Here is a 72,089-nt window from a genome sequence, read left to right as displayed (position 1 = left end):
TTGTTGGTTGATTCGTCTTCGGTGCTGACGTTGCCACCATATATTTTGTCTTGCCTTCATTTATGTGCAGCCCAAGATCGAGCGCCGCCTGCTCGATTTGAATGAAGGCAGTTTGTACGTCTCGGGTGGTTCTTCCCATGATGTCGATATCGTCAGCATAGGCCAGAAGTTGGGTGGACTTGAAGAGGATCGTACCTCTTGCATTTACCTCAGCATCACGGATCACTTTCTCGAGGGTCAGGTTAAAGAGGACGCATGATAGTGCATCCCCTTGTCGTAGACCGTTGTTGATGTCGGATGGTCTTGAGAGTGATCCTGCTGCTTTTATCTGGCCTCGCACATTGGTCAGGGTCAGCCTAGTCAGTCTTATAAATTTCGTCGGGATACCGAATTCTCTCATGGCCGTGTACAGTTTTACCCTGGCTATGCTATCATAGGCGGCTTTAAAGTCGATGAACAGATGGTGTAACTGTTGTCCATATTCCAACAGTTTTTCCATCGCTTGCCGCAGAGAGAAAATCTGATATGTTGCTGATTTGCCTGGAGTGAAGCCTCTTTGGTATGGGCCAATGATGTTCTGGGCGTATGGGGCTATCCGGCCCAGTAAGATAGTGGAGAATATCTTATAGATGGTACTCAGCAACGTGATACCTCTATAATTGCTGCACTGTGTGATATCTCCCTTTTTATGCATGAGGCAGATAATGCCTCGTTGCCAATCGTCAGGCATTGATTCGCTGTCCCATACCTTGAGCACAAGTTGATGAACCACTTGGTGTAACTGGTCGCCTCCATATTTAAGCAATTCGGCTGTAATTCCATCCATTCCATCCATCGATGAATTGCACGGACTGTTTCTCCTAAAATTGGTGGTGGCAGTATTTGTCCGTCGTCTTCAGTTGGCGGGACCTCCAACTCGCCGATGTTCTGGTTGTTCGGTAGCTCATCAAAGTACTCAACCCATCGCTCTAATATGCCCATTTTGTCGGAAATCAGATTTCCCTCTTTGTCTCGGTAGGATGAGCATCGAGGTGTATAAGGCTTCATCCTGCTGACTTGTTGGTAAAACTTGCGCGCCTGGTGCGGTTGCTCCCTGTACTTTTCTAGTTCATAGACTTGTTGGTTCTCCCAGGCTTCCTTTTTCCGTCTGTGAAGTCGCTTCTCCACTCCTCGGAGTTCGTGATAAGTCTCTGCACGTGCCCGCGTTCTTTGAGAATGCAACATTCCTCGGTAAGCGGCATTCTTCCGTTCCGTTGCTAGCTTACATTCATCGTCACACCAGCCGTTCCGACTCCTTTTGCGGCTGGGGCCAAGTATGTTTGTGGCCGTATCCATGATAACGTTCTTCAGGTGATTGTGAAGATCATTTGTTGATACTTCATCTCCAGGTCCTCTGTTGACTGCGGTTATTGCGGCATCTATTTCCCTCTTATAGGTGTTGCGGAGGGTTGTGTTGTGGATGGCTTCAGTGTTCACTCTCACCTGATTGTCAGAGGGGGTTCTAGGTGGTATTGTTATTCGAGCTCGGAGCACCATGCCAACGAGATAGTGATCCGAGTCTATATTGGCCCCTCTATATGTTCTGACATTCATCAAGGCTGAGAGGTGGCGGCGTTCGATCAACACGTGGTCAATTTGGTTGAAAGTGGTCCCGTCTGGAGAGGCCCACGTATGTTTGTGGACCGCTTTCCGCGCAAACCAGGTACTTCCAACAACCATTTCGTGTGACCCTGCTAATTGAATAGTCCGCAGTCCGTTATCATTTGCTTTTTCGTGTAAGCTATGGGAGCCAATGTATCGCCTGAATACGGGCTCCTTCCCTACTTGGCTGTTAAAATCCCCAAGTATGATTTTGATATCATATCTGGGACAGGCTTCGAGGGTTCGTTCTACTGCCTCGTAGAAGGTATCCTTCTCCGACTCTGCAGTCTCCTCTGTAGGGGCGTGAACGTTAATGAGGCTTATATTTCTAAACTTCCTCGCAGGCGCAGAGTGCATAGCCGTTCGCTTATGTTTTCAAAGCCGATAACAGCAGGTTTCATTTTTTGTCTGACTAAGAAACCTACTCCGAGCACATGGTTTACTGGATGACCGCTATAATATATGGTGTAGTGGCTCTTCTCCAGGAAACCGGTCCCTGTCCATCGCATCTCTTGCAACGCTGTTATATCAGCCCTATATTGGTACAGGATATCGGCTGGCTGCTGGTCAGCTTCATCTCTGCACAGGGAGCGCACGTTCCATGAGAAAATACGGAAATCGTTGTTCCTTTGTCGTTGCCGGGTCCGTCGTTTTAAAATCCGTCCTGTCCGAGGCTCCTGTTGTGGCTTCGTAAGGAGTTGTTTTCCATGTAGGGTTGTCAGCCCTACCCAACCCCCAACCTGGAGGACCAGTTGGTACAATTTGTCCCGTTTTTAGGCGCGGGAGACTCGCCTTCATCCTTCTCCGTCTGCAGCTTTTCGTTAAGAAAGAGCTCCCAGCGGTCACCACGTGGAGGTGGAGATAGGGTTTGGTAGTAGAGCTGTTGGTGTTGGTTCAGCAGGCATTTCCCAGGTTTTATGCTCCATCGTGGGTTCCAATCCACAGTTCGCCCTGGGACCTATACTACCCTTTGACCACCTCTAGTTTTCTTATGAAACAATTTATGTACAAATAGATTTGTCGTTTATGTCATTTGTATGGTATTCCTTGATAAAACTCTTGACAGCCATCAAATTCAGACCAGTATCCATTTACTGCCAGCACTGGCCGAGATACCTAATCTTCAGCTTAAATGATGCTCTATAGTATATGAAGCAAAAAATGACACTGCAATAAAGTTGTTAACTCAAGGGCGGCATTATCAGTGAATATACAAGCCTTTTAGTATCTGCCAGTGAAGAAAAAAGAATAAAGCACAACTTGAAAATTTCAGCAACTTTTTTTCTCCACATGTGACAATCTTTTACTGCTAACATAGTGGGATTGGGCAAAAGTCTCGTAAGTGCTATTAAAGGAAACATTTTTCCCATTCGCAATCTCTTCACTACGTCCAAGGCATACGAACTTCTGGGATGAAGTTCGAAAATCCTTTTTAGTTAGGTGCAATACGGGGAGAGGAACATATAAGAACTCAATCCGATTTTCGGTTTCCTGCTGACTACTCTTTGCTCACAGTGAAGCCAGTGCTGAATCGTTGTAAGACGGGCTACAGGGAAGAGAGAAGAATGTAGAGCCCGGGGACATTATAAATCAATCCAAACCGACGATTCAACGCCGATAGAATAACTTGTAAACGAGAAATCAACATCGCAGTAGCGTTGCTAGTGTATTGGATGAAAAATGCAGAGATGATGAACTTCTGGAGTCCTTGAGAAGCAAATTTTAGGTCCCTGTAAGTAAAAGGTTAGGCTGAGGAGAATTTGAAACTCATGTCATTTTGCAAGTTAGTTTGTAGTAGGAGTTTCGAGGATTTGAATATTATTCGGTGAAAAGGTTGACTATCTAACCTTTCAAAGAATTCAAATAGATGTCGGTACATTGAGATTGATGATCCTTTAGTAAAAACTTGTGAGAGTTTCATTTCAAATCAAAATCGCTTCTACTCTCTACTTTTCTAATTATATAAGCACTGAGTAGAGCCATTTGGAACCTAATCGGGAAGATGGGAAAAATCCTGCAGCGCAGTTTGGAAGCTTCAAGAAAGTTATAAACAGGTAATATCCTTCTTAAATTGAGCGGTCAGCAGCAAAGTTAGCAACCGAGCGTGGTGAAAGTACAATATTTTCTCGAGTGGAAAATTTGAATCGAAAAAAGGTCATTTACAGTGTTGAGTTTCTTTCCTGCGTCAGTTCCGCTTGAAATTGTGTGACATCGAAGGTAGACACTTGGAAAATTACTCATAGTTTGGGAAGAGGACCACTTGGGAAGCAACTTACTTCCTCTCTTGTGGTCCACGCACTCCTCTTTTTTTTGGATTAAAAGCCCAAGTTTTCGAAAAAAGTTGACTGACGGTTTCGTCCAGGACAGAGGCAACTGATCAGACGCTGTCTCACCTCTGCCCTGCGAGCAACGTGACCGAAAGTAGCGACAGGTGGTAATCGCTCCATTTATGAATAATCGCAAACACGACATGAGTGCGAATTATATTGAAATGAAATCCGTCGTAAGCTCAAACCTAAACCAGGCCGAAGTGATTTTTTTTTTATGAAGATGCTGGGTCTTGAGTTCGCACCCACTTAATGACGGACCAGATCACTTGGGGAGCATCTTATTTCTTCTGTTGTGGTCCACGGACTCCTCTTTTTTGAGTTAAACGCCCAATTTTTTCACGTTAAAGACCGAACCTTGTCCGTCAGATTTCCATATATCTCTCTCTCTCTTACCATACCACATGCAAACTGGGGTATTAGGTAGAGGCACATCTCTGCAACATTGTTAACCAAGTAATACTACCTAACACCTGAGAATTAGGGTCAGAAGTCAGGCAACGAGTCAAGCGGGGGCCAGAGGTTGGCATATCAGATATCAGAAATAACATAAACCTCAATGGTATAGGAACCGAAGAGTATCTGCGCTATCTGAAGGAAGGCATATAACGGGAAGAGGCATCAAGCCGGGATATACTCAATGGGAGAGTCGAGAGAGAAGGGAGAAGAGGAGAGTAGTGAATGCTCCTAACAAACCCAAGGTCGAACCTGATAAGAACGAAATTTCAAGTGAATTAGGGGCCAAGAGACCTGGCGTCAGCTATGCTAGCGCAGTCAAGGATATCTGACTGCCTATTCTACCTAGATAATTTCAGGAACAAATACCCATTAGAAGCAGGAAATCATCGCAAATCGAATCCTAAGATGATGATCGCATGCGTTTTCGACCAGATCTGATACGAGTAGACTGTGCTGCGAAATGGCTCAGGACCATAATCCCTTGATTGACAGGCTAGAAGCGAGCACACGGTGCCTTCCTTCCCAAGGACGCAACGAAAGAGACTGAGAATCTTCTAAAGTTCATGATTGCTTAAAATAAGAGTGTATATCAGAATCGCGATCGGGGTAAATGATCGATTTCTACAGGCAACTGAAAGCAACAAGTGCCGACCAGGTCCGCTAATATCCCGGTGCTGGCGTACAAGGAGAAACCGAATAAGGATACTTCGGAGGACACATCATGTGCAAATACCAAGTCCCAGAAGAAATCATGGCGACTAAAACTTGTATTAAGGTATGAATATTCAAGGCCACTAGACAATAAACGGCGTCTCACGGAGATGTTGCGTTGAACTAGTGGCGTAACACGCCTTAATCACATCCAAAATGAGGACGTCCGCCATCGATATGGGGTTGCACCGATCGTGAGAAAAATTGCGAGAAAAGCTTCTTCGATGGCATGATCACATAATTCGCGCTAATGAGAATTAACATGCCAAGATTGGTCTGAACATCGAAGTCGAAGAGAAAAGACCAAAAGGGCGGCCGAATCAAAGGCGGTTGATATGTTGGATGGTGATTTGAAAGCCTCGCGACTGCATCCAGATTACGTAAAGGACAGAACAAAATGGCGCACCTGATTACGACGAGTCGGCTCCGTTTCTGAACGGGGCAAAGACTAAAGAAAAAGAAGAAAGGGAAACTGGCAAATCTGCGGACATTGTCTGTTGATGTTGTTCAGGGATTTGTAATATAGCTATTATGATAAGCTCTAGTTGAATCTTTTTAATTTGAAGACTTCCTTCTTTTCTTCTCCTCTTTGTCCCGCAAAACCTCTACAATAGGACATCCTCCAAATAATGACCTGAGGGGATCAAGGAAGGGAGGGAACCTCGTGGATCTTTCTTCTCGATGGCGGCATATTTCCATTTTTTTTCAGGTTTTAGCTTGCGTTTTGGTTTAGGCTTTGGTTAGGCTTACGCGAATCCTTATGTTTGCGTGGGTATTTTCAAGATCCGGTGCAGACAAAGGCACTGGTATAGACACGTGAATTTTGTATAATGACACGTGAGGGATCGTAGCGCTCAAAGGACCCTCCCCACAATTCGCAAGCCTGGCTAGCACAGAGGCGTGCAAGCACGTGTCGATCGAGCGCTCTGATGGAGCTTCAGTATTTGCGGGCGGACCTTCACGGTCAATTTCGCCAACTTTTTAGGTTTTTCGGACAGCTCTTCTCTCTAGGTCGTCTCCGGCCACTCAAGATGGTTTTATTATCTTATTTTCCAATAGTTTCATTACATAGGTTATGAAAAAAACGAAAATAATACTGCTTTCCGTTGTTCTGGATAATCATTGTTCCTGAAATTGATGCTGTTTTCTGAATTGAGGGCGTCTTCATATTTTCTAAATTTCATGTGGTTTGTCTTGGCGTGTTCTCATAAGAATTTGCGACGGCCGAATCAACAAATTTTTTTTTCCTCTGGCCGGAATTTGGTGAATTTTTATAATCCATATCTAAGACCTTGGCATTTAAATCAGAAGGTGTTTTCGAGAATTCCATGAGCAGTAGATCCTAGCAGTTATTTTAATACGATTGGAAAACAAAATTTCAATTATAGGTGTAAGTATGTTAGGTTCATTGATTTTAGAAGATAAATTTCTGTGAATACGTTACACATTTAAATTTTGCCAGTGCATATTGAATACGAATTCTACGGACGAACGGACATTCTAAATGCCAAGCTATCCTCACCATATCTGAAACTAATGAGAATTCTGCTAGTGCTATTTTCTCACAATTTATCGCGGCATTATTCATTTTAATTAAAACTTCGTTTATAATTGCGTTTCAAAACAATCTGTATGCATTCAACGTGAATACCTCAAGGACAGTCATCTCATCAGCGTCCTTCTTTCCATTCATTTTGCTCCTCGCTAACTTAAAGTGTACTGCAAGGAATCGTGTCGTAAATTGACTATATTTTCCTAAGAATTATTAAAGTGCAAACAAAAGAACATCCGCTTCAATGACGTAATTAGTGAGATGCTAATTTATGATCTAATTTCTTCCCAGGAAGCAGAAAAACGTTTTTTTTTTTCTAGAAACACTTTCCTTTGCTCACTTGTCCTAGCAGACGTGCCAGTGACACCTAACAAATAGAGCGGACAAGGCAATTCATTAAAGAGGTTGGCTTTTTGTCGCAATTATGTTCTAATTGTTTTGCGTGAATAATTTCATGAAAATAGTACTAAATGAGCGTAGTGAGAAGAGAATTAGCTGAAATATTATTTGCTTAGAAGTGATGTCATTCAGGTAATAACCTGTATTGCTGCCCTAATTGCTGTAATGACAGCTTTTATACTACTTTGATTTTTAGGGTGTTGCAAATGTTGCCTTTAAAAAGGCGAACCTCGAAGAGGTAAAGTGGCACACTGAGTTGTGTTTCTCATAAAAACTAATACCCCACTATGAAAACACTAATTGAGGCCTTTCATGGGGGATTTCAACCACATGAAAACTTATGGAAAAAAATGTTTTACACCCCCCTTTTGCATTGACGTGGAGTTCCCCCTTAAACACACAGTCAAATAAAGAGGAAGCCTCATCAAGTGGCGCGACTGACCGTGCGGAGATGGCAACTCCATTACCTTGCAGTGCCCCTGTTTTGGAAGTAAGCTCAGTGAGAAACGCTAGTCCTGAGCAGATGGATTTGGACACAAATCGAGTGGAAGTGCATTCGACCGTCCTCGCTAGAGCCGAAGAGGAAAGGCTCATCAGAAAGTGCGCAGCAGTGGTGAAACGTATGCGGTCGGCAACGTTCCTTCAGAGAAAAACGGGCTGATGGAACTGGAGGAACTATTGGACCGCATTTCCTTTTATAGACGCACGTGGATAGCAGCGGAAGACGATTGTAGAGCAAAAACAGTCGCACTCCCCGCTGAGAAAAAGGATAAAAAGAAACAACGGACTCCGTCGCCAGAGACACGTCTGTCCAAAAACAAGGAAGCTGCCAACCCAAAGCCAGTAGCGGAAAAAACGAGGAAACGAAGAAGGACTAGACCGTCGGCTCTGTTCATTAAGCCGACGGAAGGCAAGACAGGATGAAACCCGAGGAGAACGGAGCAGAGGTGTCTTCGATTCGGAAAACGAGGAGTGCTGGAGTTCTCGTCGAACTGGGCCCAAAGACGACCAACAAGAGCACGTTCTGTGAAGCGGTCAAGGGGCTATTGGGGGAGAAGGCTCTTGTTTCTAGCCTAGAACCCATGTGCTCTCTAGAAATACGGGATCTTAACTGCCTCACAGAAAAGGTCGAAGTAGAGGAGACGCTAAAGCGTGAATGTCCAGAGGTAACCAATGCCCGGGTAGGTATTACTTCTGTAAATGCTCGAGGCCAAAAACTTGCCGTGGTGGATGTCCCCGAGCAATATGCGAGGAAACTCCTTAATAGCGGGAGAATCAAAATCGGATGGGTAGTATGCAGGGTACGAATGCGGCTAATCCCCACCAAGTGCTACAGGTGTCTGGACTATGGACACACGTCAGCAGCTTGCAAGGGTCCGGACAGGAGGACAGCATGCCGGAGATGCGGCCAAGCGGGTCATCAAGCGAAGACTTGCAAGGAAAGCGAGAGTTGTGTTCTCTGCAGGGATCGTGGCGCGTCTGGCGAAAGCGTCGCACACACTGCGGGCTCGGGACGGTGTCCGATCTTCAGGGCGGAATTGGAGAGGGCTAGGGTGCGAACGCCATGATCCGCATTTTGCAAATTAACATGCACCGGAGTGCAACCGCTCACCAGTTGCTAGCACAGTTCGCTGCGGAAGTAAATGCTGATCTAGTGCTGATTAGCGAGCAATACCGAAACCAGGACCCGTCCTCATGGTATCTCGACTTATCGGGCACCGCTGCCATCTGGGTTCGGGACGACGTTCGACTTCGTGTTCCTGCCGAAGGCCGGGGGGACGGATTTGTCTGGATCCAGTGTTTAGGGATAACGTTTTTTAGCGTTTACCTGACGCCGAATGAGTCGATTCTGGACTTTCAGCGCCGGCTTGATGCTCTGGAGGACGCCGTTTCGAGCACGGAGGGACGAATCCTGGTTGGCGGTGATATTAATGCCAGGGCTCTTGAATGGGGCATGCCTCAATCAGACTCCAGAGGGAAACGGATTCTGGAAATGGCGGCGAGAACCGGGCTCGTAATTTTAAACACCGGATCCACGCCAACGTTTCGGCGCCCAGGTTGTGAAGGAAGCATTCCCGACATCACTTTTGCGTTAGAATCTCTGGCATCATCGGTGGACGGGTGGCGAGTCCTAGAAGACTTCTCGGCAAGCGATCATCAGTACATTGCGTTCGGAGTGTTTGACGCTACTACCCGGCGAGCACCAACACGACGTTCCCCTGCGTGTGGAATGTCGCGAAGGTGAACATCGGAAGGTTCGTCGAAGCTCTTGGAGCAGGTAGGGCCGCGCTGGGGAGCACTCCGGGGGGTGGTGGTGTCGCAGCTGACACCGTCGTAAATTCAGTGATGAATCTGATAACGACGGCGTGTGAGGCTTCCATGCCCCGGAGAGGCCCCAGGCGCGACAAGCCTTCTATGTACTGGTGGACGGCGGAAATTGCCGACCTACGGAAGGAGTGTCATAAGCTCCGCCGTTTGGCACAAGGTTTGTACGCCAACGAGGAGGCATGCGCCATAAAGGCACAATATAGATCAGCAAAAAGGAGACTCCGCAGCGCTATAAATAAAAGCAAAGCTCGCGGCTAGCAAAATCTTGTTTATGAGGTGAATGATGACCCGTGGGGACTTGGCTATAAGCTTGTCACTCCGAAAATCGGGGCTCTGCGGAAGCCCTGCATATTGACCACCGACCAGATGGACCGCATTGTGCGGGCATTGTTCCCCAGACACCCTGTACGGTTTGATGTAAACAGCGCGGAAAGCGTCGTGGATTGCCTCCTTTTCACAATGGGAGAACTCGAAGAAGCGGTTCTCACTATGAAAAACAGGAAGGCGCCAGGTCCTGGTGGCATCCCGGCGGAAGTTTACAAACTGGTGTTCCGCCAACGGCCAGAATTGCTGCTCGAAGCGTTCAACGCGTGCTTGAAGGAGGGCATTTTTCCTTGTCGCTGGAAAGTGGCCAGACTGGCGTTGATCAGTAAGGGTAAAGGAGACCCGGAGCTCCCGTCTGCATACCGACCGCTGTGTATGCTTGACACGGCCGGAAAAGTGCTCGAGAAGCTCATCAGGGGTAGACTCGTTGAAGCGATCCGTGCTGCCGGGGACTTATCCGCAAGGCTGTTCGGGTTTAGAACAGGGAAATCTACAGTGGATGCTGTTATGGAGGTCGTAGATGCGTTTAATCGAGCCGGGGCACACAGCTGCCGATCTCGACGGATAGTGCTCCTCATAACGCTTGATGTCAGAAATGCCTTCAATTCCGTAAGATGAACAGATATGCTAGGCACACTAGAGAACTCCTTTCACGTGCCAAGCTATATCTTGCGGATATTGAGGGATTATCTGAAAAACCGCTCCCTGTTCTATGAGACGCTAGAGGGCCAGAGCAGAATGGATATCACGTCGGGAGTAGCGCAGGGATCCATCCTAGGGCCGGACCTCTGGAACGCTTCCTAAGATAGTCTGCTGAGACTCGATATGAACAAAGAGTCGCGCCTGGTCGGTTATGCAGACGACGCAAAGCGCAAAGCAGACTTGGCATATTGATGAGTCGGGTAAGCGGATGGATGACTGCTCACGGTTTCAACCTTGCGCTGGAGAAAACCGAAGTAGTCATCCTGACCAGAAGGAGAATCCCGACCTTGCGTCCCATATCGATCGGCGAGTTGACTATAGAGTCAAAACTAGCGGTTAAATACCTTGGTTTAATGCTCGACTCGAAGATGAGCTTCTTCGAGCAAATCAAAGCAGCCGCGGACAGGGCGGCAAGTGCAGAGGCGGGGAGCTTTGCGAGTGGCGTCTGCTTATCGCACCGTCTCCGAACCGGCTGTGATGGTGATTGCGGAAGTGATCCCCGTTGCCCTCCTTGCCAAGGAGCGCAAAGCTATCTATCGCCGTAAGAGCGAAAACTTAAGAGAAGTGGTTGCCCGTGAAGAACGTCAACGCACCCTTAACGAGTAGCAACTTTCTTGGCAAAATGAGCCAAGGGGCAAGTGGACTGCGCGGCTCATCGACAAATTAGACCCGTGGTTGAACAGAAAGCACGGTGAGATTGATTACTTCCTTACCCTACTTCTAAGTGGGCATGGAGGTTTTCAGTCTTACCTGCACAGGGTTTGGAAGGCGCGATCTCCTGATTGTGTGTTCTGCAATAGAGTGGCGGATGACGCTGAACACACCTTTTTCTCTTGCGAGAGGTGGGACGGCCTCCGCCAGCAGCTTTATGCAGACACAGGGGAGCTCTCTCCAGACAACATTGTCAGAGAGATGCTGAAGAGCGCTGGCAGCTGGAATCGTATTGCGCATTATGTTCGGGCTCTTCTTACTACGAAGAAGATTGAACTCGATCGGCAGAGGGATCGGACGGTAAGGGGTTCCCTGAACTAACAACCCCCTTCCTCCCCTCCCCTCCCGTTGGTGAAAGGAATTCCCTGACTTGAAGGCTCCCAAAGCCGGGAGAGCGGGAAGGCTAGCCCAAAGTAATGTGTCAAACGGTTCCAGGCTAGTTCTCTGATGACAGGGAGGTGTTTAGTTGGTAGTCCGCCAGCGTGCTGTTGCAGGAGTCCAACACTCTGTGCGTAAACGCATTCACCTACCCTACTCCAAAAAAAAACACACACAGTCATGCTAGTCGTGGTATGGGTCGAGGGTTGTATATATGTTTAACATATTTCCTTTCAACCGATACATCCGTTTTCAAGAATATTGTGTGGGGCAGACAGGCAGACAGTAATCCGATTTTAGTGAAACAGGAATGGCAAAAAGTATTTCTTTAAGAAAGATATTTAAGCCTTTATTCATCGATGAGTTGCCTCAGCATTAACAGGTAAAACAGAAAGAAGAGAGTTTGAATGCTCTAGACTCTACAAAGGATAGAGCAGTGGAGGCATCATACATACAGCATACATCTTAACAGGTCCGCGCGGAAGAATGTCCATTCAATAAATTATTTAAAAGGATATGCAACTAGCAAAAGTTTTATAGTTAAAAAATAACGCAGCGGGGAATTTAGAAATGTTTACTTATTTAAAATTGAAAATTTAAGTACTTGGATATCCACTGCTTACCGTTCCAGTTTTTATATGCTTTTCGGTTGTGCTAATTCATTCCCGGTTTCAAAAATTATTACCCGAAAAGTAGTCCTGCTTTCATTGTAGAAACTTTCTATTAGGGGTTGAAAAGAACAGGAAACTTTGTACTTTGGAATGACACTCAAATCGGAACCTTTGGAACAAATACCAGTTTTTATCAGTGGCTGTGAAAATTCTAGAATATTTAATAAAATTTTTATCTGTTCTTTTCCTTTCCTTTGTCCCGTGATATTGTATTATTCAAAATAAAAGACATTACAGTGAGAGCGTTGGGAAGTGCACGGAAGAGACCATATTGGGGCAAAAAGTTTAGCAACGGTTTGGCTGGTCTGCTATTATTTAATACATTTTCCAAGGGGTACTAAGTTGAACCATCTGCACAAAACTAAAACCAAAATGCGCTCTGTCGTACATTGGGAATATCGCACGCGGAAAAAAAGTGAACCCACTCGGTAACTGCGGTAACTGCCAGTTATGGGGTTACTGAGCTTCTCATTGTTATCTTTCTGTTAAATGTCTTATATGCAGTGGAGATCACAAAAACACTGAATGTAGCATAAACGAAAGTGATAGGAAAAATTATATTGGCATTAAGCAAAAATTTAGACATAAATCGAGGAGCTATTATACATGCCCCATTCTAATGGGGTCGCGCGTAGAAATCAGCAATTGCTTGTAATCGAAAGCAACTTGCTTCGGTTTCATAACCAGTCATCGACACAAATGAACCTGCAAAAACAGCAAACTACGTATAGCCAAGGTTCAGGTCACTTTACACAATTTAACCAGCGGAAACTTTTCAGACACCTCACCTCTCATCTGAGGAACTAACCCAAATTCAATGCGAACTATTTAGAGAGTCGAAACTCATCTGAGGAACTAACCTAAATTCAATGCGAACTATTTATAGGGTTGAAACAATGCAAAACGAAAGTTGACAAGTTAAATGTTCTATTTGAGATAACGATTAAATTTTTATATAAATGATTAATAATAGTTAAATTTATTTACATGGGAGTTATTTCATGGAATGTTCAAAGTATCCAAAATAAAAACAAATATTTAGAAAAATAGAAAGTAGATGCTTTAGCAGTTTTGTTTTGTTTTTAAAATCATTTTTATTTTTAAGAAATAGGTAACAATAGTATATAGATTGGAAAAATGAACAATAAAAAAACAATCTTTTAAAATAACAAAAATAACTTAAATCTAATGGCCACTGTGGGCTCTCAAAGTTTTCGAATAACAATTTACAGGCAGAGAAGAGAAACAGGAAGAAATAAAAATCTAATTTTACAATAAGTTGTCGGGAAATGGTCAAAAACCCGACACAATTCACTTGGCCTTAGTGGCAAATAAAGAAATATAAAAGTAATAATAAATATTTGATCGTTTCAAAAGATACTTTTAGCTTAAATTATTGTTCTTAAAACTATCATAATTATATATTTTATATTATACATTTTTTCTTTTTTTTTTACAATAGCATCCATACAAAAAAAAAACAAAGAATAATAACGTATGTATTTATAAGTTACAACTGGAGACAAAATCAGCACCCGTTCAATATGTACATATTTACAAAGCCCCACCAAGAAACAAATGGCAGAACTGAGCACGGCCACCGCTAACCGGCATCCCGCAGCCACCAGTACCACGATTTCTCTTTTTCATCCCGCTTAATATCAATTGCTCTCGTTCTGGAGTATCTCCAGTCGAATCCCGGAGCCCCCACTGTCAAATTCGGGGGGTATTCTATCCTTTTGTCCGTGGCCTGTCTATGTATATGATACATAACCGGATCACCGGCAGAATCAAGAATTAGACCATTCCTGTCAAGATACACGAACGCTTCGGGAGGAATGAAGCCTGTCGTGAGAGTTTTCTCGAAATACCCATCATTTGGATAGAACGGCTGCGAAACCCAAGGGTTCTCACCATGCGAAGCAGATCGCACTATATGATTCCGAATCAATCTGACGATAACTGTGTCGATTCTTGGCACAGCAGCAGCTGCATACATCACTTCATTAGTTACATAGTGCTCATAGTTTGACGAAGCAGTCCTATTAAGCCCCGTGCAAGCACGCAGACATTTCCTTTCAAAGATCCTTATTTTCTCCATTTGGCTAGCACTCAAATTAAACCAGATAGCACACCCGTAGGTGAGCACCGGTCTAACCAAAGTAAGATAGCAAATAATCTTAACCTTGCAGCTAAGATGTGGAGCATAAAAGAGTCTTCGGAGAGACATGAATGCCTTGCGAGCGCTCTCTAGCGCGACTTTAACGTGCTCGTTAAATTGGAGACGCTCGTCAAGACGCACACCCAGGTATCTAACGCACTTCTTATGAGGAATGCGCTCAGAATTATCCTCGTTCGCGACAATATGGAAATTTCTCCAATTCCTTTTCAAGTTCCTACTGGCATACGCCAAGGAATTCCGAAACAGAATCGTTTCACACTTTTGCGCATTGATTTTCATCCGCCAACTGTTCGTGAAGAACTTAATATCATTGAACATCTTCTAAAGTTCAACTTGCACCTCAGTTACCTTCTTGTGCACCGTGTAGGCTATCAGATCGTCAGCAAAGGCAACCAACGACCTTTTAGGAGATTTATTAAAATCGAAAGAATTGAGCAATTCGCCGGCAAATTCCGCAAAAAGTGTAGGCGCAGTCACTATCCCTTACTGTAATCCATTCAGAACATGAAATTGTCTGCCAGTAGTGAGATTTCCGTCCGTAATGACAAAGCACTTGCCATACAGCATAATACACATCATCGCTACGAGGTGACTGGGAAACTCATTCTTCAGGAGCCTGAAAATCAGTCCATCCAACCAGACGGTATCAAGGCTTTCTCCATGTCTATAAGGCAAGCGCCTACGCACTCACCATTGTTAATCCGCCAGCAAATATCAGACGTTACCTTCGTTATTGCATGTATTGTCGAATGTCCAGATCGAAATCCGAATTGCGCGTTCGGCAATAATTCCTTCTTCTTTATATGCCCGTTCAAGGCTTTCAATACCAAAACCTCAAACACCTTCCTGATGTTAGGCAGCAAACTGATTGGGCGGTAGCTTTGAGGGCTGGATGAATCCTTCCCTCTCTTTAAAATCGGGAATACTCGGGCTTTCTTCCATTGTCCTGGAAAGAAAGAATTGTTCAATAAATTATTGAACAAAATGCAATAATTACGAATGGCAATGTCTGGTAAATGCCTGAGGACCACGTTGGGAATGCCATCCATACCGGATGATCTCTTATTGTTTACTCTTCTGAATATGGAAGTTAACTCTACACATGAGACAAAGTAATCCAGCAGATTATCACTCGGTATGGGATCAGCCTGCAACGCAGAGCTAAATTGGAGAACTGTGGTGCCGTTCAGGCTATATTTGAAATTATGGACATCTCGTTCTACAATTTGCGAAAGTCGCGTTGGCTCTCAGTGGTACCGCTGTGACTGCAGACCTAGCAGCGGGCATGCTGTTTGTGTAAATATTCTGTTATGCTATTTATTTTTGTATTGTGTACGTGTAGCGTATGCTGCATGTTTTCACACATGGCTAGTATTTTATTGAGGATAGTGTTCATCCCGCCACTTGCATCTTGTGGGAGCTTCTTAGCTCCCCCTTGTCGAACTACTTCTGCAAATGGGATCCCCGAGACGATTGGTGCCGAAGGGACGGTACCGTCCAACGCCGCTGACACCTTCGTTCTTTGGGCCGATCTCGGTGCTTGCAGCCTTGTGACCTTAACATTGCGGTATGCAGGACATCCACGAAGCCGGATGCCCTCCGCTTCCGCAGTTAACACAAAAAGTTTTTTCCTTGCCATCTGCTTCAGTCAGCGAACATTCAGCTGCGGTATGGTGTTTCCCGCACTTTACACATCGTAAGGTCATTTGACAGTTCACTGCCGAGTGACCATAGCGCTGGCATCTTCGACACTGGACTATTTCGCCCCTTAACAGGCGCTCAAAACGAATGGCCTGGTAATTAAGCGACCTGATGCCGATCAGATCGCTTCCTCGGCTCTTCGGGCTTATGTGCACGAGGAAGTGCGGCAGGATTCGTTTTTCCAAAACGGATCTCCTCGTACTAAACCGTGACACTGAGAGGAACTTGACCTCAGTTCCTGTCTGCCGAAGCATTTTGAGCACCTCATCGGGCTCTTCCTCCGCATCCAAGCCTTTCAGAAGGAAGGTTGGCACCTTCTCTTCCTTTGGAGTGTAGGTGAAGTGAGGAGCCTTCACTCGCTCGAGGACCTCTCGTGCTTTTTTGTAATCTGCAATTTTATTACATTTGACTTGTGCTCTCTCGGCCCCCGTCTTTTTAATAACAAAATTCGAGAGCCCCGCGCTCCTATTAAGTAGAGTGGCTAAATCTCTACCACCTAATTTATAAACATTAATGGGGGGCACGAGTTTGTTCAAAAGTAAAACTTTTCCATTCATACATCACCCGAGATTTCTTCATAAGTGGCGGTAATGTGAACATATCACCCCACTCAAAACACTTTGTGCACTAAACTCTCTTCATTTGCCGGTACTAGCCGTCATTATTGATGATTTGCCCATTCTCCGTACTCCCCAAAAAATAGATTCTCTTACACGAAACTTTTTTCTGAACGAAATAAACTGGGAAGACAGTAGAAAAGAAATTGCGGCGCGATAGTTAAGAGTAGAATAAATAAGTCATGTTGCGAAATAGAGATGAGCAAAAGATCTTCCGAGTAGATAATATGATATCCCATCACTTTTTGGAAAAAATGATATTACAATGTAATAGCACAGCTGATCACTCGACAACTGCCGCCGCCACTTGTGCTATGAAGGGCGGTGATGCTTTCTGATTTGACGTTACATTGCAAAACATTACTCAGGGAAGTAATACCATCATCATTTTTGTAATGTGATGATGATAGGTGCTCCGATAATGCAAGGTAATGCGATGATGATAGGTGATGCGGTAATGCAAGGTAATGGGTGATGTTGTAATATTTGGTGATGTTTTGATAGCGCTCGTTGATGATAACATAGACTGTTCCAAGGGAAGAGGGTTACTTAAATACCTCCTTTGTTCAACAGAAATAACAGCTACTTTGATATTGACAAAGCTGAATTGTTTACAGATACCTTTATGAATATATATAAATATATTGGTTACCAGCAGGATGTCTTCAATCAATGAATTGATTTTCCAACAAGCCATTCAAAGTTTACCAAAGAAATTTGAGATTAACGATTGTCATCTTGCTAAGCCCAGAGAAACGACTATAAGTAAAAGCTTTAAAAATCGTAAAACACCCGGTTGTGATGGAATTCCTCTAATAATATATATTTAAACTTTATTTTTAATTTCTGTTTAAAACTACCATATTTTCAGACGAAGGAAGCAATTGCAGTTCTGATAGCAAAGTCATCGAAAAAGGCTAATTGCCCCCAAAATTATCAACGTTTTACTTTGTTTCCGGTATTTAACAAAATATTTGATATTACTATAATAATACTAGCTAGGATGAAAAGGTTTGTGGATACCAAAGACATCATACCACATTTTCAGTTTGGATTTCAGGAAAGTAACTGAACCGCTCATCAGCTATATCGGGTAACCTACTTTACTATGAACGCTCCACAAAGAAAGCAATCGGCAGGATTTGTAACGTTGATATAGAAAAAACTTTTGATACTGTCTGGCATGAAGGCCTGATATACAAATTTGTAAAATTTGAGTTTCCCTTATATTTAATGAGACTCCTAAAGTCCTGTCTAATAAATCGTCGATACACAGTAAGAGTTAATACCCCTTTATCTCTGTAGTATGATATACCTTTTGGCGTTCCGCAGGGGTCATGTTTTAGCCCAATTCTTTTCAATGTCTATACAGCGGACATACCGGCGAAAGCTGATTACGAGATAAAGATGTTCGCGGATGACACATTTCTTTATAGAGAAGGGTCTGACACCCAGCTTCCATTATAGAAAATGGACTTAGCCTTATAACTAAAGCTAAGTCCAATAATCCAGTAATCCAATCCAGTCCAGTAATCCAATATTTTAAAAGTTAAAATAAATGCAGGTAAGACAACCGTGATATACTGTTCGAAGAAAACGAAGAAATCGAATCTTTTTCAAGTCAATCTCTCCTTCGGTCGACTGTTAGGAAGCTTACTTACAAAAATCATGTCGTAATGTTGTAATGAAGCTGACAAGATTGATTAACGGCGGCCTGGTCTGATTATGCTTCAGGTTAAAGTTGCATAATTAGGCAAGTCCTCACACGACCTCCGCGTGGTGGCCGCTGAAAACCGTCTTCGGGCGGGCCAAGAGTGTGTAGGGCCGGGCTGGGAGTAGGCTCATCCAACTGACGAGGATCTGCTAGTCTGCTGGTCATGTGTTAGGGGCAAGTAGATCTGGCGGGGGGATGGACTGAAGCAACAGCCTGGGGATCGTCCTCCCTGCACCGAGAAGGTGCTAATAGAACCCCAAGCCAAGGTGGAACAGCATACGCCGAGGGCTGCGTGGCCAATGGGGAGCTTGGTCTTTAGTATGCGAACTCTGAATACCTTGGGCACCTTCAGTTTCAAATAAGGCCCTTACCCTGCTGGCCGGGCCAGCCAGGGTGGACATTCTTCCCGGACTACTCGTGGGACGAAGACATGGACTCAATTAATAAAAAAACCAAAACGACGATAGAAGAGGAGGCAATGATGCCAGGCGCATCATCGCAGGACGAGCTGCTGGCCTCCAGCCAGGAGACAGTGGCCGTCGAGAGCAGTACACTCGGTGCCAGCCGTAGCACCGTTATGCTGAAACCAACCGCAGGGACCTCCCGGAGCGAGGCGTCAGACGGACTAGTGGCTTCTAGCCTGGAACCCACTGCCGTCACGCTGGGTGTAGCGAGTACCAGACATAGTACTCCTGACCCGAAGCCCTCAGCGTCGGGGGATCCCTCGAAAGCGAAAACCGACAAGAATCGCCGGAAACCGGCTAAGAAGCGAAGGTCCACGGGTGTCCTGCTCAAGAGTCAGTACCACAAGGCCATGCATATTCTCGGCAAGATTGCCAAGATTGCCGGTACTGTCGACGGGCGGGATGAAAAAGACCTCGCTAAATACCAGGCGATTGTTGATGAATACAACAGCAAACGCCGGGCTGACGAGCAGAAGGCGAAGCCCATCGCTCTAGAACGCAACCGATCTCAAGACGAGGTCGAACAAGATAAAAAGCGGAGTAGAGTGGGCAAGAGCGCAGACGCCAAACAACATTCGAAGGAAATTGTACAGCAACCGTCAGCCGGCGGGCCACGTACTGCGAAGACCTTCAGCGATGTGGCCAGGAGTCACTTATGGGTGGCGCTGGCGGATGGCAATTCTGCTAGCGGCAAGCTAACGCTGGAGGTGCGGACCAGTGTTGAGGCTAGGCTGTCGGGCATGGTCTATGAACATCTCGTGGAAACCGGAGCCAAACACCCGGGACTCACTCCCCACTTTGATTCATCTCATGTGGTCCGTGGGTTCCACGTAATAGCTTGCATGGACCAGTTCTCTAAGGACTTTCTCGGCTCGTGCGTCGCTAAGATCAGCGACGCATGGGAGAGCGTTAAGCTCAAGACTATCCCTTACGACGAGATTCCCAGGAGACCGGTCGCTCGCATCTGGTTGCCGAAGATCCGCGTGGAGAAGGACAAGCTGATCCACTTCCTGCGCCTTCACAACCCCGGGATTCCCATGGACGACGGGGTTGTTATAAAGGAGGAGGAACCTCAGATAAACAGCCAGCCCGTACTACTCCACATAAACGAGGAGTGCCTGGAGGCACTGAAAAAGGCCGATTACAAAGTGTGGTTCGGAGTCAGGAATGCCAAAGTAAAAGTGTTCCGCTCTGCAAAACCGGACGACGACCTTGACCCAATCGACGCCGCCAACGAGCTGTTGGAGGAGATGACGATCGACGGTCCGACGGGGGCTGATGAACCCCCCACGCAAGCAGATCATGCTGAGGGTAACGCAGATAAATCTGCAGCACTCGAAGTGTGCCTCGGCTAATCTGCTTGTCTTCCTCTTAGAGGAAGACATCGACATCGCATTAATACAGGAGCCCTGGGTCGGAAGCGACCGAACCATCAAAGGGCTCCAAAGCAAATATTTTAATTTATTCCACAGCACAGGAGACGCTGATCAGGCTAAACCTAGAGCATGCATTCTTGCGGGGAAGGGTCTGCACGCTTTTCTGTGCCCGGACCTGAGTTGCAGTGACCTAGTTGTGGTCAAGCTGGAGCAGGTGGGGGCAGAGAACGTGTATATTTCCTCGGCGTACATGACTCACGACCGATCAGCTCCGCCAGAAGAACTACAACATCTGACGAACATCATAACACCAAAGAAAGCCAACCTGCTGATAGGCTGCGACGCTAATGCAAGGCATACGCTTTGGGGCAGCTCTGAAATCAACGAAAGAGGTGAGTCATTCTTTGATTTTATTATTACTTCAAATCTATCGGTGTGTAACAGGGGCAGTACACCAACCTTCCATTTCCCCTGCTCGGAGAACTGTGACGGTTGGGAGGAGGTCCTTGATATCACCCTAATAACCGACAACGGGATTCTTAGGGTGGAGGACTGGAGAGTGTCTGACCAGAGATCCTTCTCTGACCACAGTTGGATACTCTTCAGTCTAGATCTCGCCGCAGAGGTCTCCAAGCCCTTTAGAGACCCCAGGAGGATCGACTGGAGAAAGTTTGGTCAGGTAATTAAGAACAAACTCTCCGGTGCGCAAATTGGTAGGATTGGCACGACAGACGAACTGGAGTCAAAGGTCGGGGCTCTGGAGAAGGCTTTTGATACCGCCTTCAAAGTCTCGTGCCCTGCTAAGCACAGCAAAAAGACCCTGCCACCTTGGTGGAACGAAGATCTCTCTAGCCTCAGGAAGTTGACCAGAGAAATCTTCAACATCTACTACAGGTAAAAATACTGGCAGCCATACAAGGACTGCCTAAAGAAGTACAAGTCGGCCATCAGGACCGCCAAAAGGCGGTCTTGGCTAGACTATTGTCAGAACATTGAAAGCACTAGTGAATCCGCGAGGCTCAATAAGATTCTGTCCAAGGAACATAAGAGTCCATCCTTCCTTAAAAAGTCGGAAGGCTCCTGGACGGAATCTTCTAGTGAAACCTTGGAGCTGCTGGTGCAAACGCACTTTCCCTCCAGCGAGGAGGACTGTGAGTCAGAACCTCGCTTGGAGGGTATGCGGCAACCCCAGCTGTGCGAGACTATCAAATCGGTAATTACCGGGGATAGGATCGGCTGGGCTATAAACAGCTTGTCCGCATACAAATCTCCAGGCCCAGATGGCATAATGCCAGTCATGCTACAGAAGCAGCAGGATAGGGTTGTGCCGTGGCTTGTTGAGATTTACCGGAGCTGCATCACTTTAGGATACGTACCGCAGTCCTGGAGGCGCGCACGGGTGGTTTTCATACCGAAAGCGGGCAGGCGCGGTCATGAGTCCGCGAAGGACTTTCGGCCAATCAGCCTGACCTCTTTCGTGCTGAAGACCCTAGAACGCGTCCTGGACATTCACTTAAGGACGATTATGGAGAGAACGCCTTTCTCTAAGCCCCAGCATGCCTACCTCAAAGGAAAATCCACAGAAACCGCCCTCCACGAGGTAATTGGCACGGTTGAGCGGCCGCTGCAGTACAAGCAGTATACCCTTGCTGCCTTCTTGGATATAGAAGGAGCCTTCAAAAACGTCAGTACCAACGCCATCAAGGAAGCCTTGACCGGTGTTGGATTGGAGGGGCATCTCACGCATTGGATTATATCCATGCTGAGTACCAGGATAATCCAATCCGATCTGGGAGGCAACCACTTGACCAGAGCTGTGAACAGAGGCACGCCCCAGGGTGGTGCTATCTCACCGGTGCTCTGGTTAATAGTAATGGACAAAATTTTACGTACATTAGACAGCAGCGGGGTGAAAGTGGTGGCGTATGCCGACGACTTGGTAATACAAGTATCTGGGATGTTTCCGTCCATTATGAGCGACATCATGGAAGGAGCGTTGCGAAAGGTGTGCCTGTGGGCCGCAAGATGCGGACTCAGCATAAACCCAACCAAAACGCAACTGATGCTATTCACCACCAAGACAAGGATACCTGAATTCCATTTACGACGGCTGAATGAACAAAGATTGGTTCTTTCTTCTAATGTGAAGTATCTGGGTGTAATCCTGGATCCTAAGCTAAATTGGAGGTTGAACATAGAACTGAGGGTTAAGAAGGCCTGTATAGCCTTCTATGCCTGTAAGAGAACCTTTGCCAAGAAATGGGGTCTCCGGCCGAGGATGGTTCTCTGGATGTACACCGCTGTAGTGCGTACGATCCTGACGTACGGATCTATTGTATGGTGGCAGGCTTTGAAGAAGAAATACAATAGAACGAAGCTTAATAGGATTCAAAGAACCGCGTGTGCAGGTGCTACGGGGGCTCTGCAGTCTTGCCCGGCAGATGCTCTCAATGTACTTCTGCATCTCCTCCCCCTTGACCTCCACATCAAATATGTTGCAGCGTGCAGTGCCGTCAGACTACGTGAGTCCGGATGCTGGGCAGCGAAGTCCTACGGCCACAGCAACATTCTAGATGAAATACCTCGAGAAATCTGGGCATCCCCCACCTACTATGTCACACGCAAGCTGAACTTCACGAGAAACTTTGCTGTGGACCTTCCAACCAGGGCAAAGTGGAAGACCGGCGGCGTGTTGTAAGACTATGACACGGTATTCTTTACGGACGGATCAAAGATGGCCTATGGAGTCGGCGCGGGGGTTTTCTCGAATATGCACGGTGTGTCCAAGTCGTATGGTCTCCCAGGTTTCACCAGTGTATTCCAGGCGGAAGTACTGGCGATATTAGAAGTCTGTCGATGGCTGGAGCGTGATTCGAGCCCCAAGCGTAACATAGCCATTCTGACCGAGAGCCAAGCGGCCATCAAGGCCTTGTACTCAACGACGACATCTTCCCGGTTGGTGGGGCAGTGCAGAGACACGCTTAACCATCTGGGCGGCACGCTCAAGATAACTCTCCTCTGGGTTCCCGGGCATAGGAACATAGAAGGGAATGAGCGGGCTGACGGATTGGCCAGGCAAGGCTCTGCTCTTGGCAGTCCCTCGGGGAACACAGTCGGTGTTCCGCTGGCGGCTGTCGGAGGCCGAGTCTACTCGCACTACCTAGCAGCCGCGGGCCTGAGATGGCGAAGGCTTACAAGCTGTGCCAAATCAAGTAGAATTTGGCCCGCTTATAACATAGCCCGATCACGAGAGCTCCTGTGCCAGACGCGTGCAAATCCATTCAAGATTACGGCGGTCTGCACGGGGCACTGGCCCATAGGGGACCATGCCGCTAGGCTCGGCTTACCCTACAACTCGCATTGCCGAAGCTGCGGAGAAGGAAAGGAAACCCTCATACACTTTCTCTGCGATTGCCCGGCTCTGGCTCGAGTCAGGCTGCGGACACTGGGTAAACCATTCTTTGCGGACCTCAGTGAGATTTCTAGTTACAGGGTCGGAGAGCTGCTTTCCTTCGTGAATGCTACGGGCTGGCTCTGAAGATCCGAGTCAGTTGGACTCCGCTTCCCTGTTCCTATAACAACAGTCACGGTCTTAGGAGTTTGTGGCATCAAAACGGCGCACCAAAGCGCTAATTGGGCTCCTCGGAGCGGCCACTGATACCTACCCTACACTACATTGATTAACAGGAACCCAGAGATGACATCCCCCGAATAAAATGCTCCTGTACAAAAAATCATGCGACTATTCAACTGATTACCTTCATCGCCTAATAAACGTTGAAAAACTAGGAGTACTGCTAGCAGAAAATTAGTCAAATTTCTTCAAAAATCTGAGTCTTTGGAAAACCTGTTAATGACAGCCGCTCTATAATGTATGATCGTAGCAAAAATAGATTCTAGGTAGTTATTAAAGTAGATAAAGGTAGACTTAAGATAGTTACAATGTAGCTAATCTAGGGTTTTGAGAACTTTCCTTGGGACATAAATATAAATATAACTTTCAGCAAATCTATGAGATTTTAAGATTAAAGTTGAAAAGGTAATAAATCAACATGGACAGAATGTTGCTAACTATGTACTTGTCCTTCATAGAATATCAATAAAGGTTTGTAATTCAATGTATTTTGGAATGAAGTTATGCTTTTTATATGGGTTTTTCAAATAAATAAAATGGAACTTTGTGTTTGAGGATTATAGACGTTTTGAGTCCGCCTCGACTTGATGACGGATCGGGCCACTTGGGAGGTAAGTTGCTTCCTCTTGTGGCCTATGGGCCCCTCTTTTTGGGTTCAAATTCTTCAAAAAGAAAATCGACTGCAGATTTCGCCCAGGACCAAATGAGGCAGCCTATGATGAGCTGCCCCTGCCTTGGACGAAACCGCAACCCCCATTAATTCGGAAATCATAATGATTAAATTCATTTCAACGCATACTGTAGCTTAAGTCGTTGTAAAGTAAAATGCACTTTCTATACGAATTTTAGCATTTTCTCCTCTGTCTTAATCCTGATAGGTCCACTCGGTGATACACCGGGTGAGTCTTTCTTCTTGATCAAGTGAAACACCTGTTCAAGTCAAAACCAAGTAAAGTTCGTTTTTAAGTCTGTCGGTATGTTCATTGGGTGAAACACCGAATGAGTCCGTCTTTCTTAATTGGGTGGAACACCGAATCAAGTTTAGTCCAGTAGAGTATATTTCCAAATCTTCGAAGTCTCCAGCAGCCTCACTGGAGAAGAATAAAAGGCTTAGTTCTTCGGGACTTGAAAATACACTAAATTCTTTATTAATTGTTCTCGCTTAAATAGGTACAAAAGTGCTTACGCGCTAATATCAAAAAGTGTACAAAAATGCCATTACAAATTGCTTACATGTTAAATATGCGTGCATGCGGAAAATATTCACCTTGGATATGCAAATATTTTTTGCATGCACCGGATGCGCGTGCAGACGGTTTTTTTTTTACTGCAGCCTGAACATCCTCCCCTCCGTTGAGCGTTAGGTCAACCGTTATTCTGGATCGATCGTCCACAGTAGCAGGTTTACAGGGGAGTGCGAAATTCTCTTCTTCTTCGCTCTTGAACATCGAGTTGCTTCTGAGTTTTGCGTGCAGGTATCTATAATCCGTTCCTTTGATGGAGCTGGGGGTTTTTGCTGCGAGGAGTCTTCGGTGTCATTCGGTTCTACCGGTAACGGTGCTAAGTTATGAATTGCTCTCTGTAGGACTCCTGACGATGTTTTGATCTCTGCTATTCTTATTAGACCATCTCGACCTTTTATCCCCTTTATTATTCGCCCCAATCTCCACTGCAGAACGGGAATATTGTCTTCTTTGATAGCCATCAGCATTCCAAGTTTTACGTTTTCGCAGCTCTGTTTCCATTTTTGACGCTGTTGCAGTTCCGACAAATATTCACTTGACCATCTTTGCCAGAATCTATTCTTTATGTCGTTGATTTCCTTCCATCTTTGCGGTAAATTTGCCTTTACTGCTTGGGCGTGTACATCAACTGGGTTCGTTAGTGGTTCCCCAATTAAGAAATGGCCTGGAGTTAATGCCGTAAGGTCTCTGGCCTCGGATGATAGAGGTGCCAGTGGCCTTGAATTCAAAATAGCCTCGACTTCGATTATTAAAGTTGCCATTTCTTCATACGTAAGTTTTGCTGGGGACGTGTTTCTGATTAAAAAGTGTTTGGCAGATTTTACTGCCGCCTCCCACAGGCCACCGAAATGAGGCGATCTTGGTGGAATAAAATGAAAATCAATACCCTTGGGTGTGCAAAAATTGATCAGTTGTTCTTGGGATTGTTCCCCGTATATGCTTTCGTTTAATTCTGCTAGTTGATTTTTGGCGCCCACAAAGTTAGTTGCATTGTCGCAATATAGATTTCGACAATGTCCTCTACGTTCAATGAAACGTTTCAGCGCATTGATGAAGGCTTCTGTCGTTAGATTCGTCACTAGTTCCAGGTGCACCGCCTTTGTTGCAAAGCAACAAAAAACAGCAAGGTACGCCTTTTGCGGACGATTGCATCTCCCCTTAAAGTGAATCCATAGAGGGCCGGCGAAGTCGATACCAGTATTCGTGAATGGTCTGGCTGGTTGTACTCGATGGGCGGGCAGGTTTCCCATGAGCTGCGTCATGAGTTTTGGTTTCGCCCTTGCGCATTTCATACAGCTCTGCACGATAGATCTGATGGCTGCTTTGCCCTTGATAGGCCAAAATCGTTGTCTCGCTATTGCCAATAAGGCTTGTGGTCCGGTGTGAAGATGCTTATGATGCAGATCATTTAAAATCAATCGAGTTACGTAATGGCCGTAAGGAAGAACGATCGGGTGTTTGGTATCATAAGTTAAATTTGAAGCTTCAAGCCGACCGCCGACTCTCAAAAGTCCGAATTCGTCTAAGAATGGATGCAGACTGCTCAATGGATCGCTGTTGTTTAATTGCTTGTTACATGTTAGTTGCTGCATAGATTCTCGATACACATCCAATTGAGCTTCCTTTACTATTACTCGCAAGGCTTCCTCCATTTCGCTTGCAGTTAAGAGCGATTTGTCTCGTTCCTTGTGGTTCGTTGTTCGTGCATTCCTAACGAACCGTATCACATGTGCCATTATGCGTTGCAGTCGTTGAAAAGAGTTTTGATGGTCGATTTGATTGATAAGGGAAATTGAGTCCTTCACCATGGCCAATACCATTTTTGAACGTTTTTTCTCCAAGGTGGTATCTACACTATGAAACCTTTCCGGCCAGCACTCTTCAGTCCCATGAAGAAATATAGGCCCATAGAACCAGATGGCATAATTCTGCAGTTTTCCAGGAGCGACACCTCTCGATACCAAATCTGCTGGATTCTCCTTTGAATGTATGTGCCTCCATTGCTTGGGTGAGGATTTTTGTTGTATTGCAGCGACTCGATTAGCCACGAACGTATAAAATGACGATGCTTCTGCATTGATCCAATTTAGGACAATTTGGGAGTCGGTCCAGTAAAAGCAATTATAGTCTGGAATTTCTATGTCCCGTTTAAGCCGATGAGCGAGTTCAGCTGCTAGCCTTGCTGCACATAATTCCAATCTTGGTAGGGTCACCCGTTTTAATGGTGCCACCTTCGACTTTGCACATAAAAGACGAACTGTGCGAACCCCATCTGACTGAATAGCTCGTAAATATACCGCTGCACCATACGCCTTTTCCGAAGCGTCCGAAAGACATGTAACTGCATTTTTTCAGGTACCTTCCCTCCAAATATGTGACGAGGTACCTTAATTTGATTCAGCCCCTGCAAGTCATTATAATATCTTGACCATTCCGCCTGTAGTTCTAAAGGAATTTCTTCATCCCAACCTATTTTGAGACTCCACAGCCTTTGAAGGAAGATTTTAGCAGTAACTGTAACTGGTGCCATCAATCCTAGCGGATCGAACAGATGAGCGATATCGGATAGCGCTGATCTCTTTCTTACTTTCTTAGATTCCGTGTATGGGCATCTAATTTGAAATTCATCTGTCTTAGGAGTCCAAACTAATCCTAGTGTCTTCACGTTTTCCTCCCTTTCTTGGGTTATGTCCAGTTGGAGTGCCTGATCTTCAACAGGAATGTTGTTTAAAAGATTCTTGTTGTTTGCACACCACTTTCGAAGCTTAAAGCCGGCCGATTGCAAGATTGTGCGAAGTTGATGTTGCGTCTCAAAAGCTTCTGTCAAGGTGTTTGCACCTGACATCACATCGTCCATATAAAAATCCCGTCTTAATGCAGTCGAACCGGATGGGTATTTGTGCGTTGTCTGTGATGACAATTCTTGTAGGCATTTGGTGGCTAGATATGGTGCAGAGGAAGTACCATATGTGACCGTGTTCAGCTGATAACATCTTGTAGGTTCATTAGGCTCATTTCGCCATAGAATTAGTTGAAATCTCTTGTCTTCCTCCGACACTTTTCGATGTCAGCAGTAAAAACAAAGCAAGGCAGCCGAAATCGTACGAGAATGGTAAATAATTCGGATTGGATGGTAGGGCCTGTAGCAAGTACATCGTTCAAACTGTATCCAGACGAGGTTTCCGAAGAGGCGTCAAAAACTACTCTAAGTTTAGTGGTGGTGCTCTCTGGCTTCAGAACGCTATGATGGGGAAGAAAGTAATGAAGACTCGGAATACTTCCTTCATCTATTTCCGTCATATGCCCCAGTTGCTTGTATTCGTCCATAAATTCATTGTACTGTTTGCGTAGTTCTGGGTTTCGTGCTAATCTCCATTCTAATTTGAAAAGCCTCTCCGCATTGCCCCTAGATTTGCCGAGTTTTGCTGGATCCACCTTGAAAGGCAGTTTCACAATGAAACGTCCATTGTTCGTTCGTTTCATGGTTTGAGCAAAATGATTTTCACACTTTATTTCTTGTGTTGTCATCGCAAGGTTCTCTGTAGATTCTGGTTCCTCCAGTTTCCAAAAACGCTCTATCTGCTCGCTGAGCTTGGAATCATCGGTGTTGAGGATGCCGCATGTAACCTCTTTCTGATAGGATGTTGCAACCCTTCCAGCAATTATCCAACCAAAGATCGTGTTTTGCAGCAGTGGCAGGTTCCTTGATAGCCGCATTTGCCCTGTAGCTAATAGTTCGAAGTAGATGTCAGCTCCGAGAAGTAGATCAATACGCCCTTCCCGGTCAAAATGAGGATCGGCAAGCTGAATGTTGCCGGGTATGGCCCAATTCCTTGAATTCAGACCTTGCGATGGTTGAGAGGATGTTATATGTGGTAAAACAATAGCGTCTATCTTCCGTGCAAACGTAGTGATTCTTGATTGCAATGACAACGTTACCTTCTGTTGCGATTGTTGCGACGCTCCGCCCAGACCACGAATGTGTATATGGTAACTAGTTGGTTGTAGTCCCAGTTTTCTCACAGCCGTTTCTGTAATTATGTTTATTTGGGAGCCACTATCCAGCAGAGCTCTCATTTCTATCGACTTGCCCTTTTGGTTTGTCACCTTGATGAGTGCAGTAGCTAATAGAACAAAAGGTCCCTCTGATGCTGATATTTCCGTTGATAATGCAATAGAATGGTTGACATTTGTAGAACCCTTGTCCTTTACAATACAAAAACGCGAGAAATGCATCAACCGGCTGCAGTTCTCGTGGTGAAGTCAAAGTTTGTTCGTATAAGGCGTGCGTAACCTTGTCTAACTTTTTCAGTAAAATATGTAATAAAATGGGATCCCAACTAGCTATATTGATATTAAAGTTCTTGAGTCCTGCTAGACATTCCTTCGTAATGTCATGAAGTTTTTTCAAAGCACTGGGGGAATCCGAAGTAATCATCGGCTGTTGTGTGAGCCTATCCAATAGCGTGGCTACCCTCAATCGTTGATTGCTGTAGCGGTTTGTTAGCGTTGTCCATGCAATGTCATAATTTTCGTCAGTGATGGGCAGATGACGTATAAGTCGCTCTGCTTCACCCTTTAGATTGGTCTTCAAATACCACATTTTCTGAGCATTTCCCAATTGCTGCTCGTGGATCATCTGGCGGAATAAGTCGTGGAAGGATTGCCATTGTGCATAATCGCCATCAAAGGCAGGAATTGTCTCGTGTGGCAAGTTGATGCTTGGAAAGGCCCTTGTAGCGGTAGCTATGCTAGGCTCTAGCTTTGAACGGCATTCAGCGAGAAATATTAAAGTGTCTTGAATTCGCTCTTCGAGGTTGAGAAAATTCTCCTCGTTGTACCCTAACTCATTTGGATCGCTGGAATATTGCCATATATTCTGATGGCCTTGACGCAACTCTTCCCAGTACTTTGATAAAGTAGCTGTCTTCAATTCGTAGTATGATTTGGGTTGTGCCTGTTCAACTGTGTCGATGCCGCTAATAATGTTTTCCACAGCCCGTATCCTTGATTGCTGTTGCCTTATTAGTACCACGACATCGCTGGGAAGCTCGTTCTGAGCATTGTTTGCTGCCGTGGCGGCCTTTGTATCTAAAGCACCCGTGGCTGATTTACCCAAATCGATATTCAACTTGGACGTGCCTTCCAAACCCTGAAGGCGTTCCGCAATGTCCTCCTTGTACTTGGTGTACTCGCGCTGCATTGAAGAGAAATATTTTTTCTCAAAATATGGATGATCTGGAAGATAATGCGCTAACTCTTCAAGCTCTTCATTTCTCTCCGAAAAGGCTGTCCAGAGATTTTCCAATTGTTCCAATCTCGTCGTGAGATATTCCCTTGTCTTACGAGCTACCGAATCTTTCCGGTAGTTACTCAAAAGACGCTGAATCTCCTGGCCCGTCACATCTTGTTGGTGAGTAAGATTATTAACTTTCTCAAGTATCGCCTCCATGATTGGCTACGATAATTCCACAAAGTTATTAACTCGCCTCGTGTCCCTTTAATGTTGTGATCGGCCGATCACGTCGGGGTCACCAAAAAATGTCTTAATCCTGATAGGTCCACTCGGTGATACACCGGGTGAGTCTTTCTTCTTGATCAAGTGAAACACCTGCTCAAGTCAAAACCAAGTAAAGTTCGTTTTTAAGTCTGTCGGTATGTTCATTGGGTGAAACACCGAATGAGTCCGTCTTTCTTAATTGGGTGGAACACCGAATCAAGTTTAGTCCAGTAGAGTATATTTCCAAATCTTCGAAGTCTCCAGCAGCCTCACTGGAGAAGAATAAAAGGCTTAGTTCTTCGGGACTTGACAATACACTAAATTCTTTATTAATTGTTCTCGCTTAAATAGGTACAAAAGTGCTTACGCGCTAATATCAAAAAGTGTACAAAAATGCCATTACAAATTGCTTACATGTTAAATATGCGTGCATGCGGAAAATATTCACCTTGGATATGCAAATATTTTTTGCATGCACCGGATGCGCGTGCAGACGTTTTTTTTTTTTACTGCAGCCTGAACATCCTCGTAAAGTACTCCAAATTTCGGAAAATTTTACCGAACACGAGATAAAACTACGACAGATTGGAATAGCATTTGTTTATCCCTAACTAAAAACGAGGAATTGCCTTTGAGATTCCCTCTCTACTCCGGCTTTTGCTCACTGGAGCCTTATAAAAGGTAGTAAAAGGGGGGTTAAATGGTCCTCTCTCTCTAGCTTAAATATTTGGTTTATTTGTTCCCTTTTCTAACATTTTAGGTAAAACATAACCTTTTTAAAATCGGTTTACTATCTATCTATTTTTTAATATAAAGGTGGAAAGTATCAAAAGCGATGTGGAACGTTAACCCACTAAGACAACCTCTCCTCACCTGCTATAGCCCACGGAACTATCTAGAGACATTACATCGTGGGTCGGGGTGAAGCCCCACGGGCTTACCCCTACGGTGAAAATTGTCCATTCCCAGCCGCTTTTTCGTAAACGCTCTAACCTTCGAAGCTCCTCCTGATACAGGTTATGGTGCTACTAACTGCATTCCACTTCATGGGATTCGAAAATTTGCGGAATGATCGTCTCCACTTGTAAGGGTCTTATCAAGAGAAGTTGAAGCCGTTCCCTCTTATTTGCAAATCTAGGACATACGGGTCCTTGTATACGTTTAGGCACTCAGGACAGGAAGGAGAATAGACATATCCAAAATGATGTAAATGTCTACGGTATCCACGATGCGCAGTTATAAACTGGGTCAAGTGATATTGGACATCTTCATAGCTGCGTATAATCCAACAATGGATATTTGGAATCAGCATGTGCGTCCATCTCCGTATATGGTAATTATCCCAACGTTTCTGCCATACCCTGATTGTGTCTGTCCGCTCTATCTTCTCGTCGTCGATCTTCGGCATTGTGGTCATTGCGTGCTTTCCAGTCGTATAATCTTCGCATCTCTTCATCCAAAATATAATGGGCACCGTACCCACGACTATGAAAGCTTCTTCGTCTAAAGTTGTTCGGAATGCGCTAGTGTTTTGGTTCCTCCAATATTGGTTATCATGCCAGTTAACGCAGCTACAATTTTCGCTGTTTCTTGGCCGGCGTAGCTCATGTGTTTCTTGAAGGTCAATTGATGATCCAGCCTAACGCCGAAGTATTTGATGAAAGGGTTGAACTGTCCCACACGAAACCGTAGAATTTCTTTCAGTTTACGGCTACTGAACCGTACAGCCTCAGTTTTGCGTTCCGCCAACTCTAATCCATGTGATACAGACCAATCTTTGATCGGCCTAACCGATGTCTCACATGCCCAGATAACATCCTCTAGGTGTTTATCTACAACAATACAACAATTGCGATGTCGTCTGCGTAGCCGAGAAGGGTAGCTTGTCGCGGAAGTTTGATGCGCAGCACATGGTCATACATGAGCAGTGGGTCCAGCACTGATGTTTGAGGCGCCGATTATCAAATATTAACTGGGCCTACGTCGGTATCATAGAGGAGCTTTCTATTCACAAAATAATACCTGATGATTAGCTGAATATATGTAGGCTCATTCAGCTGGCTTAAGGATCTTATTATATGCTACCATTGCGCTGAGTTGAAAAAATTCCTCACGCCGTGGGTGCTGATGGCACAGTATTTTTTGGTGCTGCCCTGCCTCCTTATACCTGCAATTGATTCCTCAGCAATGGTTTACCACTCTTTGGTAGCAGCACCGAAATTTGCCTATTCGACTGAGCCGAGAAGGTGCCCTCCTCCAAGCAGGAATTAAATGTGGAAATGAAACACTCTGGTCTTGCTTTTATCGCCACCTTCAAAGCCACGTTCGGTATTCCGTCCGGGTGCTTTTTTAATCTCTACCTTTTCGTAGGCAATGGTAAGCTGATTCTTTTTTGTACTTGGGTCGGTTATTTCTCACTTGATTTGGTCATTCTACCATGGTTTCGGTAATCTTTGAGAATTATTTCTGCACCTTGGCATAGACGCATCACAGGTTGCGATCATTTGTCTGACATTTTGCCCAGATTTTTCTCTTGCTGTACCTATTGGTGTGGAGCTATCCTTAAATGTCTCAACGAAGATTTTCGAAGAAAAAGCTTCCGGCAATATCAGCCCCCTGTTGTTAGAAATCTTGCTTCCCCACTCGGTAGATCATGCGTTGAAGTCTCCAATGATGACAATGAGGTATCGTACACTTGCGTCTAACGCCAGTTCATTAACCTTCAATTATATTCCGCGGTTGGTGTACTTGGCGGGGCGGCACAACTGTAGGCATGAATACCGTTAATTTTAGCTCTTATGAAGGCATTACCTGACGTTGTGGTTATTTCTTCGAACGGGTATCGTTCTGCCGTCAGACATATCGTGATTGCTTGTGCAACATCTGGCTATGTGACCGAACTCCACATATTTAAAAAATATAGCAGAAGATATTAGGTTGTTGCAAATGAAATGTCGGATATTTGAGTAAAATTTCAAAAAACTATAACTTTTATGAAAATTAATTTTATTAGTCAAAATAAGAACCAGCAGCTTCAATGCACTTCTCCCAACGAGATACAAGGGCATTTATTCCAGTTTCCTAAAAGTCTGGGTTTCTAGAGCTAAGAAATTCTTCAAAGGCACTTTTGACAGCTACTTCATTGCTGAATTGTTTCCCCGCCAGAAAGTGATCCAAATGCTTAAAAAAGTGGTAGTCGGTTGGCGAGAGGTCGGGTGAATATGGTGGATGAGGAAGAGTCTCATATCGTAATTCATTTAATTTTTGGACCGTCATTCTGGAAACATGAGGTCGGGCGTTATCATGGAGCAGTATCACTCCATCTCTGTTGACCAATCTAGGCCGCTGAACACGTAATTTCTCGTGCATTTCATCAAGTTGGGCACAATATTTCTCTGCATTAATTGTTTTACCACGCTCCAAAAACGAATAATGAATAATTCCAGATGCAGACCACCAAACAGTTACCACTACCTTCTTCGGGTGAAGGCTCGGTTTTGGCATGTGTTGTGGAGGCTGATCGGCATTTAGCCATTGCGCTGATCTGCGACGGTTGTCGTACAATATCCACTTTTCATCGCATGTCACTATTCTGCGCAAAAAGGGATTGTTCCTGTTGCGGTTGAGTAGAGAACTGGATATTTCCATTAGCAGCGCCATGTTTTGCTCGTTGAGTTCATGCGGAACCCACTTATCAAGCTTCTTAACCTTTCCAAGCTGTTGTAAGTGCCGAGATACTGTCGAATAGTGTACGCCTATTTTCTCTGCAATGTCACGAATCGATGATCGGGGATCAGATTCCACTATCAAACGCAACTCGTCGTTGTCGATCGATGGTCCTGGGTGTCCACGAGGTTCACTTTGGAGGGTCATGTCGCCTGATCGGAATTTTTCGAACCACCGCTGTGTCGTTCGTTCGTTTGCTGCGTCAGCTCCAAATGCTCTGCAAATGTTTCTGGTTGCCTCCGCTGCGTTGTGACCAAGTTCAAATTCATATAGAAAAGTAGACGTTTTTGACTCCCTTCCATGCTTTTTTCTTTGAGTTTTACTTGGAACTTCAATGACGATTGAAACTGAAATGACTCCTTGATCGAACGAACGACTATTTATACTCAATTATCCCATACCACCAGAGTCACCTTGCGGCAGTTTTAAACAATAAAATCATAACTAACTTCACTTCATTGAAAAATCCGACATTTCATTTGCAACAAACTAATATTTTCTCGAGAAACCTACAGACAACCCATCCGATCTTGACTTTGCACGCTTCCAGAAACTTGTTTGCCCATTCGTCTGTCATACTTTATATCTCAGAAACAGTTATTCCCATTGATGCGGAATTTGGCAGTAATGCGCGACTTGTGAATCCCATTGCATGCAAGGGTAATATAGGTCCACGATGAGTTTAAGGAGGGAGGGAGGTCCCCCCATACATGCAAAAGGGGAGTGTGCATTTTTTTGTCACCGAGTATAGTCGTGTTGGGTATCAAACAAAAGGTCTCGAGTAGTATTATACTTTACGAAGCCGATATTAGCTTTGACATTGGTTACAAAGGGGAGGAGTAGGGAGTCGGAGAATGGGGAGAGTTAATATAGGTAAAATTTGTCACTTTTATGCAAATTTATTGCATTATAAGACTTTGAATATTAGCGGTGAATGGTATGACAAACTAATTGCACAAAGATTATGAGCTAGGTACAAATGGGACAAACGCCTACAAAAACTTTTCATACCTAATCAACCTTTCATACCTAAATAGGTTCCGGTTTCTCGATTTGTATTAAGGGGTTGTGTAAAGCAATGTCATATTATTGGTTTTGATATACCTACATTTTTTTTGGGAATTGGCACGAGGCAATATCGCCGAGGGGGCACCACCCCCTTCAACGATATTGTAAATTTTCGTGCAAATCCTATTATTATTTACAAAAATACCGCAGTTCCTGGTACATGTACTGTAACTTAAGTCGTAGAACGTTAATCACACTAAAGTTTGGCATATTAAATTCATATAGATACAATACGAACTGTATACGAATACAACAATCGAGTACCCAAGCCTACTTACATAAGAAATACACAAAACCTTGCATACCCTAATCGACGAGCTTCAGATTTTCGACTTGTATTCGGTACGAAATGGATAAAATCCGGCTCAATAGGTTACGGTAGGCGGGTCACTTAATCCGTATGGATGAGGATGATCCCACCCGGAAAGTCTATAAGGGCAATATCTATGGTAGAAAAAGAAGACGAGGCAGACCCTGCGTAAGATGGAGCGATGGCGTAGGTCAGGACGCCAGACAACTTTTAGGGATATCGAATTGGTGGACCTCGGCGCAAAACCGGGACGCCTGGAGTTCCTTATTAAGGCAGGCCTAGACCAGATACCGGTTGTTGCGCCGTTGACGATGATGAAATTTCGCTAGATGGGTGTGCAGGACAATGTTAACTTTCTTGAAAATAGAAAAAGTATTTCATTAGATAGATTGCATTGCATGTTGTTTGTGTACATATTTATGCCGGCATGCCTGCACACCTTTTCCTATTGTGGCATAATTAGCACGTCCCTATGCCGATTTCGTGTTTCAACTTAAATTACAAAGGAAACTTTTAATGTAGTTTGCCTTAGCAGATGCACTTAATATGCAACGAGAGTAAACTTGACGGTACCTGAAGAGGAACTTTAATCGCCTTAATACTTCTCCATTCATACATATGAATATGTTTCCACGCCTGAAGGCATGGGACTTTCGTAGCCGGAAAGTATTATATATGCTCGTGTTGTTTCTGGTTTTCCCATTTTTCTTGTAAGTGGGTCGTGGGTGTGGCTCTTTTATGGAACAAAGGACCGTCCCGATTTCTGGTAAGCCATAACAATTGAACGTTCATCATGAGCGACTAATGTACCAGTGATTCAGTTCATATACGCATTTATCGATCTTTCTACCAATTTCTTTGCAGGCTCCAGTACGTTTCTTGTTTTATCTGATAAAGGCGAATCTAGTATGCATGAATTTTTATAATCAAATCGAAACGAAATAGGATTTTCTGAAAGCTTCTAATGAAATTTCTTTCCACTCTTTCTATTTTGCTATGTTGAAAATCGTAGGGTTCTGTTATATTTTTATTTCCCTGAATTCTATTCACACAGGTCGGAGCTTATCTTCCACACAATATCCATTCACTTCCGTTCACCTCTTTATGTCCCATTCTCAACACTCTGATGGGAAAGCTGCATTTCTAACGAAGTAAATGGAATCCAGCTAACAGAAGGCAAGAATAAACCCTTTTCCTTCGACATACTTATATTATCTACGGCAAAATATTTCCTTTTCCTACCCTAACTTCCATTCACATTCATAATGATGATGGCCTGACTCTGGGTCGGTTAACCCACTTAATGGGAAGACATGCATGCCTGCATGCATACTTTACGGCGCGCCACATAGCTGTTCGTTATTTTAAGCTTCTTAGGGTGTAGTTACATTAACAGCTAGCATTCGCCGTATGCCATTGTTTCCTACATTTCACATTGAAAGCTGTCTACAACCTCCATTTTACGCATTATTTAGCGATTATTCATAATGCGATTATTTAACTGGCTGTTAGGGTGTACGTATACCGTTATACACTGAGCTGTTATGTTCTCGTGTGCGGTGTGGATACAGTCCCTGCGGGTAATTGTTTTAAAGTCAATTACCCTTTAGCTTCTAGTTGTCTAAAGCAATATTGTGAAAGTTAAAAGCACAAATGGGCTAGAATTCCTTGACATAGAGGAGCTTTGCTGAACAACTGGCATGTGGAAACAATGACTGAACGAAAACCATTGGCGGTGGCACCCATGGCCACATATGTATATATGTTGTTCCTGGAATCCATCCGCTGCGTCATTCACCCTTGTGAACCAGCGAAGTTGGAGGAACTGATTATGTGAAACATTTGAGTACATTCATTTTTAGCCACAACATGTTCGTCATGGTCATATTCGACTGAGAAACGAAAAAAGAAAGCATAGTATTGTATGTTTCAGGTTGGTAGAACTAGCCTGCGGGCAACAAAGTTTAACTAGATATGTTGTTGGAAACATAATACTATAGCTTCTAAGGAATTAGAAATGTTTTGAGGATTACAGACATCAGGTTCTGTCAACTAGCCAGGATTCCGCAAAGAGTATCTCTTCAGAAGTTCCCTAGTTTAACAAACGCTTTTTATGGGTCTCGCTCTCACAAATTCTGCGGAATTAATTCGAGTATAGGCTCAATGGTAGGGCACTTTCTTACCAAACGGTTCCAGGTAATAAACGCCTTACCTGTTTAAATATCGTTTAGATTGAGTCCTCATGTGGAGTGGCTGTGTGGAGTTGCCAAATCTCCCATCAGGCGCGTCCCTTCGTGCGGATAAGGGAATGCTCGGCGAATGTGTCATGGCCATGCACATGCACCCATCCGGAGATGTGCGTGTATGGGCATGTTTATGCGCAGGCCGGGTAAGTGGGAAGTAAACGCCCACCCGTGGATAAAAATTGGCTATGGGAAGGATACCCAGAAATAAAACCAAACATGGAGGAGCAGAAGAAGAATGAAGTTACGGTGCAGGGCTTCGGAAACCCAGTGCCGGCGGTTTTTGGGAGTGAGCAAGCAGGCTCCCGGCCGTCAATATCCAACGACCGCAGTGCCTCAGTGTGGGAACCTTGGCTACTGTGGCATCTAATGTTACAAGCATACGGGAGGAACTTGAACTGGCTCCAGTGATGGATTCGTTCAGAAGGAGCTCGATTTTTCGCAGATCCCCTCCCACACGGGCACAAGCCCTCACGATCGCTACCCCCAGTGGGAAGCGTATAGCGGGAGTCTTCGATGAGGAAGAATCGCTGACGCCGATTCACCCGAGCGATGTTTTGGGCAATGATCAGTCTGGAGGTGCCTTTACTGCCCTCGGTAAAAAGATCATGGAGCTGTGTGAGTTTATAAAGGAGCGCAGAAACATTCACCAAAATATAAGGGCCATGATAAGAGGCATCCGTTTGACGTACGGCAAGGCCCAGGATGAACGAGTAGGGAAGTCGCCGATTGGAAAAGTGAACCAGGCAACTCAAGTAACGCCGGTTCAAAACACAAAAGGGGAGAAACCGGGGAAGAGGCTGCGCGAGAAGCTTAATGACTCAACAGGCCAGCAAACCCCGAAAAGAAAAAAAGACTCAACTCCCAAAAAGGCGGAGTTCATGAAAAGTACGTCTGAAGCTACCAGGGAAAATACTGCAGTGGCTACCTCGAGAAAATGGATCGAACCTTCAAAGGCGGATGCGGAAGCTTGGAGGAAGGTAGAACCGCGGAAAAAAAGTTATCGGAGGAAGATTAGACCGGAGGTGATTTTCATTTCCAAACGGGGCAAAGGGTCATACGCCGACATTCTCAGGAAAGTGAAGGCAGACCCCGAACTCACCAATTTGGGAGACAACGTCAGCCGCATTAGATGGTCCTAGAAGGGAGATCTTATGTTGGAACTTAAGAAATCCAAGGATGTAACCGCGGACAAATTCTTGAGCCAAATCGGGAAGACTTTAGGACAGGAAGCCGACATAAGAGCTAGCAGGCCGGAGATCACTATAATCTGCAAACATATAGATGAAATCACGACAAAGGAGGAGGTTCGCGAAGCGTTGGAGAAACAGTTCGATCTTGCCGGACTACAAGAGTCAGTGGTGAAAACGCTAAGGAAAGCCTATGGGGGAACACAAACCGCCATCATCAGCCTACCAGTGGAGAACGCACTCAAACTGTTAGCAGCAGGGAGAGTGAGAATAGGTTGGGTAATGGGTCGCCTTAGGGAACAGGTGGCGTTAAAACGGTGCTTTAGATGCCTTGGCTTTGGTCACATTGCGAAGTCATGCACTGACCCAAATGATAGGTCAAAGCAATGCAGGAGATGCGGAGTGGAAGGCCACATCAGCAAGGACTGCGGAGCTGACCCAAATTGTCTACTGTGCAAAGGAAAGGAGGGTGTGGACCATCGGCACATTGCGGGCAGCAGCAGGTGCCCGGAATACAGGAGAGCCCTTAGCACAAATCGCAGATGAGGTTGATACAAATCAACCTCAACCATTCCGAGGCGGCGCAGGACCAACTCGCGCAAACCATCCGCGAGAAAAACGTCGATGTGGCCATACTAAGTGAACCATACCGAAACCGCGGTGGTAGCGTTTGGGTCAAAGACCAAACGGGCCAAGCAGCGCTGTGGACTTGTGGAGAACAAGCCTTCCAGGAAATAATGGAGCACCCGGAGGAGGGCTTCATCAGAGCGAAGGTGAAGGGCATCCACATCTACAGCTGCTATGCTCCACCCAGCGCTATACTTTTCGAGTATGAGCGGATGCTTGCTGCTCTTGTTTTGGATGCAAGAGGACGTTGGCCGATCATAATAGGAGGCGATTTCAATGCGTGGGCTCTTGAATGGGGCAGCCGGATAACTAATGTTAGGGGACGTGTTCTCCTCGAAGCATTCGCGGAGCTGGACGTGGTACTGGCGAATGTTGGGTCTTCGTACACTTTCCGGGGAAGGGGCCTGGGGTCTATAGTGGACCTGACATACGTGAGTGCCACTTTAGCCAGTAGAATCGCTTGGCATGTCAGTGAGGACTATACTCACAGCGACCACCAGGCAATCTGCATAGAGATCAAGGGCGGATCGAGCTCGAAAAAGAGTTTTCGCAAAATGCCGGGTGGTATGCTTGGCTGGACAGTGAAAGCGTTCGAGGGGGACACGTTTTCCGCGGTGCTCAAATCCGACATATCCCTGAATGGTACGACTAGAGAGAAAGCCACCCAGATCACTCGATGGGTGACGGAAGCATGCGATGCTACTATGCCCAGAAGGCGATTGCTCCCCAGTAGGCAACCCAACTACTGGTGGAACAATGAAATCTCAAGTTTGCGAGCCGCATGTTTTCGGGCAAGGAGGCTTTGCCAGAGGCTCAGGGAAAAACCCGGTGGCGACGGTCGAGAGGAGGCACACAAGCAATTGCGTGGCCGCCTAAAGGAAGCCATTCGGAGGAGCAAAAAGAACTGCTTCAAACAGCTGTGCGACCATGCCGACATAAACCTTTGGGGCGAGGCTTACAGAGTGGTGATGAAAAGGCTGCGGAAATCACCCGTCCGCGCCTCCTGAAACAGATTGTTACCACTCTGTTCCCTCACCACGAAAATAGGGGAAGGCAAGTTTTTGTCCAGCCAAATGACGGCATAATACCGCCTGTAACTGTGGAGGAGCTGCGGGAAATATGTGGTAGGTTCGGTGACAACAAGGCCCCAGGTTTGGGTGGCATCCCCAACCGAGCTTTGAAACTGGCAGTGAAGACTAGGCCCGACCTTTTCGCCAACACCTTCGAAGCGTGCCCAAAAGAAGGAATATTCCCTGCCCAGTGGAAAAAGCAAAAGTTGATGTTGCTTCCGAAGTCTGGCAAGCAACCTGGAAACCCAGCGTCGTATCGTCCTATCTGCCTGTTGGATACAATGGGGAAGATGATGGAGAGAATCATCTACAACAGACTCCAGCCCATCGTCGAAGCCAGCAATGGTTTGTCGGAACGCCAGTTTGGTTTCCGACGCGCCCACTCTACGGTGGACGCAATTGGCATGGTGGTAAACCTGGCAAAAGGTGCACTGATTTCTGGCGGCTGCTGTGCCGTGGTGGCGTTGGATGTCAAAAACGCATTCAACTCGGCCAACTGGAATAGAATTAAACGGGCGTTGGCTGACATAGGTGTCCCCGGATACTTAGCGAATTTGGTGGAAAACTACCTCTCAGAGAGGACTCTCTGGTACGGGACGGATGAGGGCCCCAAAGAGTACATTGTCACAGCCGGGGTACCACAGGGATCGGTACTTGGTCCCCTGTTGTGGAATACCATGTATAATGGGGTGCTTGCTCTTCCCGTCCCAGAGGGGACTACAATTGTCGGCTTTGCTGATGACCTAGCTGTGGTTGTTGCAGCAAAACACCCAGAAGATGTGGAGGTTTACGCAACGGAAACAGTGAGAGCAGTAAAGTCCTGGCTAGAAAAGGCCGGGCTGACCTTGGCGGACGCGAAAACGGAAGCGGTCTTAATAACGAAACGCAGAAAAAATAACACTGTAAAAGTGGAGGTCGGTGGACATACGGTCGTATCAAAGCCGGCTATCAAATACCTGGGGGTAATAATTGACACCAAATTGAGTTTTAGGGAGCACCTAGAGTATGCATGCCAAAAGGCAGCCAGTGCCACCACGGCACTTGCAAAAATGTTGCCAAATATTGGTGGGTCGAAACATTGCCGGAGGTTGGTGCTAGCCGGAGTGGTGCGCTCCATCCTGCTCTACTCGTCGCCTGTGTGGGCAGAGGCGCTTGCAAACTCTCAGAGACGGAAGCAGGTGAACTCGGTTTACCGGCGGATGGCTTTGAGGGTTTGCAGTGCTTTTAGAACCACATCAGATGAGGCAGTATTGGTGGTGGCAGGCATGATCCCGGTTGACATTCTGGCCAAAAAAATGAGTGTCCTGTACAATGCAAGACATATGGAGGGGCATGCACAGCGTAGAAATGCGGCAAGGTCAGAGTCGCTTGATCTCTGGCAACGCAGATGGGACGAGTCTGCGAAAGGTCGGTGGACGCACAGGCTCATTCCCAACATTAGGGTGTGGCTTGAGCGAAAACATGGGGATACCAACTACCACATTACCCAGTTCCTCACGGGACACGGTGGTTGCTACAGGCAGTATCTGCACCGCTTTGGGTTGGATGATTTTCCGAACTGTCCCAGATGCGATGGCATACCGGAGGATCCAGAGCATGTGATGTTTCACTGCCCACGATTTGCGATGGAGAGAAGGAGCTTAAACCAGGTGCTGGGCAGGAGCGGGACCCCGGAGAGCTTGGTTACTAAGATGCTGGAGTCCGAGGAGAAGTGGCTTGCGGTTAGCTCCGCAATCATCCAAATGCAGGAGGAGTTGCTGAAAGAACAAAGAAGGAGGAAAGCTGCAAATAGGAGAAGGATGAGTGCCTAAGAGCAAACCTACCCCGCGAAGTAATACCTCAATGGGGGTCCCGCGGGGCTGGGGCTGGAGAGACCGGGGGTGGCTTTTAGTGGGTGTGAATCCCACACGCGCCCGCTGTTGTTCCGCCGTTCGGGCGGCGGAGCTGCGGCGAAGCTGCGGCGGACGTGTCTTTCTAAGATTTTCCACCTCTGTGTATGCACAAAAAAAAAAAAAACAAAGATTGAGTCCTCATGATCAGTCGCAGAAAGAGTTTGTGCAACATATTCGTAAATTGTTAGTAAGGTTTTGTGTAAAATCGAAATTTTATTAAAGTCGGTTTACCATCTGCCTGTCTTTCTAACTATCAGACGCACTTTCCTCAGAAACAACCACACCCACTGACATGCAATTTGGTAGGCTTGAGTATATAAAACAAGTCGGGAAACCGGAAGCTGGACGCTTCAGGTACGAAAGATTTTGTGTATTTCTTAGTACGTAGCACGTAATATATCCATATATTATGTGAGAGTATCCACTTTCGGGTGATATTGACATTCATAGTCTTCAATTTTCAAAGAAGCAACAAATTTGAGGTATTATAACTTTGTTAGTAATAGTGCGATTTCCACCAAACTTGGTAAGATCATGCTCTATATTATAGCCTATATCATTGCATGGTACTAGGATGAACTTAAGGGGGGTTTCTAATCAATTACAAAAAATTGTAGAAATATACTATTATTAACTTTATTTAAACAGATCAGGGTCAGAGTGTCCGGATAGCTGAGTGGTTAGAGCACAAGGCTGTCGTGCGGAAGGTCACGGTTCAAATCTCACTGGTGACAGTGGAATTTGTATCGTGATTTGACGTCGGATACCAGTCGATTCAGCTGTGAATGAGTACCTGAGTCAAATCAGGGTAATAATCTCGGGCGAGCGCAATGCTGACCACATTGCCTCCTACAGTCTACTGTAGTGTACCGTTACGGTCTTGAATGAAGTGCTCTAACACACTTCAAGGCCTAGATCCAATATGGATTGTTGCGCCAACGATTATTATTATATAAACAGATATGGGCATGGAAGGTATTTCGGAGCCCAGGCACCATATAGTGCCAGCTTCCTGATTTTTTTTCAGATTTTTCGGTTATGTGGTTTCTGAGAATGCCTCCCTTAAAGAAGTGATCAATTTCAACCCCCCGCACTCCGCATCCTTCCAACCAATGTCAAAACTAAGATCGGCTTTGAAAAGTACTAATCGAGACTTTTAATTTGATATCCCACATGACTATATTTGACGAAAAAAAATTTTGCACCCCCCTTTTGCATGTATGGGGACCCCCCCTTAAATTCGACATAAAAGGATGTAATTCACTGTATGCGTGAGCGTTCACAGTTCCCACCTTTCTACCAAATTTGGTGTTAATCGCTATAACCGTCTCCGAGAAAAATGCGTGTGACGGACAGACAGACAGACAGACAGACGGACAGTGGAGTGGCGTGTCAGCGAGAAGTACACACACAGCGATCATCAGGCTATCATCTTTCAAACCTAGCAAAGGAACAATTTGAAGCCATTAACACGAATAACGATGAGCTGGGTAACTAAGAAATTCGACGCAGAAATGTTCAAGGAGGTACTTCTGGAAGATACATTGCTATCGGGAAGCGCACAAAACAAAGTTTCACAGGTCGTGGAAAAATTGCAGCGGGCATGCGATGCCGCTATTCCTCGACGTAGCACTTTCCGAAGACGAAATCCTAATTTTTGGTGGAATTCCGAAATTGAGGAATGCCAGAAAAAGTGTCTCAAAGCTAGGAGACGCTCCCAGCGCAGAAGAAACCGACCTGAGTTCGAGGAGCTACACGTGCAATATAAAAATGCGAGGAAAAAATTGCAAGTAGCTATCGCAAGGAGCAAATCCGAACATTTCAAGCGGATGTGTACTGAAGCTGATTCCGACCCAATGGGGTGGCGCATATAGGTCGGTGATGTCATCACTAAAAGGCGAGCGCTCCCCACCGATTAATTGCCCAGAGTTGTTGCAGAATATAGTGAACACTCTATTCCCAGTGGATCTCAATGGTACAAGTCTGCCTGCAATACATTTAAATCCCGACGAAGTTCCGATAGTGGTAAATGAGGAGGTTCTAGATGCAGCAAAAAGATTGATTGAAAAAAGGACTCCAGGACTGGATGGAATCCCTAACATTGCCCTGAAGGTAGCCGCCAGGACAGCACCAGGTATGTTTGCCCAAGTTTTCACGGCATGCTTTAGGGAAGGAGAATTCCCCGAGCAATGGAAGGTACAAAAGCTAATACTCATTCCGAAGGCAGGTAAACCATTGGGTGACCCCTCCCCATATAGGCTGATATGTCTGGTCAATACCATTGGCAAACTATTTGAACGAGTAATATATAACAGACTGCTCGCTGTTGGGGAAAAGGAAGGAGGCCTTTCCGACAAACAATTCGGATTTCGTAAGACAAAATCAACTGTCGACGCAATCAGCATGCTGACTGGCTTGGCTCAGGCTGCAATAGAAGAAGGAAAATGCTGTGCAGTAATAACCCTCGACGTAAAAAATGCGTCCAATAGTGCAAAATGGAAAAAAATCATCGAGGCACTCGACAAGATACAAGCCCCGAAGTACATTGTAAGCATTGTGGTCGAGTTTCTCCTTGGGAGAAGACTTTACTGCGACTCGGAGGATGGGCTAAAAATATTCCCGACAACTTGCGGAGTGCCACAGGGTTCAGTCCTGGGTCCCTTGCTGGTTATGTACGATGGAGGCTAGTTATGTACGATGGAGTGTTGACGCTACGCTTACCGGACAACGTGACAACTATTGGCTTCGCCGATGATATCGGAATAACGGTGGTTGCAAAGCACCAAGACGAGATCGAGATCTATGCAAATGAAGCGATATGGGAGATCAATTCCTGGTTGAGAAATTCTGGCCTTTCACTTGCCGAGCATAAAACAGAAGTAATTCTCATTAGCAAGAGAAGAAAGAATACAACTGTGAAAATCAAAGTTGGCGGAAAAACAATTTACTCCCAACCATCGTTCAAATACTTGGGAGTAATTATTGACAGAAGACTCAACTTCAAAAGACACATTGAGTACGCCGCAACTAAAGCGTCTTCCATCACTACAACGATCTCGAGGATACTACCGAACATTGGTGGGCCAAGACAAAGTCGACGTCTTCTGCTCTCCAGGGTAGTCAGCTCCGTGCTACTCTACGCAGCTCCAGTTTGGGCAACTGCTCTGAATAACAAAGTGAACTGCCGAAAATTGGGAAAGGCGTATCGGTTAAGTGCACTCCGGGTATGCAGTGCATATCGGACAACATCAGGAGAAGCGGCATATGTACTAGCAGGGATGCTCCCATAGACATCTTGGCGAAGGAAAGTCGGCGACTCTACGACAAAACGTATGCAGCTGGAGAGTCTAGCGCATTTCGACGGCAGCTGGCACGGTGGGAATCTATCGAACGGTGGCAACAGCGATGGGACGAGTCCCAAACTGGTCGTTGGACATACCTCATCATTCCGGATATTCGGAGATGGTTTGAACGAAACCATGGGGAATTAAGCTACGAGTTAACACAATTCTTGAGTGGACATGGAGGTTATCGTGCTTATTTACATCGATTTGGTCACGACGAATCACCATGCTGCCCAAGATGTGGTAACGTGGCTGAGAATGCGGAGCATGTCATATTTGATTGCCCCAGGTTCACCGCGCACCGAACAAGAATGGAAGCGGTCGCAGACAGGCGTTTAACACCCGAAAACATTGTGGAGTTTATGCTGGAGTCAACGGATGCCTGGAACCAGGTTGTAAGGGAACTGCAAGCTATTCACCAACAGCTTAGGCAGGAAGAACTACGACGAAAACAAGGAAGGGAGAGAACCATAATGAGCCGCAGTTAAAAGCTGATCCAGCCCCGCGATGCAATACTTGATAGGAGTTCCGTGGGGAGAGTGGAATGAGAAGGAGGTGGTTTTAGTGAGTAAAAGTCTCACATAACTGCGTGGCAGGAGCCAGCAGTAGGTTTTGAACCTTTCCACCTTCCAACGCCGAAAAAAAAAAAAAGACAGACGGACAGACAGACAGACAGTAAACCGATTTTAATAAGGTTTTGTGTTTACACAAAACCTTAAAAACCAACGGATACAGTGTAATATCCATGCTTTTATGTGACTTTAAAGAAGGATCTCTATTAGTACCTTAAGTTCCAGATTTAATATCGGTTGGAAAGCAAGGAAGTGAGGGGTTAAAGAGAATAAGTTTGAAGTAAGGCATGACTCATTCTCGGAAAATGCAAAATTTTGAAAAAAAAATCATGGAAAATACAAATAGAAAATTAGTTTCCAAAAATATCTATATTAAGTTAATAATACTATATTTGTATATTTTAATGGAAGCTCCCCTGAATTCATTCTAGGGTTACAAAATTTTGCGGGAATGTAAAGCACAATCTACGGCGTAATATAGGAAAACTCAAAGATAATCTAACTAATATTAACAAAGGTATCGTAGGTCAAATTTTTTAGGAATTTCGACGAAATTTACCCCGCTCTCATGCAGCATAGAATGCCAATATCACATTAAAGTGAATAGTCTGGCATATTAAATTCGTATACACCAGGACTTACAAGATGCGTGGTTGAAAGAAATATTCTCACGTAACAAACACATAAAACCGATCGAAACCTTTCATTTGATACCCCACATGACTATATTCGGTGAAAAAAAAATGTTTACCCCCCTTTTACATGTATGGGGACCCCCCTAAATCTCTACGTAGAAGGATATCATTCACTGCATGTCTGCGGGTTCACAGTTCCCACCTTCTCACCAAAGTTCGTGTCAATCGGTATAGCCGTTTTTGTGAAAAGTGCCTGTGACAGACAGATAGAGAGGCAGACAGACAGACAGACATTGAACCGATTTAAATAAGATTTTGTTTTGCAAAACAAAACCTTAATAAAAACAGTTTATGATTTGGTACGAAATATCGGGGTACTAATTATAAATGGCGATAATTATCACGAGTGAAAATTAAAAAAAAAATTAACGCTGGGGACTGGTAAATTGGTATGAATTTGCCGCAAATCCGAATTATCGGAATTGCACTGTAACCCATTCATAACTTTTTAATAGTAACCAAAATGTTTTTCTTTAAAAGAATTAGCAGCGTTGATGCCCGTTTCTGGTCTTTGTGATGACTATATGGTGCAAGAGGAGCGTAGGCGCGTGGTCTCCGCTTTCTACAAAACCGCAGGGGAACTATGTTCTATACATAGAATCAACTCAGGTCCGGGGTGACAATTATACCCACTCTCCCCAAAATAAGTCAACCAAAATAATTTGGTTAAAAGCTCCGTTCGCTTGTTGAAACTTCTTCAAACTCGAATGCTATGTGGTATAATTTGCAGGTTCTCTGTCTTTCTGGTTTCCGAAGGGCTAGCTATGTTCGTTGGCACAAAACCTTAAAAATGTCGTTCTTCTGTCCTCTTGTTTATTTTTTTTGGCACTGCGATCATTCTCAAACCCCGTTTGATACTCTCCCCAAATTTCTGAAGTAAGTGTCCTAACCGTGAAGAATTGAAGTTCCTTAGATTCAGCTAAGTGAATGTTATTTGAATTTACTTTGTTTGCAATAGTTTCCCAAATCTCAAAAATTGACCATTAAAATGGATTAAGATAACACATAAACACACTCTACTCTCTCCAAAAATGTACATGAGTAGTTTATCACATCATGGTTGATTTGAACCGAATCTTCACCGATGCTAGGAGTTTACGGAAGAATCTCAGCGCAACCCACTGCTTCTTAAGATTTTGTATAGAACACCCCCCAACAAAGTATATGACCTGCGATTTCGTCCAGGGCAGAACCAACTCATCAGACGCTGCCTCATTTTACAAGCAGTTTTTGTCCTCTCTAAAATTCATACACATGTCGGGTTTTGAATTCATATAAGGGAGCAAATGCCGCCTTGTAACCACTTCGGTCACGTTCCTCCCAGGGCAGAGTTGAGGCAGCGTCTTGCCTCTACCCTGGACGAAACCGTAAGTCGTATACTTTTGGCAACTTGAGTGCTTGCTCAAGATTGAGGGTTTCGTTGACAACAATCATGAAAGTATGTTGCTTTCCAACTGGTCTAGTCCGCCATCAAATGGATAGCGGACTTACAAATCCTCCGATTCTCAAACAAAAGACTGGCACAAGTGTTTTGAAGTGCATTGAAAATATATTGAATAGCAAAATTTATTTTTATGCATAAAATCATGTAACTCACTGAACATCCTGGTATAGTACAGGGTGCGGCAGCATAACTTCCTTTTTTAAAATGCGCGCCACTCAGTTAGTTGATGTCATAGCGAAGCACTAGTAGTCTCGTTCAAGAGGGGATACTGTAAAGTTTTGTCCCGACACGGTTCAGTCGCCATTATGCGTTGGAATAGTGAGGAGCGTGCCTTTGCCGTTGAGGTTTACTTTTCAAGCGGATGTTCGGTTATTGCCACACAGCGTGCATTTCGGAGTCGCTTTAATTTAGCCCTGTTGGCTCCCGTCCCAGACCGCAAATGTTATCAAATCAATTGTTACATGGGTCACTACATTCAGACAAACTGCAAGTGCGACAAAAGGAAGAACTGAAGTCCCTCGACCCGTTAGATCACCTGAGAACATTGAGGCAGTGAGAGCGTCAATGATGCGATCGTCACGCGTTCTGCGCGCAAACACGCATCTGCCCTTGGACTATCCGATCGTTCTGTGAGCGGAATTCTTCGTGATGATCTTCATTTTCATCCCTATGAGATGGCGATAGTGCAGGAACTTTCAGAACGCGACTTCAATTCTCGGATGAACGCGTGTGAGCTTCTTCTTGATGTCGTTCCCGAGGGTGCTATTGTTTTTTTTAGCGATGAAGCCCATTTTCATTTGTGTGGGTCAGTTAACAAACAAAACATGCGCTACTGGGCTGACACCAACCCTCGAGAATTGCATCAAAAGCCTTTGCATTCACCCAAAGTCACAGTGTGGTGTGCAATTTCCTCAGCTGGAATTATTTGTCCCTGTTTTTTTGAGGAAAATGAGGTTACAGTGACAGTGAATTCGGACCGGTATGTAAACATGCTACAGAATTTTTTTTCCCACGGCTAGAAAATTTGGATTTGGGGGACACTTGGTTTCAACAAGACGGTGCAACAGCACACACTTCAAGAGCATCGATGGCTGTTTTGAGGGAACACTTTCCAGAGCGCCTTACCTCAATTAGAGGCGATTTGGAATGGCCGGCACGTTCTCCCGATCTGTCGTCCCCTTGTGATTTTTTTCTATGGGGTTTTTTGAAATCCCGTGTTTATGTGAACCGTCCAAGAACCCTACAAGATTTGAAGACCAACATCCAAGAAGAAATTGCCAACATAACACCTGCTATGCTAACAAGAGTCATGACAAACGCCAGAAATCGGTTTACGCAATGTATGGAGAATGGGGGACGTCACCTAACAGATTTGATCTTCAAAACAATGTAAATAAAAACTTTAGACGTGTACCTACATTATAAAAAATAAATAAATATTTTCCGATGCATACAATAGTTTTTATTGAGTTTTGAAAAAAGGAAGTTATGCTGCCGCACCCTGTATAACCATATATGAATACACCTATAATTCTCACAGCACAGTTTGTCAATTTTGTTTAAGCATAGAACATCTTCGAAACACTCATTTCTACTAAAGGAGGCTCTTTTCTTTCGGTGCTTTTTGATGTCATATCTGATAGAATTTCGAACTCTAGTTAGCTGCCAACAGGCTTGGCTATCGAAATTACGAGATTGACGGCGGCAGGTATTCCTTAACATTCGGTGAAGGAACTTTAACTAAATTTGCAGACGATCTGGCGGTTATCGTAGTTGAACGTGAAAACATTCATCTCATCAAGTTATGGTTACGAATGGTTAAACTGGATCTGGCAGATGAAACGTCAAAATTTATCATTAGGTACCTATGGTGGTGGTTGGTGTTAAGCCGTGTTTCGAGGCGCTTAGTATATGTATGAGAGCTGGAGAAACTAGAGTGAACATTGAAGGCATACCGATAATATCACTAAGTTACACTTAACTCAAGGGTTTACCCTTACTTCCATTTAATATTCAAATTGCCCAGAAATTAGAGCCTCATGACTTCACATCTTCACTCGTCAAGAAATAGGCATATAATGTTTATGGATTCATAAAAGGGAGCAAACAACGCGTCGTAACCACGTTGCTCCCAGGGCAAAGGTGAAGCAGCGTTTGATGAAATACCTAAACCCTGGACGAAACCGCAAGTCGTCCAGTGATTCAACTTCTGCTTATGCTGACAGCATCAAACCAATATGACTTTTGCGAAGTCGACCTTGAAGAATATGCACCTCGTCGAGTTCTTTTGATAAAGCTTTAATGAAAATAAAGAAGGTTAAGTAAAATGGCTAATATAACCTAAATTCTGAATGCTCCAGGTTTCACTAATCTCAGGCAAATTAATTAGCACCGAAGCAATAGCAAACCTAAGGAACATGTTGGGTACATGGAAGATGGAGGGACCAGCACATGGCCATTATCATTTCATAATACGTACAGTTTTGATAATTGAAATACTTAGGCAATTGTGCAGCAAAAACAATAATAATCGCTTACGAGTAATAATTCATTTGCGATTGTTCTCAACTTCTTTTGCTTTTTCCTTTGTCTTTCTGTCTGAGTTGCAAATAAGCTCTTTCGTCGTCGGATATAAACAAAAGGGTTAGTCTTTTGTTATTAAAATTCCTTGAAAGAGTTGCTCTTTCATTTGCTTTCACTTGCTGCCGAGCATTTTCATAATTCTCGCATAGAATTGATATAGGAAGATATGCCAGAGGCTTTAACTCTTGCATCACATCATCCCGTTTTCCAGAAATACAAAAGCCATGGAAATATAACTTCCGTTCAGGAAGTTGCTTTTGCTGTGGATTTCCCTTTTTTTAAGAAAACAGGGTGCTTTGTATAATATTTTAGTGGTTGCCAAGGGCAGTTGCAAGGTATTCAAAGTAATAAATCTATGGGTGAGGAAAATATGAAGATGTGTACTTCGCTCAATTGGGATCTTTCGAAGGCCTTTGTTTTCAATATATTTGCTCCAAGGTGATTGAATAATACTATTAATTTAACGTAGGATTTCCCTAATAAATTTTCAATTTTCAACATCCCGCCTAATTAGCTTACCTGCTTGCTGATGCATTCAAATGAGAAAAGTTTTGTTTGTATTTGTCCTTTGTGAAAAGCCCGCCCACGTCCTTTGTTTTGAACGAATGGTTTTCAGGGGCTTGTACTTAAGAACCTTTCAACTTTACAGTGGCCTTCGCTTTTATCTATGCATAAGTTGGCATAAGATGCGTCAACCTGATAAAATCTCCCATCTTTTGTGTGTGTTCTATCTCGATTATCCTTTAATTCACCCTGTATAAAGTTATGAATTATTCGTCTTCTTCGTGGAAAAGGCTCACCTTTATCCCAACCCTGCAATTGTTTGCACCCAGCTTTCAATAATTCAGGAAAGGATCTATATAAGTAAATTGAAGTGATAGCTCTTATCCCTTGCTATTTAACGTCTATCTTACTAAGTCCACGGCAATTGTTCAAAAACTTCTTTTTTCATCCCGTACAATTGGAATAACCCCGCTGCCGACGGGACACTGTCGAAAATTAAGCCTAGAATCTATTCTCGGCTCGAATCTTAATGAAAATCTTAATCCACCTTTTGCTCCTTGAGTACACCAGACTGCAGGATTATTCGCACTTCGTCATGAAAGCATTTACATAAGACATCTATCGTGTCGTCCTTGTAGCGTAGATACTTGCCGGGGTTTTATCAAATTGTTCTCGTTTTCATTTTCAATTCTCCGTCGTTCCTTTGCCGTGACACTCCATTTTCCTGGCGTTGACTTGACTAGGAAAAACAATTTTAATTTTTTTTGTTGTTTTCTCGTGCACAGGTACTACGTAGGTAGCGCAGTGAATTTAGTCGGAAGCTTATCGCCGCCGTGTCGTTAGGCCTTTGTCGATGGAACAAAGGTGAGTAATAAAAACATTAAATGCAAAGCTCCGTTAATCTTCCTTCGTAATAATTGAATGAGCATATTATTAAGAATTCGGGAAGATTTCGCGATAAACAGGAGAGATATGAATTATTAGAGCTTCCGAAGTGAATTGTTCTTTCATCCAAAATAGAAGAATCTCAGTTAATTCAAATTTGCCGGAACAGTATCCAGAATGATTATTTTTCTTAAGGGGGTCATCCCGTGTGTCGGGTTGGAGAAATCTATTTTTGTTTTGCATGAATTGTATCTATATGTAGTGGAGAATATGTGGGCAAAGGGATTTTTCGATATTCCGAGTCGTTCAGAAATTACAGTGTTAAACAGGTAAGGAGTTTGCAGCCGCGGCTAGAGTACTCGATGAGAAAGCGCATCCAATCTTTTTTACCTGTTAGTTTTTTACCTGAGCCTTATAAATTCGAATACAGGTATAAATATAAAAAGACGGAAAACCAATCAATTGTCTAAACTTATTTGCTGTTTGGAATAAAACGGATAATCCAGTCTAGAGTGAGCACTGAAAGGCTTTCAAGCTATACTCAGTTATATTTTGTTGTAAATTTTGTGCTGTTTGTGTGTTCAGTGATTTTTTTAGATGGATCGTACGAAGGGAGATCACTTTAACGTTCAACGTCATGCTCGCACTAAAAAACGAGTATTTCATGAGAATCGATACTTATCAGAGAAGAAAAAGGGCTTCCCATCAACATCAGCAAAGAAACTTTTAGCAAGCATGAACATGGATGTTCCAATTGCGACAAGTTTTGTATATTGTATATTGGATTTTGCTGGAGTTTTCTCCGGTTATTGTGCAAATTTCTGCAAATAATAAAATATACGTAGTAGTAAAAAAGGAATGCGTAGGACATGTCGAGAAAAGAATGGGAACGTGGCTCAGAAATGCAAAGAAGAATCACAAAGGCATTGGTGGAAAAGGGGCTGGAAAACTTACTGATAAGGTTATTAACGACCTCACTACATTTTTCGGGCTAGCTATTCGTCGACACGCAAATTCGATAAAAGGAATGAAGCAAGAAATTTGGGCAACTTTCTTCCATAAATGTTCTACAAACGAAAATCCTCAGCATCAAAATTGTCCATCAGGCGAGGACAGTTGGTGCAAATGGCGCAAAGCGGAAACTAAAGGTGAAGTGGATAATGTCCACCACGAGAAGGCACCTTTGACTGAAGAAGTTCAAACAGTCATCAAACCAATCTACGAAGATTTGCCACGAGATGATCTCTTGAACAGATATTTAGGAGCAGAGACCCAGAATAACAATGAGTTGTTGAAAGAGCCAGAATTGAAACCAGAGAGCAACAATCGGCCTTACAAGACTTTTTTGAAGAAACGGAGGGTGCTCTCCATAGACCAGTTATAGCAGATTAATGGTGAGTCAAAATTTTACTGTTGATAATCACATTTAAATTTTCAAATGCGTTTTTCTCGAAACTGCATCTTGAAAATCGGCTGCCACCATAGCTCAAAATCTATCCAACCATATTCTTCGAAATTTTCACGACTTCTTTAAAGCATATTTCTACGGTCCGCAAACTAGAATAATTGCAATCGGACGGGTAGTTTTTTTTTATTCATAAAAAAAGCCGTAAAAAACACCAAAATCCAAAAAATTTACCTTTTAATATTTTCTAATTATCCTAGTTTGCGGACCGTGGAATATTGTCCACATTGAAATGCCGTTTAGTTTTTTGCTCAGATGAACACAGCGCCCTCCAGCGTGGCAGCAGAAAAACACCTTTTTTTGGAGATGGGTGCATAAATTGACATGTATTCCAAAAACTAGCTACGATATCAAGCTGAAAAATTTATCACATATACTAGAGATATCAATAAACATGTGGGTCTAAACATTCGGAATATATACCGTGTTTGCCTAGCACACGTTTATATTCCAATTAACTGGCGTAATGTAAAGGCAATATTTATTCGCAATCAAAGAAAACCCAGCTATACGGACGGAAAAAGCTTCCGACCTATCAGTCTAACTTCCTTTCCGCCAAAAGGACTGGAAAGGGTAGGTAGGTATCAGTGGCGCTCCGAGCTGCCCAATTAGCGCTGTGGTGCACCGTTTTGATGCCACAAACTCCTATGACTTGCAGCTAGAAATCTACCTAAGGTCTCCAAAGAATGGTTTACCTAGTGTCCGCAACGTGACTCTAGCTAGAGCTAGCCAACCGCAGAGGAAGTGCGTGAGGGCCCCCCTCCCCTTTTCCGCAACTTCGGCAATGCGAATTGTAGGATATGCCGAGCATGGTCCCTATGGAACTTGACTTGACTTGCCACAGGTTGTAGGCCATCTAAGGCCTGCGGCTGTTAAGTAGTGCAAGTAGATTCCGGCTTTGACACTCGCCAGCGAGACACCGACTGTACCTGCCGAAAGACTGTCAAAAGCAGAACCCCACTAGGCCCACTCATTCATCTCTATATTCCTATGCCCGGGAACGCAGAGAAGAGTCCCTTTGAGTGTATCGCTCTATTCGCGCTGTTCAGCACATTTCAAAACTGCCCCACCAGCCTGTAGTATGTCGTCGCTGAGTACAAGACCTTAATGCCGCTTAGCTATCGGTGAGAATGACTATGTTACGCTTGGGGCTCGGATCATCCTCCAGCCATGGACAAACTTCCAGTATCGCCAGCGCTCCTGCTTGGAATACATTGCCAAAACCTGGGAGGCCATACGACTCGGATACTTGTGTATATTCGAGAAAACCCCCGCACCGACTCCACAGACCCTCTTTGATCCATCGGTGAAGAATGCTGTGTCATAACGTTGCAACACCTCCCCGGTTTTCCACCCTGCCCTGGTTGGAAAGTCCCATCAAAATTTCTTGCGAAATTCGGCTTGTGTGTGGCATAATTCCTGGGGAATGCCCAGATTTCCCGAGGTACTTCGTCTAGGATGTTACTATGGCGGTTGAGCTTCGCTGTCCACAATCCGATATCCTAATCTTTAGCATTCAAGTACGAATTTATTTGGCGTGGACCAATTTAGTTACTTCCTGATGCCATACAAGCGTCAAGAACCATTCTCTTCCCTGATCTCAACATTTTATTTTTGTTTTACTGAGGATATTACAAAGTACACTGTTCAGCTGGAGTCATAAAATCCAGTATTCGGATTTCCGAATAGACACAACAGAGGTCTAGACGTAGATGAAACGTATTATGGCTATTTACTTCCAACGAACCGCCTTTGATTGCAACCGCTATAGGTGGGGTATAGATAACTATACTGGTCCACAGTTTGATTCCCTGTTTTCAGTTAGCCCTTTTATCCATCACTATTCTATGATAATTCGCATAATTCGCATAATTGCATGCTGAGGTCGGGTATTTTGATTTTCGTTGTGTCCGTTTTACTCAAATATGGGCAAAAATCCCGAAGCTGATGTCATCATTCACCACATCGTTGGTGTATGCTTGGGGTTTAACCCAATTTTCAAATGTCGTCCATAGTTAACAACCAGAGAATAGAAAAATGGCCCCCTATTGCGTTCCTTTGCTTACTTTTCTGATGAGTATTAACATATTATTATTCTCTTAAGGGAAGCTGCACTGTGTCCTAAAAGAGCTGTTGTACCCCTTTTACTGATTATAGTGAAGTGTACCTAAACAAGTCTATAACCGTCAGGAATTCTAATATATATGGAATATGCTGGGGTGGCTACCAATTGGTTCAAAGTATGCTTTCCTTGGACGAATGACCACGGCACTCACTCTCTGCTCTGAGGAATCCGTGAGTGTACCAAGTAATCAATTGCAGGTTTAAGCTATGTGTCAGAACCATGCTTTCCCAGTGTACCCTGTTAGTTTAACGTATTTCAAACTTCTTATCGAAATGAAACCTCATTGTCATGTTATCCCTGGATGCCGCCTATAATTCGTGATGCCATCTAGAAAGAATCTAAATTTTCCTACGAATTAGGCAGCTTCCCGCCTCACTGGTGCTTCCGGACATTCTGAGATCCTTATTATTATTATTCGGTTAAGGGAAAGTCACACCGCGTCCTTGAAGAACTATTGCGCCCCTTTTACTGGCTATAGTGTACCTATCTAGTATCTCAAGCAGGCCTATAACCGTTAGGAACTTTAGTATGTTCCCTACTTCCAGATCCTTGCCTGCATATGTATGTGCAGATGGGCGGGATTCAGTCCCAGAAGAACCCCCAGTGATACCGTTTTGCATGTCCTTATTGTCCATTGATACCCACTCAAGGAGTTTGTGTAAATCCCTAGCTGTTCTACACCGTTCAGTTTTTTCTGTCTAGATTACCGCCCCATAGGTAATCATAGGCCTTAATATTGCAGTGCATACCCAAAGTAGTATCTTCTTGCTATAGACCTGCAAGTAATCAGAGCCCTCGTAACTTTCCGATAAGTGTTTCTTACATGGATCATCCAAAGTAAAATCACGTTTCTATCTTCATCCAGTCGTCCAAAATAATTTTCCAAAAAGGCAAAAAAAACGGCCTTCACACGGGATGACCCCCTTAAGCTCGCTTACATCTCCTGAGTGGGAGACAAGGTCGCTATGTTAAGAGAAAATTAAGGGAACATGATTTTAAAGAATACCTTCAAAAAATTTTTACATTTTCTCCAATCAGTCGGCTACGAGGAAGCTACCCAATAATAGCTCAACCCAAATGGAGCTTTAGCAGCACGAAACACACTAATGTTGTCCTCCCGAGAAATTCATTAATAGAGTGAAACTCATTACAGTGCCGACGTCAATTCATTCGCAGCCACCCGACTTGCAAGTTCTATAGCTTCCAATGGCAATCAACACAAGGAAGTGCTCGTTCCGAGGAAGGACGTGACCAATGATAAATGTTTGTCAACGCTCAAAGTAATGGGTCGCATATTTACACTCGATGGCAACTCATTACTTTTGTTCGGGCAGTTCCCGATTATGTTCACTTTTGTTCAATAATGACCGGTAATTTATCGCACGGACTCTATGCGGCCGAACGACGAATTCCCTGGACCATCGTCTATTCAATTCTGCAGCAACACATTGTATAATAGTTTTCTAAGGTTTCGGCACGACCGCAGTTATTCCTGCGCTTGTCCCATTGCCCACAGACTTCCATTGTTCACGTACCCACCTCACCCTTATCCGTGCCACAGGCAACGTCTCCGGCCCGCAACCGCTTGACCAATGCAATGGTCAACCTCAACATTGTTAAGATTGTGCCCGTAAGAATTTGCTTGCGAACTCACTATGTAGAAGCGCTCACAAAGGGCATGGCATGGTCAGGAGTTATGTGAATACTGGTGTCGGCGGCTAATCGCGTTTAGCGGATTGCATTATTTGCATCGTTCAGTAAACAAAACAAATTGCATATGTCCACGGTTACTGCTTTATGAACTAAGCATGGCAGCGACCAACGAGCAACAAATGTCGGAATTACCCGTGTAGGTGCTAAATGTTGCGAAAGATTTACGTGTAGGTACATTTGTGGGTAAACTGTTGCAAAATAGATGGGCCATCATATTTAACCTGAAGCATTATTCATATCCACTCGGCCATGAGGAACCTTCAAATGAATCTGGAGGGAGCACGAATGGTTGCTGGTTGTCGAGGTCCCACGTCCTTCCCTGCATAGTTAATGAGGGCTAATCAATTTCAAGAATTTGGCATTCTCTTCACAAATTCCCTCCCCAATAAAGAACATTTTAATTATTTTCCCATTATCGTAACCGGCTATCCGGTATATTAAAAAAGGGACCTGCGAGAATTCGAGGGGGGAATTCGGTTGACCATTTGCTTTGAGTGGTAGGCCGATCATCAATAAAATCCTCGTAGGCATATGGACTTAATAACATCTAATAAAACTGGCCACAATCTTTCAGCATTAAGAAGGAAAAAACAAAATTCACCATCATCCTCGGAATATTGACTGGAACGGGTCCTTTCAGCATTCCTGACAACAACTTGGAATCAAAGTTTCATAGCTGACGAAATACTTTTTTCTCGAGGGAAACATAACTTTGGGTTGGTTTTTCCCGTGTGACGAGAGATGAAACCGTACGTACAAGTTGAGTTTTCCCGGAAAGAAAAAATTGGAATATTAAATCAATATTGAATGTAAGTTCAGGGCAAAGCGGGTTGAATTGGGACAAATGCGAAAGTTTCACTTTTATTATGTATAAGGAAGTTTTCCGATGTGTCCTAGCTCGTGAAATCTGAATATTAGCGAAATTTTCGTGCTCAAATTTATAACAGCGAAATATTTTAACAGGAGCCTACCAGAGCCCAGACTTTAATTTGCTGTGAGACCAGATATGACTTTCCAATTTTGAGATTTTTCCGGGCAATTTCGCTGATATGGTCAACAAGCACTCCATATTTTATAAAACTGGAATAATCGACATTCGGTACAGTCAGAAAACCACAATTGAAAACGCCTTCCTTATATACGAAATAGTATCCGGCTTACTTGACATAGGTTCTTCATATATTCGCATTGTATTAATTGAGTCCTGTCATCAATTCTTTGGCTGGCTAGCTGGTTTAACTCTCATGTATCTCTACACGTGTACATTAGGGGTGCATCGATATTTAGTTTTCTACCATGAACTAAGAATTTTCTTTACTACGAATATTTGGTCAACTATCGATAGTCCTTTTCTGAATACATGTCGGTACTTCATTAGACTCTTCTGAGAAGCTTACAGAACTAAAATTTCTCTGCAGTTCTTATATATGAGTTAGCGAGTGGGACAAATAATATTTTCTTGCTTCAACAATGTTCGTCGCGGTATATACAACATGTACTTCGTTCTTACTTTCCCTTGGAATCATACTCACTTATTATTTTCCTAGTCAAGTAATGAAGTTGTAGGGGTGTGACAATGCTGTCATAAGTTGTCATACACATATCCGTCAACTGTCAGATCCTCTCTGTCAATCTACAGTCATAATTTCAATTCCGCGTGTTTGTAATTTGAGTTAAATAAAAAGTTTAATTGTTAGCTACAAATCGCGTTTAATTTACAAACGTTTACACCCAATAGCTACAGTGGTGACCCCGGAAACTATTTTCTAAAAAATTTTCCCAAAATCGCTATTCCTGAGTCGGATGCCGACAAATTCAGCGATGCTTCGGATGCGTTGCAAATCAACGAGGAAATCGCCGAAATTCGTAAAGTCAAATTTCCCGAATTTTGGAAATCTCGACCGGCGCTCTGGTTCGCCCAAATCGAGGCCCAATTCCTCGTTCACAACATTCGATCCGATCAGACCAAATTCAATAAACTCGTTTGTGAACTAGACTATTCCATTCTCGAACAAGTCGCCGATATCATCGAGTCCCCACCCGAAAAAGATCGCTACAACACAATTAAAACACGTCTCATCAAACAGTTTACTGAATCCGAAGGCAAACGACTCCGAAAATTGCTAAATGATGTCGAACTGGGTGATCAAAGATCATCCGGTTTGCTGCGCAAAATGAAACTGCTCGCAGGAGATAAAGTTGGATCCGAACTGTTACAATCGATATGGATGCAACGGCTTCCCGAAAATATCCGCGCTATTCTTGCCTCGATGGACAGCACCGATAACGACAAACTCGCTGAGATCGCTGACAAGATTTTAGATGCTCGTGAACCCCAAATCGAATTCGTACACCGAAACTTAAGTTCTGCCACACACGTATTTCTACGAGACGATCGAGTTCGTACATCATTATCGCCACCTTACTCAGGTCCGCATCCTGTTATCGAACGAATCACCAATCGTCTATTTCGAATTGAAGTTAATGGAAAGAACTTCAACGTCTCAACAGAACGACTAAAGCCAGCCTTTTTCCTGAATGACGAAAATAAAACTCACCAGGATCTTAAACGAACATATTTGTATTCCAGACCGCCACCGAAACACACTTATCCTCCAGCGAAAAGTCATCGTGACGGCAAAGTCACTCGGGGGAGAGTGATATAGGGGTGTGACAATGCTGTCATAAGTTGTCATACACATATCCGTCAACTGTCAGATCCTCTCTGTCAATCTACAGTCATAATTTCAATTCCGCGTGTTTGTAATTTGAGTTAAATAAAAAGTTTAATTGTTAGCTACAAATCGCGTTTAATTTACAAACGTTTACACCCAATAGCTACAAAGTCTATAGAGGCGAAACAGCATCCAATAATTTGACACGCTCTCCGAGTACCTTATTCGACTTCACAAATATCTAGAAGAAACTCAATATTGCCCCAGTTTTCGTTAAACCTACAAAAATACTTTTCATGCTAAAAGAGCAAGCTGCTACCACGGGGCACATTATAGACAGGACACTTCACTTAGGTTGATTTTTCGTGCCACCTTGTTACTTTCCAATTCTCATCTTTGGGGAAGTTCAATCGATATTTGTTTGCCATTATGTGTGTATGTATGGAGCCACTCCTCTGCTTCTCTGTGTCCTTCACTTCCTTCCGTTCATCATCCAATCATTTGGTTTCCTTATCACGAATTCGCGATAAAATTGAAATATGACTGAGGCACCCGCGCGATATACGACGCTCTCGGTAACCGAAAACGAGTTCCCATGTTGGCGGTGGTTTGTGTTTATATACTAGTATATTGTTGCAGTCATGTTTATCTACGCCTCGACCTGTAACCTCAAATGGGAATAGAGATACAGCTTTCCCACATTCTATTTATCCTCTGAATTCTTTTTCTGTTTGGTCCTCGTGGTCTTGTTTTATGTGTGATTCCGCCGGTGAAATGCTAAGCCTCCACCGTTTGAGAGTTGTAAATATCATATGAAACAAATTTAGAAATATTACTGCGTAGAATTCGAATGGAGCAGGTTTAAAAAGGAGGAGGCTAGGTATTAGCAGGCGAATACCATCACGGGGCAGCGAACATTTCATGCTATTACGTACAAGTGATCCCTTTCGAAGAAACATTCATTCTGTTGCATATGATGGTCTATTGAGTTTCTGAGCAGGAACAGAGTGGCTTTCATGAGCAATTTTAAAATGATTTCAAATTGATAGGCTTAAAAGTGCTTGATTTGATTGCACACATCTGTTAGAAGTACTAATAAAAGGAATTCAGAATCAGGGAATGGTTGAATTTGTTTATTTTTTCGTCAATATTTGTCACGATTTTGGTGGGTTAGCATATTTCTACTAACTCTCACTACCCATATGAATTCCAAAAATGACGTATTACACTCATTTCTATTTTCAGTTTCTTTTATGAAAAAAAAAAAATTAGAAAGAAAACAGTTTAACAGATAACAACAAGTCGGGAAACTGGAAGCTGGATGCTTCAGGTTTTATGTATTTCTTTTATAAAAATATTTGAGTGGAGATTTGTCCCATTAGTACCTAGCATGTAGTATGTAATGCCAGGATATTCACTTTTACGTGATACTGACAGTCAAGGTCATGCATTTGCACAAAAACGAAAACTTTAACCTTTTACAACTTTGTTAGTAATAGTGCGATCCGCCAAACTTGACAAGATCGTGCTCTATATTATAAACTACACTTCGCAAAATTTCGTGATTCCAGAGGGAACTTAAAGGGTAATAGTAAGCAATATGCTATTATTAACTTTATTTGAACAGATATCGGTATGGAGGGTTTTTCGGAGCCTAGATACCATATAGTATGTGTTTTCAGATTTTCCAGTTGATCAATTTCTGAAAATGGGTGCCTGAAAGAAATTATCACTTTTGACCCCCCAGACTACCCACCTTTCCAACAAACGTCAAAATTAAGACAGGTTTCAAAAAGTACTAACCGAGACCTTTCATTGATTTCATTGATACCCCACTTGACTATATTTGGTGAAAAAATGTACACCCTCCTCTTGCATGGATGGGGACCTCCCTTGAATTCTACGTAGCATAACGTAACTCACTGTATGTGTGAACGTTCACAGCAAACAAACACACAGAAAATTTAGTGTCAATCCCTATAACGGGTTCCAAGAAAAAAAAATGTGTGTGACAGACAGACAGAGAGTACAGAGACAATAAACCAATTTTAATAAGGTTTTGTTTTACACAAAACCTTTAAAATGGTCTTCAAACCTTAACACTAAATTCAGCAAAAGTGAGAAGAAGCGATGATGAGGTTGGCAGCTTATCAGTTAGACGCAGCAGAGGAGATCGTTCTGGTATTAGGCAGGATGAAGAGCAGGATTGGAATCTGAAAGGGAATCGATACGTGATTGCAGTAGGATTTTTTTGAAACATTTTTCTTGATCACATTGATCACATCCAGTGAATTTTTGCTTTTCCGCATTCAAAATTACTCAAGAGGGGACATAGATTAAATGGAAGATATGCGTAAAGCTCATTTTTGTAAATTTAGAATACTGTGAAATGGATTCTTTGAAACCTTTATAACGTGTTTTGTGTTGCCTCAGCGAAGATTTTTGTCGGAAGGAGTGGGGTAGAAGAAGCTTGATGTTCGCCCGTTTCGGGAGCCGATTGTAGGCGCTAAAGTTGATTGCAAACGCAGAACTTGAAACATCTTTGCAAGTGGGAAATATCGTCAGAAGCCAGAGTGGAAACCGTGTCACTAACGCAATCATCAATTGGTGATTGGTTAAACGTCATGAGTTAATTATATGCGATCCGATAAATTTTAAAAGTTGGATGGAAAGTGAATTGAAGCTAGTGAAACTTTGGACAACAGTTACACCATCTGCTCATCGACTTTAAAGCCGCCTATGATAGCATAACCAGGGTAAAACTGTACACGGCCGTGAGAGAATTCGGTATACCGACGAAATTAATAAGACTGACTAGGCTGACCCTGACGGAAAGTCTATAAGGGCAATATCTATGGTAGAAAAAGAAGACGAGGTAGACCCTGCCTAAGATGGAGCGATGGCGTAGGCCAGGACGCCAGACAGCTTTCAGGGATATCGACTTGGTGAACCTCGGCGCAAAACCGGGATGTCTGGAGTTCCTTATTAAGGCAGGCCTTGACCGGATACCGGTTGTTGCGCCGTTGATGATGATGATGATGAAGCTTTTGCCATGAGATGAAATATTATAATAGAAGATATAACGGGGAGAAAAGTGGTAACTTAATTACACAAAGTCACCTATATGACTGGACTAAAACTTTCAATTTATATTTATATTTTTCCTTTGCTTCTACCAATATGGTAACTTCATGTAAACCAACCTAAACTACTGGGGAAGGGATGATTAATCAGATTATAATGTTTACTTGATTATATTAAATTATTTTTTTTGATTTATTTTTTTTCAGTTAATTTATTCAATTTTTTTAATTCTTTTGATTTTATTTTTTTGTTTAAGCAAAACTCTTCTTATTCATCTTCTAATATGATGGCTTGAGAATCCCAAGGAAAGAAAGGAAGGAGTCTCGAAGGCCGCGCCTGATAATACATCTGAGGCAGGAGAAACATTGATGGAGAACGTGATCCGTCGTGGATTCTCCCTTTCGATGACGACACTCCCGCCCGTCACCCCCGCCCCCCCCCCCCGCGGTTGAGCCGTTATTTTGTTTATTGTCCTCTTTTCTTTTTATCTCGCGTCCATGTTTATGGAACTTTTGGAATCCAGTGCTAATTCATACATCGGAAAGGACACGTGAATTTTGAAAACGGGCAATACAGAAAAAACCCACCCGCCCTCAGAAGGAGGAAAAAGCAAAGATCGTATTTTACACTTAAAACTAAAGTGGAAAAAGGATTCCACGGGACGAAGCTGTAGCGCATTATAACTCCACCATAGTCATGGCATGGAAATATACGTCGAGCTCCGCGAAGGGCACAGGGTCGCATATCGTCCTTCCGTACGACAGCCTTGTTTTCTAACCACTCAGCTATCCAGACACATTCGGCCTAGGCCTACCTTAATAAGGAACTCCAGACATCCCGATTTTGCGCCAAGGTCCACCAATTCGGTACTCTTAGAAACTGTCTGGCGTCTGGCTAAGATGGAGGGATGGCGTAGGCCAGGCCATCCCTCCATCTTAGGCAGGGTCTGCCTCGCCTTCTTTTTCTACCACTTTTCAGACTGGATCATCCTATTTAAATTCGATTTTATCATCATTTTGTAGATTTATTTTGTAGATTGCTGATTTTCTCATCTTCTTGGTAAGTCACCATGGGTTTAGCAAAAACTACATATGTATGTATGCATTACATTTGCTATATTTTCCAATCTACTTCATTACATTGTGTGAAAGCCCCATCATCAATATTCTAACGTGCTATCAAAATATGCATTAGTTCACACTTCGCTTCTCGGTATCCCTTCAAAACCACCCATTAATTGACCATAACAATTTTATGGCAATAATTAAAGTTACCAAGGAAAACCTCAGATACTCTCCCTTGTGCCGCGCCAACCAGCATTCCTGTATGTAGCCTGCCTTGCCGCAAGACCATATTTAAAGGCTAATTGGTTTGTTTGATGTTTGCTGCCATTGCAAATGTCGCGATTAGTTTAGCAATTACCAATTATTCTATCTAGCCATCAGCTCGTTAATTAGTGAAATCTAAAGCCACGCAATGGATAACATGGTGCATTCTGCCTGCGGGACCAGCGTTTTGCGATAAAATCTGCGATTGTCTAATGCATCCAATTAATATCACTCTTATCCTGCAAGTGCAATCTTATGCCAAGTTGCGACCATGACATTGAATATTCTCCTGTGCAACTGCGAGTACCATATGAAATTTTATTATCGAACACAGAAGATGATGGCAAAAATTGTACACCTACCTTCAAATTGTTTGACGCTCTACAAGTTATATGCGTTTTAGGCGGTAAAAACAATCTGACCAGCATATCATCGACCAGTTGCTAATCTGGCATTACATCAAAGAGGATGCTAAGGGCTGAAAACTTGATGATTGATTTGAGTATTACCCACAACTGCAATTTTAAGTGTTTACTACGACAAAACAGAATTCTGGATACAGGAATAGATTGGAATCAAACGGATACCATAAATGTCAGTACGTACGTATGTACGATAAAGCAACTCAAAAGAGGAGGTCCTTGTCTCCATTCAAGGGACAGCAAAATAAGTGCAAATCGAAGGAGAAGCTCCTTACCTCCAGTGAAGAGACAGCGGTCCGAAAGCCGAGACAATCAATTGCAACCCGCTGTACGCTAGTTATTAAAAATAATGAAGGCGTAGTAAATTGTTATGGATAACATTAAACTACTAAATAAAGACCAAAATAGATTCTCTTTGCATGTTTTATGCTAAGCTTTCCGGAAATGCTCTAGATCGGATGAAGGAAACAGCAGGAAGCAGATTTCGCTTGCTATCAGTTGGGATTTTCAACCCCGAGTTGGAGAAATTTTGAACTATTTTCTACATCGTTTCCAGCTTTTTCTTTGCTAAATTGTAAATCAAATACTTGAAAACGTGTAGTGGCGATATTTCCATTGTCTGCAAGAATTCCTGCCTCGTGTGGTATACCCAGCCCGTATCCTGTTCCAACTTTTTAGTTTCTATATTCCGTCCCAATATCTCCGTTTAACCAACTTTCAGTATTTTCAGAAACAGGTCTCAGTTTTCAAGTTAGTTGTGAACGAACGGAGTGGAGGAACAGAAAATCAGAAAAATAATAGATTACGGCGGTCTACACGGGGCACTGGCCCGTAGGGGCCCATGCCGCCAGGCTCTATAATTGGCATTGCCGAAGCTGCGGAGAAGAGGGGGGACCCTCAGGCACTTCCTCCGCGATTGCCCAGCTCTAGCTAGGGTCAGGCTACGGACACTGAGTAATCCATTCTTTGGGGATCTCAAAGAAATTTCTAGATGGGAGACCTGCTTCGTAAATGCTGGCTTTGAAAATCTGAGCCTATCTATCTAAATCTGGAAAAAAAATCATGATGGTGCTTCTATGTAATATCTAAGCTTCTCCCCACCTCGATATCTGCTAAAATCAAGCTAGTCATAGTATATTTTGTAATATATTGTATATAGGCCCTAATAGAGGCATAACATAGTTACGGATTGACGGTGTTACTGTCTTGTCTCCTACTCCTTTTTGCTGAATCCACAAAATTTAAATTCGATTTAATGTTGTACTTCAAAATTTAACAATTACCTGATTTTATCTCGAAATTTAATTATAAACATTTTTACCTACATATTTTCTCTCGTCCTAACACTTTAATGCTCCAAGTTCCTAAAAAATTAGACTAATTGTTTACCTTTGTTGTTACTGTGATGGTTATACAAGATATATGGGAATTACTGAGTTGCCCTGGGATTGAGGGCGTTGGGTGATTGATGGTGAAAAATGGTGAAGTGAAAATCTTCCGGAGGCGTTGGACAAAGGATTTTCAGAAAATGCTTGCAAAGAATTTCAAACGAAAGTGCGATCAAGCGAAATTATAATAGAAGAAAATTTTTGGATTTTTGTTAAGGCTAAGCTAAAGCATTTTCTATAAATTAATTTTGCGAATAATAACTAATTTTCTAGGTGGAGCGCATTGTACCGGTCAAAGCTATGTTATAACAGAGCAGTTAGAAAAGGGACATTTTCAGCAATGACATGATGGGTTCCAAATCAATGGGACTCCTACTACTGACCACAGATTTCCTTACCATTTCTACCGTAAGTTATAACATATCTAGTGGATCTATTGAGAAGTAATGGAAATAATCAAGGATACGTTATACGAGAAATCTACTCCGCAGCTGATGCAATATTGTGTTTACAATAGATTTAAGGATCTATAAATCATTCCTTTCAAGAACCTCTTAAGATGCAAATGCAAGATTATTAACCGAGTTGATAATAAAATTATAGAGGTGTCATGTTGTTAAGTAATATGTATAAGATACTCTAGAACCTTGCTAGGTCGGATAGCACCATATGCCCAGAACATCATTGGCACATACCAAAGAGGCTTCACTCCAGGCAAATCAGTAACAGACCAGATTTTCTCACTGTGGCAAGCGAGTGAAAAACTGCAGCAATATGGCCATCAGTTGCACCTTTTTTCATCACTTTAACGTCGCCTACCATAGATGACGATAGTAAAACAGTACACGCCTTGAGAGAATTCGATATCCCAACGAAAATGATAAGGCTGACTAGGTTAGGATCACTCACGAGACCATTCGGCATCAACAATGATCAAAGACAAGGAGATACCCTATCATGTGTTCTCTTCAACCTGTTTCTGGAAAAGTGAGTGAAGTGATGCTGAAATAAATGCAAGAAGTGTTCAAGTCCACCCAACTCCTGGCCAATGCTGACGATATCAACATCATGGGAAGAATGTTCCGAGACTTACAAACCGCCTTCATCCAGATTGAGCTGGCGGCGCGAGATCTTGGGCTGCACATCAATGAAGGGCAAGACAAAATGTCGTCTCAGAGAGCAGGGAGCGTTCTTTCAGATAACGTGGAATGAGTTTTCTAATATGTCTGGCATATCTGTCTATCTTACGAAATTGAAGACGTTTCTGACATCCAGCGTTATGAAGAGCACTATCCATTGAAATCAGGCTATGTGCCTCAGCTCGCCATTCAGACGCAAAAATGATACTTCTTTCGCAGCCTGGGCGCGGAAACCTTGGCGTAGATCCGACGTTTAAAAGTACGAGCCCGGTTCTCGTCGCCATTTCCTGAATCCGTTTGCCTCTGGAGTCTGGTTGAGGCATGTCTCATTCAAGGGCCCTTGCATTAAAATTATCGCCTACCCCTCCGTGCCCGAAACGGTGTCCTCCAGAGCCGGTGCAGAAAGTCCGTCATCGTCTCATTCGGCGTCAGGTAAACGCTAAAAAATGTTATCCTTAAATGCCCAATTCAGACAAAGGCCTTGGGCAAGAACACGAAATCAAGCGTCGTCCCGAACCCAGATCGCAGCGGTACCCGTTAAGTCGAGATGCCATGAAGCCGGGTCCCTGTTTCGGCATTGCTCGCTGATTAGCAGCGAACTGCGCTAGAAACTGGTGAGCGGTTGCACTTCGGTGCATGTTAATTTGTAAAATGCAGAACATGCCATTCGTGCCCCACCCTTTTCCAGTTCCGCCCGAAAGGTTGGACACCGTTCCGAGCCCGCGACGCTCTCACCAAAAGCATTTTTTGGGATAACTCTCCCCTCTGGGTCGTCTCCGGCCACGAAGGATCTCTAACTCAACTTTGTCATTTCAGCCGAAAAAATTATGATAGGCTGAAACCACGAATTCTTAAAAATCGTTGGGTCTATAAACATCACCTTCTTTGCACTGACATGTTGCAACCGTGCATAGTAGAATATGTAGAAAGATACCAGGAGGCTTCCAATTGAAGCCAACAAAGAAGCACAAGGAACTCCGGCGCCTTACAAGGATGTAACATACTCGTTGGACTCAAACTGCGGCCTCGCCACCAAAAAAAAAACAAGAATACAGATTTAATCATCATCAATATGCTGTCGGTGACTTGGTGAATCCTAAATAGGATAATTTTTTAACAATATCCCCACAAAACATCAATTAAAAATGTAAACAGCCCAATCAGAATTTATATTCTCTAGACTATTTCATATTTCTAATATGAAGTGAAATGAAGAATAAAATTGCTGCCACTTTATAAGCAAGCGGCTTGAATACCGATCCTTTCCGCTCTTAATAATGATTTTTTTTCATTTGGATCCTTCACTGGAATTCATTGCAAAAAAAAACGGGGAAAAATTGTGGCCCAAAAGAAGCAATCTCTGCAACTTTAATTAGTTTAGTGATTTGAATCGCTGATTTTTTATGTGGAGAATGGCCACGCTTTCGATCATAGAGCGTTTCCATTCCCTGCTCCTGTCTGCCATTGTAATATGGACCAAATGTGTTAAGAAGTGCTCTTTCATCTTAGATCTTCATATATATGTACATGCACAGGTATATCTTGAAGCAAATCCTTACGTTTGTACAATTTTCAGTGCGACTATCTGTTGCTGGCAAGTTGTCAAGGAAAAGATTCAGTGCTGTTATTTGGGGAAGTGTTCACAATGAGATTCGCTGGATGCTGATTGCTTCAGGGAACGAAGCACAAATTGGAAAGTAATTGATGACTGTTGCAAAGGGCGCCTGTAATACGTGTATGCATGCATGGTATGAAGCTGAACACTAATCACAAATTATATGCTTCGATTATGGGAGGCTGCCACACAATGACGGAGGGAATGAAGCGCATGAAGTGCAGTTAGTTACAAGGTGTTCAGTACATCAATTATCACCAGTTGCCCCACTTGTATTCTTTTCACTACTAGCTGCGATGCTTCCTGCGGCGAATGCAGGCTAGTTTGCGGTACCGCTGATGTGCAAAGTGATTGGTAATTTGCATATGAGGTGGAAAAGATTACGAACGATTGCAATCGAAGTCAGTGAGTGCATGGAATTCATCAATGGTTCACAAGATACTTTCGAATTCCTTGAACAGGTTCATTTTTAGCTTATAAGCATCTTTAACCGGGTACAGAAAATAGTTTGCATTTGAAGTACAATAAATTCGGTAGGTAAAGATGTTAGTCGGAATGGTCCGTTTTAAATATGGTATTTTTCTGAATTCACTATCTCACTTCAACTCATCATAAAAAATTAAAACTTACTAGAACTTCGTCAGGGGTTTAAGAACCAAGGTGGGGGCCTTCAATTTATCTGCGCTGGCTCAGCAACGCCATGCTATCTATATCTCCGAAAACTGGCTGGACGTTGCCATATTAAACTCCGAGCTCCCCGAAGGGTACTCCACTTTCCGCTGTGACAGGGGCCGGGATGCTTCTCGTAAGTCCACCGGCGGTGGGGTCCTAATTGATATAAAAGATACACTTCCTGCCGAGCTCGTCTTCTCCTCCTATGGCTTTCCTTTTGATAGTGGTGCTCTTCGTGTCTCCCCGCCCAACTTCCTCCGGTTCATTGTTTCTTGTGTATATGTCCCCTGTGCTAGCCCTTCTCACCTGTATGAAGAATTGTTTGACAGTTTGTCTGAACTCTTTACCGTCAGATTCCCTTCCCTCCCTTTCTTCCTTTGTGGAGATTTCAACCTCCCCATGCTCAACTGGCCTAATCATCCCAGCCTTCCAATTCTCCCAACCTCTCCCATTCTTCTCTCCCACTTTCTTCCTTTATGTACACTTGCCCTGCCCTGAATTTCAATACCACAAAAAACTCCTTGGGTCGCACTCTCCATCTCTTCCTTTCCAACCTACCCGAGTGCCACCTCGCTTTATTTCCTTGCACTTCCCCGTATGTCAAAACCGACGTTCATCATCCCGCGGTTGAATGTTCAAAACCCAATACCAAGCGTAAACCTACTAAGTTCAACTTCCGCAAAGCCAATTTTGACGGTCTGAACTCAGCTTTAGCGTCTTTCAACTGGGTACATATATTAAGCAATTCATCGTATGATCAAACTCTTAACACCTTCTACAATATCCTCTCTGATCTCCTCTCCAGTTATGTCCCTTCTTCCCCTCCCTGCCTACGTTCGTACCCAACTTGGCTCACAACGGAAATTCTTATTAACATTCGCTTGAAACATACACTGCGGAAGAAGTTTTGGGCTTCTAAGAATGATGCCGACCTTGCTCACTTTAAGGCTATACGCTCTACTGTGAAGTCAATGGTCAGAAAAGCGCGTAAAAGTGCCCTTGCTGCGGTAACTTAAAACCCTTTTGGTCTCACACTCGCAATTCTCGTAATCCAACTCAATCTCTCCCTTCTTCTATCTGCTTTGCTGACTCCACTGCCAACTCCCCACAACAATCCTGCGACCTTCTCTGCACCTACTTCTCTTCAACGTTTTCTCCTTCGAGCCCTCCACCTTCTACACCTTTCATAACTACAGACTCCTCCGTATCTCTAGCCATTCCTCTCCTTACGCCTTCCTTGGTTGAGTTTCTCATTGGTAATTTTGACCCCAATGTCGGACCTGGCTCCGATGGGCTTCCGAACCTCTTCCTCCTTAACTGTAGAAAACACATTTCCCTCCCCCCGTGTAAAATCTACAACAAAATTCTAGATGAATGCTACTTTCCCCGTCTCTGGAAAGAGGCCCTTATCATTCCTATCCCCAAGAACGGAGACCTTTCCCTTGCTGTGAACTACCGCCCCATTTCTCTTCTCTCCTCTTACTTCAAAATCCTAGAAAGATACGTCAACGACTGGTTGACCGCGCACTTCGGTCACCTCATTATCAAAGAGCAGCATGGTTTCGTAAAACATAGATCAACGGCTTCAAATCTTCTGGTCTTTACCAACTTTGTTGCTAAATGCTTGAATTCACGACAGGAGGTACATGCTATTTATACCGATTTCTCCAAAGCC

General features: G+C 43.9%; 1 protein-coding gene across 1 annotated transcript; it reads left to right on the top strand.

Moving 5' to 3' along the window:
- Positions 1-31,845: 31,845 nt before the first annotated feature.
- Positions 31,846-60,757, top strand: LOC119654163. The gene is made up of 2 exons (XM_038059325.1): positions 31,846-31,968; positions 59,789-60,757. The coding sequence occupies exons 1-2, from the start codon at positions 31,846-31,848 to the stop codon at positions 60,755-60,757; spliced, it is 1,092 nt and encodes a 363-aa protein (XP_037915253.1).
- The last annotated feature ends 11,332 nt before the right edge of the window (positions 60,758-72,089 follow it).

Source organism: Hermetia illucens, chromosome 4, assembly GCF_905115235.1.
Source record: "Hermetia illucens chromosome 4, iHerIll2.2.curated.20191125, whole genome shotgun sequence".
NCBI lineage: Eukaryota > Metazoa > Arthropoda > Insecta > Diptera > Stratiomyidae > Hermetia > Hermetia illucens.
This window is presented reverse-complemented; position numbering and strand designations above follow the sequence as displayed.

Coding starts and splice junctions, on each gene's coding strand:
- LOC119654163 (XM_038059325.1), top strand. CDS start 31,846: ATGTCTACGGTATCCACGATGCGCAGTTATAAACTGGGTCAAGTGATA. Junction 31,969..59,788: donor TGCGTCCATCTCCGTATATG/GTAATTATCCCA, acceptor TTTAATTGTTAG/CTACAAATCGCGTTTAATTT.